Genomic DNA, 72089 nt, shown 5'->3' with positions numbered 1-72089 from the left:
TTATTTATAGACACCTGGGTGGACATTAATTAAATTTCATACACAAATGTTGAAATAAACATAAAATATTGGACTAAAATAAGTTAAAGAGACAGAATTGTGTTCTGTTATTTAAGATTTAAAAGTTATCTTGTTCCTGGAAAACACTTCTTAGTTCTGTTTTGTTCAACTTAATGATGGGACAAGAAAGTGTTCTAAATTAAATGACCATTTGTCAAATTGATGGAGCTAGGCTGTGTCAAGCCAAACATCGCGTATTGAAAACCTGTGTACAATTAGTTTCATGAACGAACACGGTTTTAACATTAAATTTAAAATATCATCAGTATATTGGTTTTAATTACCTGTTCGTTATAATTATTCACACAAGGAAACAAGTTGTCATTTAAATGTTCATAACTTAGTTAGAATTGAACAACTTCTCTAGTAGTTATGAAAACCGCTCTTCTAATTTGGAATATTAATAGTTGTCAAAGGTACCAGGCTTATTATTTGATTTGCTAGATGCGCGTTTCGTCTATATAAAACTCATCAGTGACGCTCAGATCAAAATAGTTAGAAAGCCAAACAAGTATAAAATTGGAGAGCATTGAGGACCTAAAATTCCAAAAAGTTGTGCAAAATACAGCTTAGGTAATCTATGCATGGGATTAGAAAATCCTTAGTATTTCGAATAATTCATACGTTAGCAAACAGTTAATTTACATAAATGACTAAGAGAGTCTTTCGATGTCTCGATTTCGAATAAAAATCGAGGCTACACAATCAAGCTCAAAGACAAAAAGGGATTTCAATATTAAGGTTAATCCCGCAACACATGATATATGCTAATTTATCTTTTATGTTCCTTACTAATGTTGTTGTACTTAATATTGTTCCTGGCGTGAAACCTTGGTGAATGGAATCCTGAATGACACCGAGTTTCTTTGGAACATGTATCTAATAGTTTCACCCTGCAAAAAGTCTATAGATTACTACAAAATAAAAGGTGTGTATTCAATTGTATGTCAAGCGATTGTAGACGCAAACTACTACTTATATCATCATGGTATGACCAGGCCGAGTTCATGTTGCGCTTCAACATTCAGTTAATATAAAATGTACTGATATTCCTGTACTTTTATTAGGCGACACTGTATATCCACTGATTATTAGATGAGGAGACTGTTTTGATATCAAACTTTTAAACAAAACAGTTTTAGTATAACCACTTGAGTAAACTCATGGTTGCGGACGAAACCTTTGTGTGATTGGATTGGAAGTATTGTAAAATTACTAAAAAAAATGGTGAAAATGTCAGGGAGACGATTTAGACCCATTTAGTACAAAGATAGTGAGACGATGTTCGGATACAATATTTTTCTCGTGGCTGAAACTGGGATTTATATTTTGTACACGTGCTGTCATTATAATTGATGTAAAGAGCAAGATAATCAATACAATGTATTTAAGATTTAGTTTTTTATGGAAACTATACATTTGCATTTTCGTTTTTGTAATTCAATTTCTGACGTTACTGATCTGATATGGTTTTACTTGTACTATGCTCTGTTTAATCGACTTAGCCATGAACGCCTCTGATTTGATTGTATAGACGCCAGCGCTACTTACAAGTCTCTTCCGTACAATGCTACTCTTAAAAATGTTTATAGAAAGCAAAATAGATTTTTTTTTAGGAATATATACATGCTATTCATGTTCTTCTCATATATGTTATGATGGTATGACACTAAACCCCTAACGGGAAGGATTGTGCCTGATATTCATATGATGAAGACATAATCTTTCAATCAGTTTAATTGAAGTCTGGAGCTGGCATGTCAGTAAACTTCTAGTAGTATGTTGTTATTTATGTATTATTGTCATTTTGTTTATTTTCTTTGGTTACATCTTCTGACATCAGACGCGGACTTCTCCTGAATTGAATTTTAATGTGCGTATTGTTATGCGTTTACTTTTCTACATTGGCTAGATGTATAGGGGAGGGTTGAGATCTCATAAACATGTTTAACCCCGCTGCATTTTTGCGCCTGTCCCAAGTCAGGAGCCTCTGGCCTCTGTTAGTATTTTTGATTTTAGTTTCTTGTGTACAATTTGGAGTTTAGTATGGCGTTCATTGTCACTGAACTAGTATATTTATTTGTTTAGGGGCCAGCTGAAGGACGCCTCCGGGTGCAGGAATTTCTCGCTGCATTGAAGACCTGTTGGTGACCTTCTGCTGTTGTCTGTTCTATGGTCGGGTTGTTGTCTCTTTGACACATTCCCCATTTCTCAATTTTATTTTTAGAAGAAGACACCATTCAAAATTTAACATCTTAAATTAAATGTAAATTTAAAAAGTCTTAAAAATGTTTGTAACTATTATTCTATTACATTCTATTATAATGTCATAACAACTTTCATTTGATATCATCAATATGCTTTATTTCGGACGACATTAAACACATGTGCATTTTTGTCGTAAATCGTAATCATGATTTTGACCTCATACTTTTATAAACCGATTGAATTCATTGAAAAAGCCAACTTAAAACTAGGGAAAATATGAAGTATCGGTTCCTGTCACAAAAATTGTAAACGACGTTATAAATTTGTTTTTTCATTGATATGAAATGCATAAAATTATTTTCCCTAACAATGCAAGTAAGGTATAGCACGTCAGTGTGTTAATTCCTCTAAATGATATAGCATATTGGTAATATATTGATCGTTTTGAAGATATACAAGAAAAATACATTTACGGAAATGATGTCTATCAAAAGGTCAAAATTATGATACTATTGATTTAAATTTCAATTATGACGCGAATTGTTTACAAATTTTACAGCGTCATTCATAAAATTTCGTCACACGAGGAACAATTCCATAACAAAACAAGTTTAATTATACGTTTGATTTAAGACAAAAATACACATCCTATGTGGTCTACCAAATTGTCACATAAACGTAAACATGGTAAATTTGACGTTTTACTTCATGGAAACAACGTGACACGGGGTTCCAAATACTACAGACAGTCATTTTACTATGTTAAAAGACAGTGATTGAGTTTATGTCTTCATTTCATCTCTCTTTACACACAATATCATATACATTTTACAGGTTTTACAACACAAAAATGTTTCAGAGTAGTTACGAAACATATTTTGTATTGTTTTTTTTTTTAAATAAAAAAACAAGCAGCATGCAAAATATCTTGCCTACTACTCAATAGTTGTGCCTTTATAACAAATGCATTGTAAACTTTCTAATTGAACTGAAAGTTAAGTTTGACAAAATCATATGAAACTATTTCTGTCAATTTTCAAGAGAAAAATATTTTTTAATTTGATTTTTGGTGTTTAACGCCACTTTTAGGCACCGCTTTTAGGCTATGTCGTGGCAACCACAAGGAAAACTCATAATCCTAGTCAATTAGGATTGGCGTCGAGTGCACATTCACAAGCGGGGTTCGAAGTCACAACGTCAGTGTTGACTGGCTAGTGCTAACAGTTAGTAGCTACTTAGACCACTCGGCCACCGATGCCCCTAAAAAAAATAAAAGAATGTATAAAAACGTTGTAGAATTAACTGGAAAAGAGCCAATTATGGATGTTAACGTGTTGAATTGCTTTGACAATATAAACAGGAGTAGCGTTTCGTGTTCTACATTATAACTTTCATTTGATCAGGTAAAATGTATGCGCCGTTAGTTTTCACAAAGCATGGCGCTTTTAGATTTAATTAACATTCTATAGACCTAGCTGTTTTGTAATCATTAAAATCTGTCAATAGACTAGCACATTTTTCTTCAACCCACAGTTTTAAATTTTAATCATTAAAACAGTTCATAAAAAATTAAATAACAAAAATACCACAAACTCTGATGGAATTCAAAACATAAAGTCCATAATCAGATGGCAATCCCAAAAAATCTCAAACATATAAAAATGGATAACAACTGTCATATTCTTGACTTGTTACAAACATTTTCTTTTGCAAAAAATGGTGGATTAAAACCAGTGTATTCCTTCCATGACACACAGCTTTATAAAGTGAGAGAAAAAAAAAACAGAACTCCAAGGTAAAACATAGAAAAATATTCAAAACGGAAAGTCCTTTATCAAATTGCAAAATCAAAAGCTCAAACGAATTGAAAAGAACTATCATACTCCCGACTTGGTACACAACATTTCCCTATGTAGAAGATGGTGGATTTAGATTTATACTTAGATAAACCTCTTACTTGTATGACATTAATTTCCATTTTATTGACAATAATGTGTGAACAAAGCAAACAGACAATAGGTACAAATATCAAAAATAGGGGTACAGCTGTCAACATCGTGTTATAATCTTTATCGCTATTAAAACAAACCAATATGTCAACAAAGAAAACCAAAATTCATAGAGACAAAGCACATAAGTACAAACATTAAAGAAAATGATACAATTTATAGGCCACTGAACCTTTATTTTTTTCTGTTCAATGTTTCGTTCACTGATGTTTCAATGTTCTCTTTTTTCTTTTGACTAAGGTGTTGTCAGTTTTTTTTCGACTAATGGTTTTTGCTTGGACATTGTGTCAACTCCATTTGTTTATTCTTTACGCGGCTTTAACTCTTTGTGTCTCGGTGTTACGAACGAGTTTGTTTTGAAATGTTTTCTTACATGTTATGAACCACAGATAATCGCATAATATTTAAATTCGTGCATTGAACCCGTCTTTCTTGAAAGGACAGTTAAAGAGTTTAGAAGAAAAGATTCTGTTATTACCTACTACACATGTTTTGCAATATTGTTTTCAGATACAAATTCAAATAGATTGGGATTATGAAAATCAACCATACATGTTTAAACCAGTCACATTCTGTCCCGTCAGGAGCCTGTAATTCGGTGGTTATCGTTTGTTGCTGTGTAACATATTTGTTTTCCGTTAATTTTTTGTACATGAATTAGGTCGTACGTTTTCGCGTATGAATTGTTTTACCTTAAATTTGTCATTTCGGGGTCTTTTATAGCTGACTATACAGGATGGTGTTTCTCAATGTTAAAAAGTTGTACTGTAACCTATAGTTGTTAATTTCTGTGTCATTTTGTTGTTTACGAAGAGTTGTTTCATAAGCATCCATATCACACTTTACTTTTATAAAAAAAAAAAAATTGTCAAAAAGCGATAAAATTAGCATGAATCATCATCATAACAATGAAGAATGATTTAACTTATAATTGAAGTTTTCTAAATAGGAAATCTTAATTTGTGTTTGTGTACAGGGTTTCTTTTTGAAAATCACGAGTTGGAATACAAAGCCTAAGTGTGATTGCAAGTTGTCGGAACTATCTTTTTATTAGCTTTTACGTCAAGTTTACGTACAAACATAATAGACGTAACGCATAATGTCATCGTTTGTACCCTCTTTTTCCAGTAACAGTCTAAACTACCAGCCTTTGAACCAAAAGCTACCTAATATAGCGGATCTCTGTTAAGTTGTTACAGTCGCCACTGGTGGTAAGTCTGGTATTACAGTTCACAATTTTGAAGCATAAATTGATGATTGTGAGTACCTTCAAATCATATATGCTTATCAGTACTTGTCTTTATCCCAACTAAATTATTATCTAATTTTCAATCCGCGAAAACGGGTTTAGCACAATTTTGGAGGGATGAAAAGGGGTAGCATTGTTCCCTATTAAAGATGATTTACAGTGAACTAGACTTTAAAAAAAAATTACATTTATGATCCCATTCATTTTTTTTAATGCTATTGTTTTACATTTATTATTTTTTTACAAACTTTTTTTTCACGATTTTGGAGGTATTAAAAGGGGTGCGTATTATTATTATATACATCTGCGTAATATACACGACTAAAAACGGTACTTGCTTTTATCCTAACTGAATCGTTAACTTATTTTTCAGGCTGTGAAAAGGGTTTACAACAATCAAAAGAATAGAGACAGACCTCAGATAAAGTCTGTTACAGAAGTTACTTAATGATCTAGTGACTGTGTTAACAGAAGAACCAGACTTAAAAGACGTCCAAAAAGCAGTTACTTTACACACTGAAACATAAACCTCGGTGAGGTGACAGAAGACACAGATAGCAGAGACAACTGTAAAATACATGTCTTTTGTGAATTTCTCCCCATTGTTGCAACTGCCTAAAGCTTATCTTTTTGTATGTGTGTATACATATAAAGCATATGATAAGAACAATTTTTATCTCACTCTATTTTTATAGATCTTGGAGTAAATTTATAATCTGTTTTTCAGCAGTGACATAGAGTCGAAAAAGACAATAAGGTAATAAGATATATTTTGATATTGCTTAAAAACGGAAATAACACTTTATTATTGGATGTGTCTGACGCTCGTTTCTGGATTAACCTTCATCCAGAACACTTAAAGCATAAGTACATACGAATGTTTTAAACAATCATGTATATTAACAACAATATAATGTGTTACCTATAGTTTCTTAACGCGATCCATCATAACAAATTCGTCCGTTTCTGTCACATTTATAAATGTACATGTACGCTTAATATCTTTTTTTGCATGTATCTTGCATTTTTGACTTTATAGCACCGAGAAACAGCTTTGTATTAAAATAAGTGTACTTTTAGATATCATACACCGTGTCAGTATTACATTATCATTTAAAGGAATAAAGAATTAACAGAATAACATTATGTACATTTATATGACTTTTGATTGAGTTAAGCAATTTCAATTGATATTTTATAGGGTGTCATTCTATTTTGTGTAGTTACACTATAGTTTCACGTTAGGTGAATGTTGGTACATATTAAAATGACATAAGTCAGGAACCTGATGTTCATTGATTGTCGTTTGTTGATGTGGTTCCTAAGTGTTTCTAGTTTTTTTAAATATATTGGACCTTTGGTTTTCCCGTATAAATGGTATTACACTAGTCATTTGTCGGGTCTGTTATAGCTTGCTGTTTGGTGTGAACCAGGACTCCGTGTTGAAGAACGTACTTTGAACTATAATTATATATATCAGGGCTTCAGTTTTCTCCGTTGAAATGTTTTACATTTGGCCTTTTATTTTGGGGCATCTTATAGTTTTTTATCATTTAATTTCTCATGTTGTCACATTGGCATCATTTCCGCATAGTTCTTTTTTTTATACCAACGAATTAGATTTCTTATTTTCATGAGGGGTATTTGCGATAAAAAGATTTGAGAAGAAATGTCCTTGGATATTTTGTTGACATAATGTAAACTGATCGCATGAGTGTCTCGAATAGTTGATGTGCTCATTTTACGATTGAATAAATTTGTCAGTCTGTAAGAATAGATCAATTTAATCACATGTCATTGCAAAAATCAATCAATATGACTGTATACAAGTCGATAACAACTTATGTACCCTCATCTTATAAATATACAACACACATGTAGGATAAGTGCAAAATATAGAAATAATAAACCATTATCAACAGAAAGCTTAGTAAGAAGTCGAACATTGATATACTAGTAACAAAAAGTAAGAACAAACTATATAAACCTGACTATAACACAAAATAATTGACATGGAATGTTAAAACCGCTTTGGCTACCTGATGAAGCAACGACATTCATCAAACATTTTAAAGTTAGTTTCGTAGTTATCTATTTCAGGCAATAGCGTTTCAATATCAATACATGTTAAAATTCATAAGATCATTGACAAGAAATATTCTTGGTTGTAATATAATCGGCATTCTGAAAATTGTTTGATATCAACTTCAACTGGAGAACAGCCTGAACATTAAGAATCGTTTACTACTAGTATATGTATTTATTTTTGGTCATCATTCAGGGAACTGGATAACGCGTTGGAGGATCTGCTTACCCCCCCCCCCCCCCCGAAGCACCTGATGTCACCTCCATTTTTTGGTGGGATATTTTGTGTCTTGTGTGTAATTTTATTTATCTGTTTCACTTATTCTTTTTTTATCCATGGCGTTGTCAGATTATTTTTTGATCAATGAGTTTGAACCTCCCTCTGGTATATTTCGCCTCTCTTTATGCAGAAATGAATTAATAAGGATGGTTCTACTTGATCCATTTGGAATGATTATCGCCATCATACTTTATAGTTTTCAACAGTGAAAAAAATTGCTTACAGAAAGACACAAGAGTGCGATTTCGTTTCTTAATGATCCTCCAAAACCAATTAATTGATTTTTCTTTAGTATAAACATATTTATTTATAGTGGATTGGGAAACAATTTTGAAAATTATATTAATTCCTTTCCACTTTGCGATTTTCTTTTTTCATTTATGAATCTACAAGTACGCAACACTTCCATATGTAGCATGAATGATTGACTTTATTGTACTAAAAATAACATGATACTATTGAATTCACCGTGTCCATGTACAATCATACATGTTTGCGGAAATATATTTTAATGGATATACAGATAGAATGAAATTCAAAACAGTGTGGCTGCGGCCATTGATTGACACATTAAATTCATCCATTGACTGGGACAATTTAGGTGAACGTTTGTATGTAACGACCACTGCTCACTATGTATTTTTTAAAGACACTTAAACTATGGGGTCACCAAAGGTTCTCAACACCTTAATAAAGTAATTCGAAAAATTAACCAGAAATAACACGATGTTTTGATTTATATCAATTATATAAATCAAAACATAAAGGTTATTCCTGATTATTTTTTCGAATTATTTTATAATTAAAGGCGTTAAGAAACCTTTGGTGACCCCACAGTTTAAATGTCTATCGTAGGTACGTCGTGAACAGTGGTCGTTACAGACAAACGTTCACGTAAATTGTCCCAGTCAATGGATGAATTTAATGTGTCAATCAATGGCCACAGCCACACTGTTTTGAATTTCATTCTATGTCTTTTTTCTAAAGTTAACATGAAACAAATGATTCATCTGTAACTAGTTCGATAAATGTTTTTTGGAAGAGGTAGACAAGTTGATACCAAGAAAAACAAACCATAAAAGTAACTCCAGACTGTTGTTAAAGATGTTCAAATCAATATATCAACTCATGAGGACCCATAATAGTACAAATGCACGCTTTTTAACTGGATAAAAGATTACAAGGCCATATTGCAAAATAATAGGGCGTTGTGCTTTCAGAATAACTACGGTAATCTATTCCTACGTAGAACATCCTTAGTATTTCGAAAATAGATTTGTGAACAGTAAATTTATAAGTATGACCATACCAATGATAATTAATAAGAACATAGAAATGTCACTAGTATGTAGGACCCGATCTTTGTGAGTATAATTTTCCGATGTAAAATACAGAGAATTACAATCCAATCTTACCCAAAAAATTTCGGTATGAAGGAATATATCGAATCTGATGAAAATGATTGTCTTCGTAATTTCAGTGGATGGTTTTAGTATCAGAAATATCTCAATTGTAGTTTTCTTACGAATTGAATATTATCCATGTGTATGTGTGACTACAAGACTGTGAAAAGAAAGATTTCTTCCTTTTTCCTCATTATGGAGTAAATTTCAGAATTCTCCGATTTACATTTTAAGGCGTGTGAGTAATTTCAATACTCGTAATCCAGAATGAGGAAAAAACTGCGACATCAATGGGAAATGTTCAATTGTTTGGGTCGCTGTTAGCCAAGTGCAGCGTTTTGGTGTACGCCATTGAAATTATAACGCAAAATCAAGTTGAAAATGGAATGAAGAATTGGTATATGTTTCAACAATGACAAAAAGGCGATCAGAATGATAATCAAGGTTAGAAGATCTGTGCTTTAGCATTGCTTAAAATATCATATATGTTAACAACAACATACGTTTCTTAATAAATTCAACGGTTTCAGTTACATAATAAATTTACATGTACACTCCGCTTATTGTGGTTTTCATTTTTTGCATGTAGCTTGAATGTTTGACTTTATAGCACCGGGAAACAACTTTGTATTCAATTTTTGTTTGTACTTTAAAATATTCTTATAAACTGCAGTGTCAATATGTTTTATCATTTGTACGAATAAAGAATCTGCAGAATGACATTATGGACATGTAATGTATTATTTTATGAAGTAAGTATTGGAAAAATATGATTAATCTAAACATAGTAAGACCAATATTAAAATGGTCGTGAAGACATGTTGATACTTTGTGTAAAATTACCAAGAAGAAACAAGGCCAAAAGGAAACAATCTATTGTAGGAGTTATTCAATCAATAAACTTACCCAGTACGAAATGACAGGGATAAAGTCTTATAGTCGAACGTAATTGTAGACCTTATCACTTTGTTAATGTTTACGAGACATTTTCAGAAACATAAACTCACTCGACTATAAGATTTTGGAAAACTAAGTTAAAGTTGGCTTTAAACTATGCTAAACTTTCAGCTGCGATTTGTCTTAGATAGAAGTCTTTGAGCTTTTTTTGGTCTATTTGTAATGGATTATGTGAGCTTAGTGCAGGTTTCATTTTCCAACTGATTTTTATTGTGTGTTCTGGTGTGTTTTTTTACATTGTCCAAGGTTAGTGAATGGTTGGTGCTCACAATCATATTTAACATCGAAACATTCATTATTGGTTTGTCCAAAGTCTGTAATTATGATATTGTCATTTGTTGCTGTATGCCATAAGATTTCATTTTTGATGTTTCTAGTATAAATAAGCTCACTGGTTTTCCCTTTTGGACTGTTTCAATCAAATTGTGCCAACACTTGATATGTATATCTCACTTTGAAAAGAAACAGGTAAAAGGGTCATTGATCGAGTGGACACGGAACTCCACAGAACAATAAAACAAATAAAAATAGATCATTCTATTTTACGTATTTAGGCGTTTCAGTTGTAGGCGTTAGTTAATGACCAGAGACTCTTGTTATTGGCCTGATCTAGTCACAGAAATGCAGCACCTAAAAATAGAAAACTGATTAATCTTTTATGTTTGGTCATGTATTATACATGACATTTTCAACGATATATTTGTAATATCTTGTTATTTTAGTTCTAATTATGTCATTTCGTCACAGCTGAACGTGTGAAATTAACATATATTAACACACATATATTCATTTTAATTATCAAAATGTACTTATCCTTTGCATTTTAAAATGATGAACATTTTACTCAAACTTGTAATATTCATGCTCTTTGAATTTAATGTTAATGTTTGTGGCTTTTCTGAATAGTTTTTTTTTCTGTCTCTGTCTGATCAAACTGAGTTGCCCTATCATGCCCGCAATTAGCATTATCATAAAAAATCATTTCCCTAATTAATTATCTCGCAATGATGAGGCAGAACCTTATATTATAGTTCACCTTGTGGTGTGTTTCTTACTCGTCGAGAAAAATCGAATGTAGAACTGTTTATATGACTTGAGGAAATTAACGTGCTCTACTTTGTCCTTGGATGCTGTCCTCTTGCAATCAATGTCTATATATATATATTGCGGGGTGCAAATTGCATTATTACAATATTGTGGCTTAAGCAGTTTTATTCATATAAAGCTTTGCTTTTGAATAATATTAATATGTTCACTTGAAGCCAGTTTTTATATGTTTTTTTCACTTTTCTTTGACAGGATTAAACTTTAGTAACGTGGGTTTTCCAAGTTATTAATTTCATAGAGGAAATATCAACATCTCTTCTACAAATAGATAGACTACATACTTTGTAGTCCTCGTTATAAGCCATTTCAATAATATCTATAAATTTAGTTAACATACTGCTGAGAGTACTTGTTACGGTACACAATTCAAAGACAAATGTGAGAGTGTGACCATGCAGAATTGTAGGGACTTTAAAAGGAATAAACATACCTCACCCGTAATACACAACTAGTAATACGTCATTAAAATTAGAACTAAGACACTTGGAGGGTGACAGAGGAAGTTTTGAAAAATTACAAAGATCATTTAGAGTACATATGATCTAAGAATGTTTCATCTTGCAATAGTATTAAAACATTTAACTCCTCTACACTTTACAAACATATAACTTATTCCAAACTAGAAGACAGATTGAAGGAGTTGGTCAAGTCTTGTTTCATAAAAACAAATGGCCAACGTACAGAATTTCAAGTGGTGAAGTTGAAATCATTTCTCCGATTTTTTTCCTGACGCTATGACGGGTTAACTGATCATTATTGAATATTCATTTCATAGATGATAGCGGATATGATCCAAATGTCGTAACTACAATCTTTTCCATTTTCCCGAATGTGACCTACATAATTAAACTTATTGACAGGTTTGTACTTACATGAAAAACACGACAAAACACGACGCGTGCCACATTTGCAGCAGGATCTGCTTACCTTCAGAAGCACTTGAAATCACACAGTTTAAGTAGAGCTCGTGTAGCTCATTTTTAGATTTGTGTACTGTTGTTTGTCTGTTTGTCTGTTGATCTTAATTTTTTTAACCATAGTATTGTGAGTTTATCTTCGTCATGTAAGTTGAATGTCCTTTTGGTATCTTACGCATTTCTTCTTGAATCAAAATAAACCAGTAGCTCTTCCTCATCTGAGTAATAATTTTGGTATCAAGAGTATAAAATCTCTAATAAATACTAAGAGCACGATAAGGAGACCAAGGTCAACAAGACGATAAAATGGACAGTTTTAGTACAAGAGCATGCTCAATTCGACTTTAACATAAGCAATTCTGATAATTTAAGTTTTTAAAATTGTTCACATTATCTTGACAGTTAATATGTCAAAATGACAATTCTGTTGATAATATCTCATTAAAACGACATGTTTGATGTAGGTGTTGCTTTGTTTTCGATCACATTGTATTAATCAAGTTTTTGTGGATGTCAACAATTCATTTGGACTCCAGATTTGTCAAAAATTCTGCATTTAACTATAAATGTTACTCAATGATTTATTTTTTTAAATATAAGATGAGGCATGGATTTCTATAGTGAGACTATATAAATCCTTGGACGAGGTATGATAGCAACGAAAAACTCCATCAGACAAGTTTACAACTGTAGGTCAACGTCACCCCTACAACAATGAGCAAAACCAATATGGAATAATAAGTAAATGACAAATGTAAAAAAAATAAAACCAGAAAACTAATGGCCTGATTTATGTATTAAACAACAAACAAAAAGCTATTATGGTATACAAGATTGCATTACAATTTCTGATTCCCCCTTTAACATAGTGAGTTTAATTTCTGCTAACTTGTATTGTTATCATAGCGTCGTGATGAAAATTTCATGTGCTGGCGCTGTGTTAAACGCTGTCAGTTAATATCAATTAATCAATCAACCAATCAATCAATCAATCAACCAATCAATCAATCAATCGATCACGCAATCAATTAATCAATCAGATTAAATGCACAACATCTTGACTTGGTATATGCTATTTTCCACAAATTATTTACCTGATATGCAAATCACACTGAGGTAATTAGTGAAAGTGCATGAAGGAAATAAAGTCACAGGTAGATGATTTATAGCCGTTAGTTCTTCTCTATATCTTGTCAAACATCTGATCTGTAATCAGCTTTTAATGAATTAAACCCAGGACAAACGATCAAATGTACATATATTATCTTAGCAGCATTCACAAGGGTATTTTGTATTGAAATGTTACTTCCTAGAATTAGGCAATTCACAAGATTTAAAAGTACAGAGATCATGTAAAAAAATGGTAATTCCACATAGTTAACCTTCATAGTATAACCTTTCTTGTTTCCTTGTATTTCTCAATAGGGATGTTCCTCTGGCCTCTGGGAATATAGTTAATTAGTAATCAAAGGTACCAGTTTTTTCGCGACGTCTGTAACCCTAATGATACATCATGTATTTTTTTTATGTTTTACGTAAAACCTTTTTGTATTTATAAGTATAATGGAATTCGAGCTGTAGGCACGTTATGATAATTGGTTTTATTCATACAATTCAATAATTTATCAAAAGTAAGATTTACATCCCATACAACCTCTCAGTTTCAATGGACCAAATATATTATATTCGTTTTGAATATCTTACATATGCAGCAAAGACAAAGACGATTCATTGAAGCTCACCTTTTAGCTGACAATTTCATTATGTGGAACCTTTTCTGTAGATTATAAACACATATCTTTTTGTAGGCACACAAAAAATTGAATAACTCAATTCAAATTTATGATTTTAAATCATAAGTCTTCCTATTAAAATAATGATTTATTTATTTTTGATAACTTTGAAATAAATTGATTAATAGGTGTTTTGTTCTTTTCAAATTTGTATCGCAAGAAATTATTAAACGTGTTGTTTTCAATTGTTTTGTATCGAAATTTGCTGGTATAAAATCTATGAAATCATATGACATTAAGTAATGTATCCCATTGATAAGTCTGTTCTACTGATCCTTTTCTGTTATTCAGTCTCGTCAAAGTTAGAATAAAGGTTTTGAATTTCACATATTTGACTTTGAGTATCACTTTAGCAATAGGATATGTCGAAACGCAAATCTGCTGCAAAAAATTGGTTCCTTTAAATGTTATTAACGTGAACCTCAACGCACTCTCAGGCCGGAACTGTTGCCAAGACTTGCCTATGTATTCTTAATTTCTTATTTGGCATTTTTTGTCAGTCCTATTGATAATGATTTCTGATCAAACATGTGGAAATATTTTATATTCGTGAAAGATTAAAAGAATAACTTTTTGCCAATAAAGGTTTCAGACAGGTTATATGCATTCTTATGGACACTGATCAATAGCAGACTTGTTAAGACTCACAGTTTACGACCAAACTCAGTAAGGACCCGTCTAAATTGCATTAAATTGACAAATTCAACAACACTTACCGTTATCTTGATGATATTTTGTCGTAAAATAAATCAAATATAAACGGTAATAACTGTACTTTCCTAGATTAAGATATTTCAGTTTAACACGGGAAACTCTACACTAAATGTAATAACTGTACTTTCCTAGATTAATATATTTCAGTTTAACACGGGAAACTCTACACTAAAGGTAGTAACTGTACTTTCCTAGATAAAGATATTTCAGTTTAACACGGGAAACTCTACACTAAATTTTAAGATAAAAGGGAGGATTTTTCTTTCCCTATTGTTAATTTTTCTTTTTTGGGTGATGATGTTCCTTTGGCACCATCTTACAGTGTTTATATTTCACAACTAGTGATCTATGCTCGTGTCTGTAGCGACATTTTGGCTTTTAACGTACGTAATAAATGTACTACGGGTAAATTATTAATCAAGCCATCGGATTTCGTTATCACAAATTACTTAAAACCTTTACTAAATTCAATCATAGATATACAGATTTGGTTTTAACGTTGGATTGTTGCTGTAGAAAACTTTTTCAAGCTAAATACCAGAGGGACAGTCTCATAAATCGAAAATAAACTGACAACGCTATGGCTTAAAATGAAAAAAACAAACAGACAAACAATAGTACACATGACACAACATAGAAAACCAAAGAATAAGCAACACGAACCCCACGTGTAAGTTGTATAAATCAATAGTATATACTAAAATCTGCAGTAGGTGCAATTGAAACCTAAAGTTTTGATTGATTGATTTGAGGTTTCTTAACGTCCAGCGAAAAACATTTCATGCATGTTTCAGGATGATCAACAGTTTGCAAGAAATGGATAATAACATAAATTATATAAAAGTATGTTCTAGTAGGAAGTGATCTCCAGAATTCTAGTTCTTATATCATTTAAAATATGAAATAGAATACTTTTAGTGATATAAATCACTTAAATGTGTGTGTTGATTTTTGGAAATGAATAATTAAGTTTAAAAGGATATAGATATAGGAAGATGTGGTGTGAGTGCCAATGAGACAACTCTCCATCCAAAGAACAATTTAAAAAAAGTAAACCGTTATAGGTCAATGTACGACCTTCAACACAAAGCCTTGACTCACACCGAACAACAAGCTATAAAGGGCCCCAAAATTACTAGTGTAAAACCATTCAAACGGGAAAACCAACGGTCTAATCTATATAAAATAAAAAAAAAAAACGAGAAACGAGAAACACGTATAAATTACATAAACAAACGACAACTACTGTACATCAGATTCCTGACTTAGGACAGGTGCAAACATTTGCAGCGGAATTAAACGTTTTAATGGACCCAAACCGTCTCCCTTTTTCTGAAACAATAGCATAACATCACAACATAGAAAAACACACGGTAAAATATCAATTGGCAGGCTTAACTCAATCAAAAAACGTACATTAATACAATATAAACGAATAAATTTGATTACAGTCGTTTGAATTTTAGTGATAAATAAACAAAAAAATAGAAAAAAGTCGCTAAATATATATATAATATGGGTATATCTAGCGACTTTTTTTTAAAATTTTTTTGGTTATTTATCACTAAAATTCAAACGACTGTGATTTGATCTGCGATATCTGAATGTAAATGCACAGTTAATGAAATATTAGGGACAACCATTCAAGGCCAAAAAGCAAACAAACAAGTTCAAACAAAGCCATGGCAAGTCACCACTGCGAAATTTTTAACCTTTCGAAAATATTCACCTTAGAAAAAAAAAACAGTTTTTAAAAAAATACAGGTAAATCTTGTAGTTTATACAAATGTAGTAAGAAGAAGTGAAGACAAGATCCATATAAACAGTAACAGTAAACAGGTCGAATTAACAAGAAAACACGATTTGAGAGTACGCGCAGTTATTGACAGCTAGTTTAAAAGCTTACCCTTAGATAAAAATAATAAACCATAATTAACGAAAGCAGAAAAAACAACGTTCTTGAAAAAAGAAACACTAGGACACACGACAAAAATAACACTCGTGGCTCGTCCCTATTTTCATCTTTTTCTTTGTTTTTTACTCGACGTCATGAAGTCCTATGGCAGTACTTTTAAAATATGTTTGCGGAAATAGCGTTATTTGGGTCACCATTACGAAATGCTTAGTGTGTTGCATAATAAAAAGGGGAAATCCATATGTGTAAATGTTTGATGTAACAGTACACGTATAGTTATAAATGACAAAATGTGTAGTTATTAAATATGAATAAATGTATTTTGTATGTATATTAAATTGTGTGTTGTCAATATGCAGATGACATTATTGACATGAAATGATGTAAAAATCGTTTTTTTCCACACTAAATTTTCTTATTATAAAAAAATATTAAAAACAATGAGATGTGGGGTATATTTTAACAATATTACGGAAACACAAATATGACAAAATGAAATCTTGAGGACAACTAATATTATTTTTTTGAAATAGGCAAGGCTCAATTCGTTATGTCAAAATTTCGATATATTAAAATGTCAGTTGATTTAACAAAAGGTATCATTGATCTGCTAAGAGGCGGATTTCGGGGATCCTGAGGGAGCTAAATATATGATTAATACAAGTCATACTCCTAACGTTGCCTTATTGGCGCCCCCTTTTCAGAATCATGCTTGAATCCTTATCTAAGTACTATCAATACCAAGTTGTCAAAAATAAAAAACACAAATTACAACCATCACAACCATTAAGATATGACAACCAGTGCCAGTGACGAAGTTTCTGATTTGGGATAGGCACTTAAAATATTTATTCACTATAACATGTCTCGTTTTAAACTTTCGGTCAAAAATCGCATTCTTTGATGTCACAATCGATAAAAAATAGGAAAGACATATGTTTACGACAGGCAGACATGTCTTGGGTTAGTCCAGAACGGTCAATCAAATTATTTTGGCGTCAGTAAAACTGTTGATTGGATGACTCCAACTTTATCATATGAAACATAAAGTCAACAGTAGTATACCGCTGTTCAAAACTCATAAATCTATGAACAAAAAACAAAATCGGGGTAACAAACTATAACTGAGGGAAACGCATTAAATATTAGAGGAGAACAACGACACAACAGAAAATGTAACACACACAGCAACGGACTAAGCATTAGACAAAATCCGATGAGAATAACCAATATAACATCAAAACTAAATACATGAATTTTGGATAGAAAAGTACCGTGTCTAATAGTAATGTGAATTCACACTCAAAAATAGGAGAAAACAAACGACACAACGGAAACACAACGTAAAAATGTTACACACACAAAAACGAACTATGATATAACAATGGCCATTTTCCTGACTTGGTACAGGACATTTTTAAAGAAAAAAATGGTGGGTTGAACCTGGTTTTGTGGCATGCCAAACCTCGCACTTTGATGGCTTTGTTACACGTGCTTCGATATTTCAGCGTCATTGCAAGTGAATCGTGATTCACATACAAATGAAAGAACATTTAGATACAACAAAACACAACCATTGAAATCAATTTACTGGTTCACAAAAAATAACTTACCATATTGTAGATATATGACTTGATTCTTTAATACAACTCATTGAAATAATTATGGTTGTAACAAGTTGATAAAGACATGCAAAATGATATCATTATGTTTTAAGGCAGGCTCTCATCTCATAAATCCTTTCACGTTCTATATAGAAATACAGTTTGACATTAGGAATGAAGACCATATATATATAGAAATCACAATCTTATTCTGCTACGGAAAAGACCAAAACACATGCTGGGTTTAAGAAAAGACAAACATAGTTGTTCTTCTTAAAGAATTTCGGAATATTCATTGAAAGTATTGTCATGGATAAGGAAATTAATGGAAGATCTAGATAGAAGGGAGGGACACCATACAACTAGGGTTTTTTTTATTTTGTCAAAACATTATTTTGGATGTAAATTTTCGGAAAAGGCTTACTTGTCCCGATATTTTATCCGTTAGATAAGAACAATGATAATGTGTTGCCGTGCTATACTAGGTTGCATTTCTGTAAATATTGACAATGCAATTTCCCATAGGAACTCCTTTTACGGCTAAAACTGTACCACTTTTATTATGAAGTTTTGAAAAAAATCTTATCCTAGAATTGAAAGTTCATATGCACCACAATTTTTTTCAAAGGTCAAAATATAGGGCTGTGCGGCATATTTTCAACGTTTATATGCCCTGAACTTCTCAGAGTTTAAACTTACACTAATTTTCTTAACTACCCCTACCTCGAATGAAAGGTTACCACAGATTTCAATGTAAACAGTATGCACGTGTTTATTTACTGGTAACATTCCCAAGTTCTGTCTCTGCGATATGGAACACAGAGAGCATAACTGGGAACCAGTATGTAAACAAAATGAATTTTCTATGAATATTCAATTACTCCCCAAAAGAGGCGTGTTTTGAGAAACAGCTGTATTTACAAAGTGCAACCTATACAGACATTTATTCAAATAGAAAACTCTCTAAATTCAGTTTTTCTCACATTAATACTTATTTATAAGAATTAAAGTCTTAAAGAAATCACTGTGTATACTCTAAGTTTTTCTTTACTATACATTTTATACCCCTCCCCTGTTTCAATTTTTTAAAGAATTTGAAAACAAGACTTTAATTATTGCCAGCTTACCCTAATTGCATATTTTCTGATAAAAAATGCCTAGAACCTGTTAAAAACTGTTTTGATAACATATTGAAAGCATATCAGAATATCATAAATGTAATGTTTAGCAGTCAATCATTACAACATTCAAGATTATATAAAGTATCCAATCCAGCCTCTATCTCCAGTCCACATCTTACTGTATGCCTATTTGTCAATTAAAGAACACATTTTCTGCCTCAAATGGTCAATTTAGAATTCTTGTCACAACAGTATCATCTTTAACCATATATCTGACACAATTTAGCTACTATATATACTAGAAGTGTTCAAACAAAGCCATATTTGCAATAGTTGTATGTATGCAGATACCAGTCTGAGATATAAATTCACTTAAAATGTTGTAGAGATGACTGCTAACATTTGATTTTTGCATAACTTCCAAGCATAGTTATTGTTTTCTATATCAAGAACTTTAAAATCATAAAATCATAGCATTTACAAGTTAAATTATTTGTTTTATGACCCAGGGGGTAGGCAATTTTCTATGTTTCTTGCCCCTGGGCCCTCAAATTTCCTAAATAATTCTGCTGTTTCTAGCAATTTGGAATATTCAGTACATATTCAGGATAGAACACACTATTGTAAGTTTTCTTGAGATATTTTTGTTTTTCTAGCTTGTATTTATTATGCCGTGGTGACAAAAAAACAGATTTAGGTGTTGCGGCTTACTTTTGGGTTATCGAAAGGACACAAATACCCCATAAATAATATTGGGGAAGGATCTATGAGTTTCAATGACTGCGAAGAGTAAATATAAGCACTTCTTAACAATTTAACTTACAAATAACTGGGAACCAGTATGTAAACAAAATGAATTTTCTATGAATATTCAATTACTCCCCAAAAGAGGCGTGTTTTGAGAAACAGCTGTATTTACAAAGTGCAACCTACTAGTAGATAAACTAGTGCTTTATTATATTACAATACCGTCTAACCATGCTGGAAGGATTATAGAAACTCGTGTGGAAAAAAATCAGCATAACACTTGCAAAGAAATAGGTACAGATTAAAAAATATATATTATATATATTGCTTTTAATTGCTCACATCCATTTCATTTGAACGTTGGTGGATAAGTTGTCTCATTTGCAATCATAACATATCTTCGTATTTTCATGTTGCATTAACTCGCATCTAGTTTTGCTTCTTCTTAAACCGTCGACAATAAAACAAAATGCATTTGAAATATATTAGATATGAAAATAACACTATATAAAAAAGGTAAAATCACAAACATACTGAACTCCGACGAAAATTCAAAACAGAAATCCCTAATCAAATGTCAAAATCAAATGCTCCAAACACATCAAACGAATAATAACAACTGCCTATTCCTGACTTTTACAGTCATTTTCTTTTGTAGTAAAGTGTGGATTGAACCTGGTTTTATAGCTAGCTAAACCTCTCACTGGTATGACGTAGTGTGTCCGAAATCCATTTCTGAATTTGCCTTTACCAAGAACGTGCACGTTGAAACATTTAATCAATTTTGTTTTATTATTTTGATGTTTTGTTTTTCAAAGCTGCATTAAGGCAGTTGACATTGACATAGTAAATTCTAATTACATTTTTGTATTGATAAATTTATAGTTAAAGTGATTGACATTCATTCAATCAATGATAATTAAAATGTTTTTATAAACTATTTGTACGTACAATTCTACGGAAGTAAATGTAAGGGGAATATAAATGAATATAAGTATCTTCCAAATAAATAAAATATTAAAACACAATCGATTTTCCAAAATGATTCAATTTTTTAAAATAATTTATAAACTGTAGTGTACTAGGCAATTAGTTTTTTTATACGGTGTCGTGTGTTACAGTAGTAGACTGTTTATTCGAAACGAAAATAGTCGCACGTAGCATAAGGTAAAAGGCTTTAAGAACAATTAGCACTTTTTAGTCATTTCTTCTTTTCTTTGCGTTTTATTTAGAAATATTTACCTGGTTCAAGTCTATCTCAAATCTTATCAAATTTCAAATATATGATTCATTCTTCCTCCCATTGTGTACTATAAATCTAATTTAGCATACACAGTCATCTCAGTACCAGAATCTATGACAAACGAGACGATTTTAATTTTGAAATTATAAATTCCCCCACCTTAGTAGCAGTATACCAACTTCACGTGCATATGGGATTTACATTTCAAAACTTATTCGATGTTTAAGAGCTTGCATGCAGCTCCTACTCAGACTTCGTAAAACGTCACCAGTGTCTGATCAGAAATTTGATGAACCAGGGGTATGTCAAAGAACGTCTCGTCCGTTACCTAAAAAAGTTCATCGGAAGGTACCAAGACCTTGTTGATAAATATTTCGTATCAACTTTACAAATAATTTATGATGGTCTTGATGTATAGATTCTGTGTACTGACGTTGTTCACAACGTGTTATTTTTTCTTTCATTTGTCTTTGTTCTATTATTAATATTATTTTTACTGTTTGGATTGTTTTCTGTGATATCCATTTGACGTGGCTCGGCATCCCGTCAATGTGTTCATTTTTGCTGGTGTGTTTTGTATATGCAACTTTTTGTGTTTCTTTGGTTCTCATAACGTGACTCTGTACTTTAAAAGACCCCTTCATTATGTTGTTCTTCTTTAATCAGTAGTGGTATGTGGATTCTTAGAAATTTTACAAAACCTCTGGACAATTATAAAATTGTTTTGTGTAAACATTGACCGACAAAATGTCTTCCTATGTGACGTAAAAATTTTCTGACGTCAGACACGCGAAGCAATGAATGTGTTTTTAATTTGATAGATGCTTTTGTGCTTTTTTGTAAAATAGTTTGTTTTAAGATCGTAACACAGTGATGACTGCTGTACCCACATTTTTGACTTATTTTATTTATTGTGTATGTTTTACTCACGCATCGTTGTAAATATAACGGAATTTGATGAGACTGTCGTAAAAGTGAGAGGTTAAGCGCTATAAAACCGGGTTTAATCCACCATATTTTCGTTTGAAAATACCTTTACCAAGTCAGGAATATGACAGTTGTTGTCCATTCGTTTGATGTGTTTTGTCATTTGATTTTGACATGTGATTAGGGACTTTCAGATTGAATTTTCTTCGGAGTTCAGTATTTTTGTGATTTTACTTTTTATCAATGGGAAAACCTTAGGGAACGACCATTTAAGTTCTAAAATATTTTGATCCCTTATTTGATGAAACAAATATATTATGGTCATGCAGATGACAAAACAAATATTCTGAATTCAGATTTTCTTAATACCATATAGTGTTAAATTTTGAAGAAATAAAATCATTAATAGTGTCGAAAACCTCAAAACAAATTTTCTGGATCAGACAAAAAACCCATCCCTCCCATTTAAAATAAATGTTTGTTCCCTTATCATATGTTTAACTTATTAAGATCAACTATATTGGCTCATTGGCTCATTTACCTGTACCGACATTATTCCACATACGGGTTCGTAAGCTTTTCCCAAATTTTCTGCAAACCAGACAGCCAACTAAGGTACCAGCCTTAATAAGTTCAGTCTTTAAAGAAAATGTACAAAGGTTGTCTATCGAGAGACCACAATGTCTATAAACATTAGTAATGAGTATTTAGGCTAATTTAAATTCAACAGGTTTTTACCGACAGCTGTCTCAACTAAAGTGAATATGAGTAAAAAATATGAAGTTTAACGTGCTGTGTAAAAAAGTTGAAGGACATGTAATATTCTTAAACTTTGGAAGAAGATAATAATGTGAAAAGAGACATCTAAAATAAAATTGAAACATATCACTTCAAAACTAACTTTTTTGGTAAATAAATCGAAAAATAGGGGCAACACAGCAAAAATGAATAATAGCGTCATCATTATATTATAATATAACAACTTATTCATCTTAAGTCATATAACAATGACAAAATGCAAAGGTAAAGGTCCCTTACATAACTTATAAGTTTATCATATTGACCGATTTAGGAAATCCTCACTTCATCTGTCCGTGACCTACTGAGAAAGTGATTTAACAAATGCGGACTTTAATCTTACAGTACAAACTAATCCTTCACAAAGGCAAAGAAAGAAAGGCATTCGTCACTACTTTTAAATATGTTCTGTGAGCAAGCACATTGAAGTGCAATTTCCTGCATGTAGGGATCCGGGAAAAAAGCTACAAACCACAAGGAAGTGATTATAGTACCCTGTGTCAAACGTAACTCAATTGGGGGATTCTGTCTTGTGACGTAAAATGAAACCTTGAATTATTCAAATATGGGTATAATTGAAGATAATGTTAATGTTCTATAAATCAAGGAAAAACATATAGTTGAAAGATAAGATCCTAGTAAACCGACCGATTTGAAAATTTACTCTTTATAAAATAACACATTATGCAAAATCATAGAATCATATGCCAAACTCTACTCAGTCTTATTTAGTTTTGTATGTTACATGCTGTGTTTTATTGATTGTTTTTTTTTCTTTTGATGTTTTTTTCTTTTTCGCCAGAGCATTTTCAGCTTATCTTCGACTTCATCTTCTCTGGTTAAAGGTTGCAGTCTTGCAATTGACTGCCCCATAAGTTTACATGCAAAACAGCTTATCTTTGAAAATAAAAAAATGAAAAATGCTACCATTATAAAATGCAAATCCTGGTATCTATGATGAGTTTATTTACAACCACTGGGTCGATGCCACAGCTGGTGGAGTTTTAATTCCCTGAGTGTATCACCAGTCCAGCAGTCAGAACTTCTGTGTTGACTTGAGTTATCATTGATTTGTTCATAATTATAAATCAACTGTTAACAAAACTTTAATTTTTTTAAATAGTAAGGCTTGTCGTCTACCTCAGGAATATATTACCTTAGCTGTATTTAGCAGAACTTTTTAGGACCTTTGGACCTCCATGCTCTTCAAATTCGTACTGATTTTGGCCTTTTATTCGAGCGTCACTGGTGAGTCTTTTGTAGAAGAAACGCGTCTGCCGTAAATATAAAATTTAAATCCTGGTATTTATGATGAGTTTATTTGCATGCCCCTATCATGTATGTACTAATGTGAAGTTGTGATTTAATCGAGAAAAAAAAGTGGATCATGCCATGAGGAATAAAAAGTTATGTAACCCTGAAACAAAACATTTTTTTTTCTACTTTTTTTGGAAGTTTTTACTTGGCCGCACCACTTCCAGTAAACGTGATATCCTTCTCTTTTCCTGAATTGATATCCCCCAAAAAATGCGAGATTTTAAAAAATCTCTATATATATATATATATATGTTTCAATTAAGCATAAACGTTTAATTAAACAGAAAACAATTGAGTCCTGAAAAAAATTCCGAAAAAATATGGACTATTTTATTTCCCTCCATGTTTTGATATACATTAATATATCAATTGAGCATCTGTAAAAACCTTGAAAATATATCCAGGCAACTATGATTCTAGTGAAACAAATGAAAATAAGAATCAAAACACCGCTCTTTCATTAAAATGCACAAAAAATCCAAATTGTTGTCATTTTATAAAACCATCACGAGCAAAATCTAAATGTGTGTACTGAATGCTGTGCTTCGATATATTTTGGTCCTACTTTTGGTTTTGACTTTTGATTGTTTTTGTTAACGCAGTGCTCCAAATTGTTTTACGTGTATTTCTATTACAAGTGTTTGATATTATGGGGTTGGGCAAAAGTAAATGTAAAAATAAAACAGGACAAAAAAGTTACGAGAAACATAGTTTTATGATACAAACCTATAAGAAAATGGCTACTATTATAAATAACAAGAGTAAACACGCTGAAATATTTCACCTGCTTTTCTGATCATTGATTTTATGTTGAAAGTCTTAAAGATGAAGGTTTTACTACTATAACATAATAAGAACATTTTTAAATTGCATCCATGGCAATGAGGTTACGGACAGATAAATCCTGTCAGGCAGACATAAAATTGAGAATGGAAATTGGGAATATGTCAAAGAGACAGCAGCAGCAGAAGGTCACATGTACATCTCAAAATTTCAAATATACCAAATATAGTTAACCTATTGCTTATGGTACTGGAAAAACAGACCAAAACACAAAAACTTAACACTGACCAATATACCCTGAATATTAAGTCAAGGCCAAACCTGTCATGCTGACATGTACACGTTATAATTATTCCATACACTAGATATAGTTGACATACTAATATACTGACGGACTTAAGAAACAAAACACACTTTTTGTGATTTTTTTTTTCGAATCATAGAACTACTATTCATGCTTACCATACTTCTTTATGTTTGGGAAACTTTGACACCTGACTTACCTGATTGATTTTTAGAAGATTCTGTTTACGTGAAACGATTCTTTCAATCCATACCATCACTTGAATCATTAACAAAATGTTGCATTTCCATATTGTAGAGACTGAACATTGAAAAACTGAATCAAACCATCAGCAAACTACAAGCAGGAATTCGTGAACATGCTGTTTCCAGACAATTTCACACCAGAAACTCGTCTTATTGTACTTACAACATAATACAGAAATGAATGAAATTAATGTTTATATATTAATTTACAAAAATTGCTATGAATGAAAATTGTAATAAAAAAGAATGATCTAGTGTTAAGTTTTCACAGTCCGTCAGTATAGTATTTGAAAAACAGAACAACACACATACACTAAACATTGCTCAAAGAACCATGAAAATGAGTTCAACGTCAGATAAAACCTACTAGACAGACATGCACACCATACAATTATGCTATACACTACATATTGTTAACCTATTGCTAGCAGTACTAACCAAAGAACAAAAACACGAAAAATTAACACCGACCAATGATCATGTGCAGTAAAGGTAAGATGAAGCCTGCCAGACTGGCATGTACCCTTTACAATCATTCCATACACCGCATATAGGGGAATTACTGCTGACAGTATCTGAGAAATGAACTTTATCATGTAACTTTAACCTTAGGTCAAGGTTAGGTAAACGCGTTGCAAGGACAATGAAAATATGACACACTGAAAGTTCATAACATAAGGTATCTGCATATAAGGCATGATGCATCTAGGACTTCTACCTTCTTTTAAATATAAAACTTTATATACAAATACAAATTTTTGTATCCTTGTCTTTCATTTTTGCTAACGTGCTTTGTTTGTATGCCTTTTTATGTTTCTTTGTTACAAAATTGTTTGTTTTTACAGCGATTAAGATTATAACACAATATTGACTGCTGAACCCATAATTTGTTTTACCTATTTACCTATAATGTATGTTTATTTTGATCACACATCATTGTTAATATAGTGAAAATGTATGCGTCCGTCGTGCAGGTAAGAAATTTTGCTGGCTGCAAAACCAGGTCCACCCTTTTCCACATAGAAAATGTCTGTTCCAAGTCAGGAGTGTGACGGTTGTTTTCCATTCGTTCGGTGTGTTTGAGCTATTTTTATTTTTGCCTTTTGATTACGGACTTTCCGTTTTGAGTTTTCTTCGGGGTTCAGTATTTTAGTTATTTAGTTTTTACATCGCCGCCGATGCATCCGCCGAAAAGTACTGCCAATATTTTGCATATTGCAAAATAAAAATCAAACATAAAAATCTATAATAACTATGATAATTTATGCTAGACCAAATAGGTGTTGATAATTCTCGACGATCATTATTACACGAAGGCTTTGATCATTATGAAGAAAGAAAAACGAAACAGTACAAAACATAACAAACTATCTGTCTTAAAAGTGTGCAACACTCAAAATACTGTGGAAAGTAAGATCCTTTTTGAGTGTTTCTAAGACGTGTACATAGTATTTGTTAGCCATGCAGTTTCACCATTTAAGCGCGGACAATCGCAGAAAATAAGAAAAAGTATTAAAAAAACTGTTATAGAAAAAGCATAATACGTAAAGCGATATTCTCGATTGAAGAAGAAGAAAGAAAAAAACTTTGAAAAGTTTTGTTCCGATAATTTAGAAATTCCTCGGTCATCAACTGTGAGGAGATTATCTATGTTGAAAGAATAATCAATCAATTCGTGCAAAACGACAAGTGCAGAAAGGTCAAAATATGCAATGAAACAAAATGTTGAAATTTCACTTTTGTTATCAGGAACATTTTATCATTTTTCATCTAGTAGAAATTATTAAATTTGAAATTCCTGTTGATGTCAGAGCAATAAATCACCAGCAGACACTTTTAATGACGCATATTTATCTTTATAGAACTTACAAGATACAGTTTGTCGTGACGAAGACATCGTAATACCACAGGGAACATGGCACTGTCTTTACTACTAAATCACTAATGAATATTATTCAATTTTTATTATAGATAATACTCACTTGCTGAAATTACCCACTAACATGTCGTATATTTAGTTTATCAGTTCTTGTTAGCATGAAACATATGAAATCCAGTTTATTAGTTTATATATTTTTGCACTGTTATAATTTTGTCTGACCTTACTGAAGCTGCAATATAGTCATATTGAAACGATTCTGAATAAAATCAACATGGGTGTTACCATTATTCGCAAATATATAACACAAACGGTACCAATGTTAATGCACCAAATACGCATTTTAAGATATATATGCACCAAATAAACATTGCAAGATATATGTCGTATTTAAAAAATGATTTTAAATAAGTTACAATAACTGTCATTTTCAATTAGAAAAAAAAGTTTGAAAAATTTGCCAAATACAACAAAGACAATTTATTCCTCGTTTAGAAAATATCACTAAATTAACAGAAAATCAACATATTATTGATAATACATGACAACTCAAAAGTGCTGACTATACTAGATGTGTGATACATTCTGTTAGTAAAATGCCACATAAACTTGTCAGCGTATGACGCTCGAATCAAGAACGTTAAAAGACCAAATATAGTACGACGCTGAAGAGCAACGAGGACAAAAAAATCGGAAAGGTTTTGCCAAAAATAGCTACGGTAATCCATTCCTTGGGTAAAAACTCTTAGTATTTGAAAAATTCAAAGTTTTGTACACAGTAAATTTATAGATATGACAATGTCGATGATAATTCATATTAACACATAAGTGCTGACTACAAGGCTGGTGATATCCTCGGGTAGGAAAACTCTACAAACAGTAGCATCGGCCTAGGGTTGTACATTAAACCATCAAAAAGACCAGGGGTCGTGTCATCGAAGGTGTCTTAGGACTAAGATATGTCGTAAGATCATCTTAGGACAATTTTTTGCTCTTAGTCTTGTTATCGAAACGATCTTATCTTAGGATATGTCCTAGTTTTGGTCTCAACTTCAGGACTACTATAATTGTCTTAGGATAGTCTTAAGACCATTTTAACTTTTATGATAATTTTATGATGTCCTAAAATATAAACAAACATGACTGCTACCGTGATCATGCACTAGTAAAGCACAGATTTAAATGTCGGTGGGAGGGGAGATAGGCCAAGTAATGGAAATGTAAAAACAATGGTTTGTTTTCAAATTAAAAGTAAATGTATTCGGCTAGTCATGATAATAGATCAATTTGTTTGCGAAATCGTAACCCCCTTCCAAAAAAAAAAAAAAAAAGAAAAGAAAAAAAACGTGATTCATATGTTATGATATGGTCCACTTTTCAGCTCCACGAAGCTGTTTGATTTAACTGTGTTAATAAATTATTTATTTCCTGAGTTTTTATATCACGATTACGCGAGATTCCCCTTTGAACTACAAAAATCTAAACAGTTTGGCACTTTGAGTTCGTCTCATTTAATTATTTATAACTAAACATATATTTTACTGTATATGAACGTGTACACAATTTAACGGTATAAATTGGATTTATTTTAAATGACATTTTCTTCTTCATTTTCTTCCTTTTATTCGATTAAAAATATTTTGAAACTTACATTTATATTATGTAAAATTTAAGTTTAAGCATGATATGTGTGCAAACCCAATGTAGCATACAAAGCCTACTATTTTTGTATATTCTTGTTAAAATAAATGCATCATTATACGACGAGAAAATTTCACTTAGGACTACGATAGGACATCTTTGTTAAGATTATCTTAGGATAGCTTCGATGTACAGTCTGAGGCATATCATAAGACAGTCTTAAGACTGTTCTATAATTTGTCCTAATCTTAGGGAAAATCTTAGGACGCTTCCGATGACACGGCACCAGGGTTATAACTACGTACGCCAGACACAAAGTTTCCAACAAAAGACTCTCGAATAAAAATTTTTTTTATGACGCTTCCGATGACACGGCACCAGGGTTATAACTACGTACGCCAGACACATAGTTTCCAACAAAAGACTCTCGAATAAAAAAAATTTCAAAGGTCAAATAAGTTTGAAGTTGAAGAGCATTGTGGACCAAAAGAACCGAAAGGTTTTGCCAAATACAGCTATGGTAATTCATTCCTGGGTATTAAGTTATTTGTATACCGATCATTTCAAAGTTTTGTTAACATGATATTTTTAGTATGACAATACTTTATATATGCATAAAGTGTGCAATACAATTACCCGTAAGAACGAAATTAGCCATTATTCATGTTAATGGTTATCATAACATATCAATATCATATATCTATAAAAAAATCTTTCATTAACCAATGTTTTACTAGAAATCATACTTTACTCTTTTAAAAGATCTACAAAATTTCAATGAATTAGTATTTGCCAGTTTCGACCAAATCAGTGGTATCGACCGGGGCAGTAAAGACTGGTAAATACTACTGGTGAAAGGGGGCATTTAACATACAACCGTGATCAGGAGACGATGTAGACACACACTATCAAACTCCTATTGGAGTTCGTGCTATCCCTTCAGTTTTTGTTTGTTACTTTTCTTAATCGATTTAGAAAAATTATAACTTCAGTATAAAAAGTAAAACAACAAACATCCGAATTGCAAGTGAAAATCAAATTGGAAAGTCCCTTATTCAATGGCAAAATCAAATGCTCAAACACATCAAACGAATGGAAAACAACTGAACTACTAAATAATAACTATATATCTAGTGTATAAGTTGTTTTACAATTGTGTGATATTAGTTTCAAATTGTCAATTTTCTGTCGTCATAGAAAATTGTGTTTTACATCTATTATCATACTGAACGTATTTGCAATGATCGGTTTTAAGTCTACGTGACATGATAAGGCGTATCTTTGATTGTTGTTTATGTAATATTTGTTGTAAAAGATGTCGAAACCAACACATAACCACCTGTTTTCCTCCGTAAGATGATTATTTTTAGACTTACTAATACCACCGTATAAATTCATTTACTGTAAACATACTTAAAGTCTTTTAAAGTTTTTTTCTTTGCTACAAGAAGACCTCGTTAATCCACCGAAAAGTAAGTCATTAGAGTAAATCAGTACAGAAAATATTGAATTTGGTTATCTTTTGATGTAATTAAAACGTAATCAACTGCAAAGAAGTGACAGGTCGATTTTATCAGTTCATAGTAGTAGGGGGCATGATGTTAATAGCTTTGTAATATAATTGTATAACTACTTTATCTTTCTATGCCTTTAATAATAAAGTACTTTGATTAAATTTTCCTTACGGAGGAAATAGTTTCTAAAATTTGGAAAACCTATACAGCTCTTAATTTTAGTATTCCGACACAATGTTTCTTTTGAGTATATTTTGAATTCCTCATCCTAAATTTGTACATCAATAAAGGCTGAAAAATAAGAAATCAGTATATATCACAAAACAATTTACAAGACTTTTTAGATATTCAAATACATTTAAGAGTTGAATGACTTTTTTATAGTTTTATTTATATATAGCGTGTACTTGTTTTAAATGTATATCAAAGCTGTAGGCAGAAAACCCTATATATGACTGCATATCCTATGCATGCACTGAAACCTCGGTTAGGACACACCTGAATCGGAATTGTTTAGGCAAACAAGGATAAAGATTCCAATCAAAATGTCATTATTAATTTATTAAAAACGACGACCGCCATTCTTTTTTTTTGAAACAGTATTTGTTTTTCGTAAAGGATAATACTGTTAATGGATCACTAGTAAATGCATGTTAGTCTCAAGGGGTCATTCGATCTGAACAGCTCTTAAAGGACTGAACAATAATTGTTTACATTTTTCATTTTTTTTAAGTAAATCGGTAAATATCAATAGTAATGTTCAGACTGACTATTCTGGTGCAGTCAATTAATATCTATTCATTTTTCTATGTTCAGACTGTACAGTGGTTATACATCACCTGTAAAGACCAACAAAATGTTGAGTTGTCTGAAAAGCTAATGATCAGTATTGAATTGTATGCAAGTAAATAAAATCATCATAGATACCAGGACTAAATGTGTGAAACGTACTGAATTTACCGCAGTCAATAAATATGTTAATTAACTGACAGACTGCAAATGATAAAATAATTAAATTACAGACGCCATCACGAGTTGGTGGACCTTAACGGAATATTTGTTTCATAGATGATATGGGATATATTTTTTAAGTCGTAACTGCAATCCCGTTCCCTTTCCACGAATAGGATATACCGAATTAGACTATTAACCGGGTTTGTTATAACATAAGCAACACGAGGGGTGCCACATGTGGATCAGGATCTGTTTACCCTTTCAGAGGACCTAAGATCATCCCCAGTTTTGATGGGGTTCGTGTTGCTTAGTCTTTAATTATCTATGTTGTGTCTTGTGTATTATTGTTGGTTATCTTTCTTTTTTTAAGCCATGGCGTTGTCAGTTTATTTTCGGTTATGAGTTTGAATTTACCTCTTGTATCTTTCGACCCACTTTTATTGCTCAGTCTTTTCAGATGATGATGAGATCAAAATAACAGTTTCGAACTAAAATTCGTTTTTTAGTAGATGTTGGATACAGTGCATACGATTTTCTCATGATACACAGAAGCAAGGGTTTGAATTCTGCTGAGAAAATAATAATAAAAAAAACATTTGTTTACCATAATTTGCAGATTTGGTCAAAACGAATACGAATTATATATAAATATTATACTAGAGTGAAATATTACGTTAAATTCCACAATGTTCATAAATTTAATGCGCCATTCAAACAATGACTAATCATTATATAAATAAACACAACGGTGACCAAGCATATCCTCACTTCTTTTAATATCTTTGTATAGTAGCATCAACAGATCACTATTATTTGGTTCAATTCTTATATATGAGACAATATCTGAACAAGTTTAATTTCCATGTCCCATCTTTCACCAGCATTTTTTTTTATTCAGGCATCTTTTTGGAAAATTTATTTTTGCACCCAATTTAACATTCTTTTTAATATTTCTTCTAATCAAATATAATTTGAATGGTCAACCCCCCAAAAAATCATATTGTGCCCGGTTATTTTCTGAAAACTAAATCATTCAAAGAATATCTAAATTAAGTAAACTGCCTTCTTATTTTCACAAATCTGATAGATTATATAAAAAAAACTTCTCCATTACTGGTCTGATTTTGTTATAACTAAAGCATGTAAGAAAATTTTGCATTTTAAGGGTCTATTAAATGTTGTCCCTAGGGGTAATTTCACTCCTGTTACCGCTTTTTTCCACCTGTGGACACGTTTGAAGGACCAAAAATTTATTTCTCGTAATGCAATATGAAGAGCATCATTTCCTGAATGTATGACTCTATATGTTTAGGTGAATAGCAACCAGTTTAAAAAATCTGAACTCCCCAAAGATCAGAATTTAGAGAAAAATAATTTTGTTGTTCTCTCCTTTTACAGCCTTTTGTGTACCTTCTGAGAATATTTCATTGTCAGCACTATAACAGTACAAGTGTTTTTATAGTATCTTATCAAATTGATATGTAGATGGAAGTAAACTTCTACACAGTTCGATTAAATGAACAAAAAGGACTGCGTAATTCCTTTCTGTTACGTTATGTTATGTTGCCTGATAACAAGTAACAGCATAACCATAATCAGTAACAGGGAGGATGTTCAAGACAATTTAACTGATGAATCAAAAAGTTAATCTACTATATGCCAACCATTTCATTTAATATAAGTTATCATCATCATACTAAATAAATTTCAAAATAATATACAGTATATTTAATGAAAAAATAGGTTCTTTGCTTTTGATTACAGCAGAGAACATCGTGCAATTCTAGTATAGTAGATAGTAACCGAAAGGAATTTATTTTAGAATTTTTTATTACCTAGACAGATTTTTCATCTTGCATATACAGTTTCAAAGAATAAATGAAATTGTTTGCTGTTATCCTCCAATTGTGACCAATCTAAAATGATGTATTTTTCTTAAGTTATAAAATAAAGCATTTTTTTGATAAAAAAAATCCTTTCTGTTACCAACTCTGTCCTTTTACCTTTGTCCTGTTACTCAAGATTCTTTCATGTTACCGACATATCTGACTATATTTTAGTATATTTCTAAACCTTTTGTATTGCAAATGCTAAAATCAATAATTGGCATTTGGTAAACTATTGCAGGATGTACTGGTAAACCACAAATAGTGTCTTAAACTTATTCCTTATTCCCATTAGAAACTTTTTAAAATTGATTTGGTAACAGGAAAGAACTGGAATTTTTTGTACCATTTTTAAAATTGCCATTGTTACCACATTTAACAATTGTTTGAATTACAGACAACAGTTCCTAGATCCTCAATGTGTGTTCTTCGATTTGTGCTAATAAAATACCGGGTCTAAAGACATTTTTTAGGTTTCTTCTTATTTCCAAAAGTTAGACTTTTTCAGATATTGTCTCATATCTATGCTAAGCATTTCACAACTTTTAATTATTTTATAAGACTAGTCTTAGCTTGCAGCATTAGTTGACAGTTGTTATCCATTCGTTTGGTGCGTTTCATCTTTTGATTTTGCCATTTGCTTTATGACTTTCAGTTGATAATTTTCCTTGTAGTTCGATATTTTTTGTTATTTTACTTTTTGAATCTAAACGAAAGCTATATCCCTTGTTTTTAAGTATGATTCATCCAAAATTAAAATAATTAACGTTTGCATCTGTTCTGTCAAAAAGTGTGTAGATACATATGGCTCATTGGTATTTGAAATAGTGGACACCTATTATGCTTATTGGATGTAATAAAAAATGTCTCCAGGACTTTTTTGTTTATTGCCAACAAAATGTTTTCTATCAAAAAGTTAAAGACCAAATGAATGTCTGATCTTTATGCCATTTAAGTGTTGTTTTAGCGAAATAACAAATAAAATTCAGTATGAATAGTAATGAATCAAAGAGTGAAGAAAATAAGTACATAAATATCGTGTTAATGAAAATAGCAAGTAAATGAAACACCCTGGCCTGTTAAACATCTTGTCAAATATTTATTATCGCTGTGAATCTTTCCAAATGATAAAATAAATCATCAGCTTTTTAATCCATATCATTTCATACAACTGCCTTCAAATGTGATTGACGTATCTATTTTTACAATTTGCAAAACGCATGTTTCGTGACAATGCAATCAGTAATATGCTGTGAATCAGGCATATGATTACGTTTTATCAAGTAAAAAAAGCAACATGATGCATATCAGCATTCTTTATGATAAAAAGAACTTCTTGTCAACAATGCATTTATTAATCCTTGTTAGCAGGAGTCGTGTGATTTATATATGGGTGTCATCTGTCGTGTAGATGTGATGCCATCCGACAAAGCTATATCTAAGGTCTATGTAAATATGGAAAAGGTTTTTTTTGTCTACTTGGAACAATTTGTAGTTAATAAAACACTCTAGTAATGCAATTGAACGTTTCTCATTGAACCATGTTCTTCATCTGAATTTTGTCTAAATTTTCCAAGATTGTGAACGAAATATGTGATACTTGCTTCCTCTTATTTTAAAAGCGACAATCTCTTTATGAAAAATTATGATTTTTTTTCAAATTACCTCTACCTCAGGCAAAGTTGACTCTAAATTAACCTGTATTCTATTTCTTCGCTGCATAACCAACGCTTAATATCGTCATACAGAACGTTACAATCGATGCTTATATAGTCAGAGATAAACAATTATAACACAGATAACCAAATTAGAAAAAAAACCAACACAAAACAGTTGCTTTTTTAAAAGCCGTTCCATACATTTTTTTTTATAAACCTTTGGTATAAATTTCATAACAGTTATACGATGTTTGTTGGCTTAGGTAGCACTCCACAGTTAGAAAATAAAATTACAAATAAGCCACAAAATGTTTAATCATCTCCTATTCCTGGTTTTCTAATAAATTAACCACAGGGGTTTGTTACAATTGCCGGGTTTACTATCCATACAAACCCCTAAGCAATACGTGTTTTTTAAGAGGTTCTTATGGATAGTAAACCCCGCAATTGTAACAAACCCCTGTGCATTAACCTAACTGTTTGTGTTGTACATGTGTATATGTATGTAATCAGTATATCTTCCATAGATTTCATTTTCAAAAGTTAAAAGGGTGAAAAATAATTCCTTTTATGTATATCCATGGCAACATTCTAAATTTAATTACCATAAAATATTGCTAAAAGGGGGTGAACATATCACATATCCCCTCACAATTTGGATCAAACTAGAATCTCAATGCCTTTGAGTGATACCTTTTTAGAAACTGTTCGCATAAATCTTCCCAATCATCAAATAAAACATGGGTGTCTTTCTCCTCATTTTTTTCGTAACATCTAATCACAAAGTTGGTGCAACAAAAAGTTGGAAAAAAAAACATTGCAATAATTGCCGGACCAATGTATGGTATGGACATGCAAATACGAACTGTCATACAGAAAACAGCCCATATTACATACATTACATAACCTTGATGTTCATATAAACCCAATACGAAGGCTATTTTGGTACTCAGCTATCCAAAAATGAATTTTATTGCACACTAGCTCTCATATTTGAAAAATCCACAGGGGCCAAAATGGGAAACTACAGTGCTACCTTACATTCAACTTTGCATATGCTTTATATTTTGAAGGGGTATAACTTTTTTAAAAACAGTTGTTTGTGGCACTGAGTTTCTAACTGGTCTGAGACATTGCTGATGTTAACTAGTAATATATAAGTCATTAAAAAGTAAGATCGAAAAAAATACTGAGCTCCTTGAGAAATTTAAAATTAGAAGTCCCTAATCAAATGGTTAAATAAAAAGCATAAACACATCAAACGAACGTGGATAATAACTTTGATATTCATAACTTGGTACAGGCATTTTCTTGTGTAGAAAATGGTGGATTGAACCTGGTTTTGTAGCTAGCTAAACCTCTCACTTGTATGAACGTCGCATAAATTCCAAGATATTACAATCAGACATAATAGATAAAAATGACACAAATAGGGGTACAGCAGTCAACATAGTGTGATAATTTTATCACTATAAAAACAAACAAATATGCAACAAAGATGCGCAAAAAGACATATAGTGTATGTTCACTTTTGTTAATATGTCATGTGATTCAGTTAAGCCATTTCAATTAATATTTTTAGGCACTTTATAGCTTGCTGTTTGGTGTGAGCCAATGCTCTTTTTTGAATACCGTACTTTGAATAATGGTTTACTTTTATTAATTGTGATTTGGATGTAGAGTTGTCTCATATGCACTTATAACACATCTTCTATATAGACATAGAAACAGTATATCTATAAGTCAATATATATGTTCCTGTTTAGAAAAAGCACGTAGGAAAAAATAAAAGACACGAATGTAAAAATTATCATGAAACAATAATACAATGACAGGATGTATAAGCACAGAGTCACGTCAAATAGATATCACCAAAAACAGACGAAACAGAAAAAAGTAATATTCATAAAGACAAATTAAATTAAATTGAGAATGGAAATGGGGAATGTGTCAAAGAGACAACAACCCAACCTAGAACAGACAACAGCAGAAGGTCACCAATAGGTCGTCAATGCAGCGAGAAACCAATGTAGCCAATGAAGAAAAGTAAACGCATACCAATACGCACAGTAAACTTCAGTTCAAGAGAAGCCAGAGTCTGATGTCAGAAGAGGTAACAAAAGAAAATAAATAAAATGAATACTGTAACACGATTTTAAGATGATAAACAACGTAAGTACCCATAATCAATATTAAGCTATGTAATAATTGTACACCTGAGATCGCTTGCAATGACCGGCGGAAGGAAGGACGAACGGACGACCGGTATTTTTATGACCTACTCAATTCTTTGCCCATGGACAACAAAGATTTTTGGGACATAATTCAGTCGCCAAGTGGTCGAAAATGTTTTATTTTAGCGTAAAAGGTCATTACAGTTAAAGTGCAGGCTAAGATTTTATTTTTCGTGAGAAATTAAAAACTCATAAAAGCTGCCAAAATCACGATTTGTAACCACATTACACCTAGAATATTACTTATTTATGGTACATATACTCCTGAGGAGTTTATTCCTTTGACTACGATAACCCCTTGTATGTTGGTGTAAAGTGGTTAGAACAACTGAATACCAAACCAGATGTGATATGCAAATCTCTTTTACAGGTGTATCAAATATTAATTCTTACTCTGACTAAAAATAAATGTTGTACAATGTATTATAGTTGTAATATCACGCCCAAGGCAAAAAAGCTTAACACATTTTATACTTTTATTTCCTCTGTTTTTCTCAGCAACAGGAGAGTTCACACTAATTTTTTAACAGGAACTAAAGATTTAGCAGTACACACCCCACAGAATCTCGGCTGTAAATCTAGCTTACTCGCAGTTAATGAAAGCTAGTTTAGAGCCAATAACAATTAATAATAATAAAAAATCATGCATCAGAGACTAGAATCAATTAAAACACGTTCCAGGGATTTAGTGTTTAAACGTCATGGACATTCAAAGAAGACATGAATTGTGCAATGCCAAAATAAAAGTATCGTTAGGCAGTAGGTTGAGGTGCACTTACACTATGTTTCTTAATTTGACATATGTTGTTGTTTGCAATTTGATGATAGTACACAGAAACGTAAATGACTGGGTGACAACTACAAAATTGCACATTATTATTAGTATTGAACGACTCTGGGTCATTATTTATTCTCTTTGAGTTACCTAAAACTTCTTTCCGAAGCCTGGTTGTAAACATCTAATCTTCAGTTACAAAGTATCCGGTCAGATATTCTGTCTATACAGTAGCCATCACATTTTATACTTTTATTTCCTCTGTTTGTCTCAGCAACAGGCTCCAGTCCCCCCCCCCCCCCCGAAAAATTGGCATGATCCAACTTTTCCCCTTCAGCGTTATGGGGGGGGGGGGGGCAGGATCAGGCCAATCCCCCGTAAACAGCACGAGAAGCTAATGTTTCCCTCTTGAATTATAACGTCGCCAAAATAATTTTTTATTCAAAAAGAAAATAGCAACATTTTTTTTAATTTATTTTAGCGGTACGAAACCTTCATTGTATTAATATACAATATAATGTTTTATACATGTTATATATACATGTTTATATTTTATTGTTGTCTGTTGTTGGTATTTAATTAATAATTAACCAATATTAACCAACAACTTAATTGTACTACATGCTCCTGGCTTCGGAATGGCACATAAAGAAGGTGGTAGATTTAAATATTCACCCCTCCCCCAAATAATCCAGCCTTGGTCAGCACACCATAAGAAAAAACATGTAAAATATCAGTTGCAATTGGCTTCACTAAAAATATTGGTATGATGTCACCGTGCACAATAATCACTTAGCACCGGAATAAGAGTATTCTCAGTTACTGAATGCTATTTTTAACCCAATTACAACTAATAACAATCATGTTCTCCACGACTGGTTGGTGTTTGATAACGACTACTAACGATTTTTTTGGTATGAGACATTGCTATATTTCACATCAAAAAGCTAACAGAGACAGACATTAACTGTGAAACCATATATATCTAGTAGTAGTATGGTTGTGAAATAACAGGTTTTCAACCTGAGATAGATAGACAATAACTGTTTAGTGTCTTTAAATATCAGGTGTATTTGTACGAGGCTAGGAAACAAGGTGTATGCGAGCTTTTAGCGAGCTACTACACCTGTTTCGAGCCGAGTACAAATACAGCTGATATTTGAAGACACTAAACAGTTATTTTCTTTATCCTGCAATTAATTCTGTATATTGTTTGTGTTTTGAAAGACACAAAAACTAACATATTTAGCATTTATTTTCGATTTGTAATCCCTTGCGGCCCGCGTAGTAATATCAAAATCACACATTACGCTGAAGACGGGTTCGCAAAAAAGAATCTCGAATGGTCAACAATAATACATCGCTCAAGGTGAATAATTATCTATTTTAACATAACAACTAATTTCAACAGTAAAAACAAATAACAAGACATTGTCAAATTTGAAACAGAAGTGTACGAGTTGTCCTACGCTTCAGACTTGACATTCACTAAACATGCATGCTGAAATTGACATGCTTGAGTTTGTAACACAATCATACACATTCATGTTTTGCAATCGACAATTGTCATCGTCATTTCCCAATTTGGAATGCAACTGGAATACACATTCTGGGGTCACACAGGTTCAAACAATACTCAGTCCGGCAGTGGGCGGAGCTTTAAAGCGATATCTGTATAGTATACAGATACAGCATAGCGATATCTGTAGGGCTGTATCTGTATAGTAGGATACCCAATTGCAGGATAAATAAGACTATTTTATTTTTGAACTTTGCTTGTCTTACTAGTCAGAAAAACTGAACCTGCAAAGTCAATAGTTGTGGCAATACATTTTTAAAATGTTTCTTGGCTTATGATAAATCTCAACGAAAACTTTTTCGCATCTCAAAGCATTAAGGGTATTAGTATGGAGTATACACCTATGGTAAGTTTTCAGGTCAAAAGAATGCATTTAAATGTCAGCATGATAAAGATTTGAAATATCAGACAAAATAACACAACAAAATGCAATTACAGACGGACTGATGAATATGTAGACAGACGATGGACACGTTGACACAGTATTATATAGACCGACTGGTAGACATGTATAAACCAACTGGTGGGCACATACACAGACTGGTGTAGTAGGCAGATTGATGGATACATAAACTTGACTGGTAAACATGTAGATAGACTATTAAACACGGAGACAGACTGGTGGACGTGTAGACAGAATAGTAGACACAAAGACGGACTGGTGAATATGAAGTCAGACTACTGAAAATGCATACAGACTAGTGGACACATAGACGGACCGATTAAAATGTAGACGGACTAGTGGACAAAGACAGACTTGTGGAAACATATCCAGAATGTTGAGAAGTAGACAGACTATCATAAAATACTGGTAAAAATAAAAAAAACAAGCTAGTTGACACATAGACAGAATGATGAACATGTATAGACAGACTTCTGTTAATGTAAATTGACAAAAAATATTTGTCAGCGTAAAATTTAATTCTAACTCTGTTGGGTTTAATTTACAGACTTGTATAGATATAGTGAAATCTATACTATGGGGGAAAGATTGGCATAGGGGAAAAGTGACTATATGTATACGTATTGCCAAATTTCCGAGGGGAAAAAAACTGGCATGGGGAAGAATAACACCTGTTCTTTTGAGAAAATAACACGCATAAACTCAAGTACTTCATGATTTCGATTTTTAAACAGTGTTGTAATCTTATCACTAAACCAGTTAAATTAATATAGGAAGATGTGGTATAAGTGCCAATGAGACAACGCTCTATCCAAGTCACAATTTATAAAAGACTGGTAAGAAGTGGCTATATTGGATGAAGATATATCGATCGCAACCAAAGACAACATGATCTTTTAATGCATTCGAGATAACTAAATCTGGAAGGTTCGCCACCTTTTCTTATACTACAAACTCCTATTTAAACTGTTAACGGCTTCCTAAACTTTAGACCCGTCCATACCTGATGAAGATTAATCAAGAAAGCCGACTGAAATCACACATACACCGTTCTAGGTGGGTTTTTTCCCCTAGATATGATAATCAATAGATTTACATTCTATTCGATAACAGTCATTTGTTTAGTTTAAAAAGTCATCTGATTGTTTAATTTAGTGTATATCTATCAATCGTTTCCAGAAAAGGAATAATGAAAGTGAAAATACACATAAATGAAACTGCACTTGTTACGCCCATTCTAGAATCTGATAACTTTTTCTTCAATGTTTTTACGTATATGATATATGCTTAAATCTATCAAACTTTTAAGCATTTCAAATTCGATAACATTTTTTAAATTGAAACGCAATGTTGTTCTAGAACTTCAAGGGTGCACACATTTTAGCTCTGTCGTACAATGAATTCGAGTAAAGGTTGAAAGATTGTTTGAGGTGGTATTGTTTGGCAACGAAAACGAAAATACATACCAATTACATTTATTCACTCAAAACAGATCTCTCAAGAAGTCTAAAACTATAAAACCGTTTAACTCACAACAAAAAGAAACAATCACAGCTTTTTGTAGATGCTGCTATTTGTAGTCATCGTATTTAGTATCGGTATATAAATTCAGAATACGAAGGACTTAGAGTTTTAAGAACAAACACAATACTCAATGATCAATTCTTAAGAGTGTAAACCGTTCTAATTCTGTAACTACGTCATTTTGTTTTTGTTCCACTATCTTGTATCTCTATAGTTGGTACCTTTTTATGCCATTCACCTGTTGCAGCCATTCCAATATAAAACTCTACCGTTCGACCACCATTTTCAGAATTTAATTTGCTCTCTGCAATTTCACTAGTCTTAATCGCTATAATATTACTGCATTTGTCGAGTTTTTCAAGATGCTTGAAGACCCAAAGTCTCCTGTTATCGGCTGTAACCCATTTGCCATCCCTTTTCATAACAGAAATCATTGGAATGTCTTTAATATTACATCTCCCTTCCATTATATCGTCGAGAGTTCCTCCAACCGACCTACGGCATCTGAAAAGTGCGTTGATTCTATTTTGACTGAAGTAAATTTCAGATGGTTTTAGTTTTATAAAAAGATCAGGATGTGAAACCACCAGTTGATCAGTATCAAAAGCTACTTCACCCATCACTGTGAATGAATCAAATCTGAGAAACGAAACTATTATGTACTTTATATATAGTCCGACGTTGTTCTAAAAACTTCCACGTACGTTTATATCGATCATTAGATAGTTGATAGCATATCAATTACTAGTATATAAAAAGTATTGTCGAATACCCGAGTTCAAAGGTTGTAAAATTGGAAAGTACATGTAGATTTAATTTACAGAAAAGACAATTCATGAAAGTTTAATCTATGTATTATATATGCAGTAGAAAGTATTTATTGTCCAAATCATATGACTAAAGCTCTGTTGGTTTATTCAAAAGCAAAACAACATAACCAGTAAAACCACGTGCATACCCACGGGTATTGGGTTGTAGATGGAGTACACCAACTCCTTTAATTGAAAAATACTTTTTTTTAGCAAAAAAATGTTCAAATTTTTTGGTACTATGTATATATTCAGTTTTCTAGAATCTCGTTGACCCTTTCAAAAATTCTGGACACTGTCTTCTCAGATATAATACTTAAATCTGGGATAAGCAAAGATAGGTAACTCTAACTTGTTTTTTTTCAAGTTATCTAAAAATAATATGATAGGTTGATTGTTGCTATTGTTTAAAGCCACTTTCATCGCGCTTGGCTATATCGTGGCTGCCAGTTTATGGCTCTTGGAGGATGCCTGAGTGTCCAGAGAACCATTGGCATTCGTCAGGATATCTGACAATCGGTCTAAAGAATTTAATTGACTAGGATCAATTAATATAAAAAAGACAACAAGAACAACAACAATTTTTTATTTGTCAATCAAGACGCCCCGAGGAGCAGTACAATTACAGTTTGAATTAAATTGTACAAATAATTGTGGTGATTTTTTTCATTGAAATTACAATACATGACAATATTATAAAACTGAAACTATATAGAGACAACAAACACAGTATATATTCTCAAAGATAATGAGTGAGTGAACACAATCAGTACCGTTTTGTAATTAGAAGAATATCGGATATGTGCCTAACGTCGTAACTACAATCCCCTTCCCTTTCATGAATGTGACCTACCGAATTAGACTATTTACCGGATTTGTTGTAACATAATCAACACGACGGGTGCCACATGTGGAACAGGATCTGCTTACCCTTCCGGAGCACTTGAGATCACCCCTAGTTTTTGGTGGGGTTCGTGTTGTTTATTCTTTAGTTTTCTATGTTGTGTCATGTGTCCTATTGTTGGATGTTGCTAAAAGTTAGTTGTTTGTCTGTTTGTCCTTTTCATTTTTAGCCATGGCGTTGTCAGTTTATTTTCCGATTTATGAGTTTGACTGTCCCTCTGGTATAATTCGTCCCTCTTTTATAGTGGACCTGCAGATCATTTTTTTCTCTTCAGTTTTGCTCTAACTGTTGTATTTTTAAGATATAAGCCATTACTGCATTTTATCCCAATGCTTTTGTTTCTAGCAATGTGACCATGTTTGCTGACTGACTGGAATAAGTTTGGTTGAAATTGGTTCAATAGTTTTTACAGATCTTTGAAAAAGTTTAAAGATAAGGAGAACAAGAACAACAATGGATGCCAAGTGATTGCAAAAACTGACATGGCCCTTTAAGTCAGGTGAGCTAAAAACTAAGTGAGTGATCATAAAAAACAAACCATCAAGTGACTAAACTCTTTTTTCAAGAATGACCTGTACAGGGCTCACTTTTTCTTTGAGGAATACTGATAACAAAATTGGTGATGAATTAAAATTAGGTAAGCATGTCTACATGCATGGAATAGGCAACTACCATTTAGTGATTCTGTTTTAATTCAACCTTTCATTTAGATGCATAATATCAAGCTGTACTAATCAGTAATGGAATCTACTCAATGAAATAGAATGAGCTGCTGATTGTTTGTACCTGAAATATACTTTCGTCTGCATTATACATAATTATAAATACACCTGATAATCTGAATCTAAAGATTCTATAGATGTGCACTGTATTTTATGTATGCTCACACTATCAATATTTTCCTTCAAATCATATATAGATATAAGAAGATGCTGTATGAGTGCCAATGAGACAACTCTCCATCCAAGTCAAAATTTGTAAACGTAAACCATTATAAATCAAAGTACAGTCTTCAACACAGAGCCTTTCGAAAAATCTGTTAATGAAAACAGAAGATATAAATTCCATGCATCCTAAGCACTTTTCTGGAAATACCTTCATTAGGTGCATTTCAAACCAAACAATTGAAAGCCGAGGATGTATAAGAGCTGCAATAACCTTTCCTGTGTATTTTAAATATCAGTTTCTTAATAATTGTAAATTTATTCAAAGAGCTTGTAAGCACAGCTTGAATTTATCAGTGGGAAGAAAATTTAAACATTGGAAAGTATAAAATATTGCACAAAGGAAATGTTTCCAATTTTTACCATTACTCTAACAATAATTTATAGGACGTATATTAGATTTCTGCTCCTTGCACAAATTATGTAATTTTCTTGACTAGTACAATATAATTTTGTAGCTTGAATATCTGAGCATATATTCCATTGAATAATTCCTGAACATATTATTTAGAATGTTTTGATTTTTGTGTATCTCAACAGTAGTGGTTAACCTTGGAAGGTTTGGATATCAAGTCAGTTTCATAGGGTCTTGATTGCATTTCATGTAATCTTTACCAAAAACTGAATTAATGGAGTAACCTTTAAGATTAGAACAGTAAATCTGAAACAAGAAGACTGCATTGACATCCTAAAAATTATGGAGGTCAAAATAAGCCAACTGATATGATTAGAATAGTTTATATTACGTTTACATAGAATACATGCAAACAAAATAAGAAAAGCTCACACTGGTCGGTGGGTTCTAAGATACTATAAGAAATGGCTCAAACTTGGCCAGATGAATTAGAGGTAAATTGAACCAAGTCAATAAACTCATAATAGATACAAGTCTTAAAATTGTGTACTTGGCGTACTCATGTTTTGTCTACAAAAGACTCATCGGTAATGCTGGAATCAAAATAGTTAAAAGGCCAAAATTAAGTATTAAGTTGAAGAGCATTGAGGACTCAAAATTCAAATGATGGACAACTACCAAATGAAAAGGATGATATGAATTAAAACCGAGTATTTAACGACAAAATCATAGGTGGTTCAATATAAGTGTTGATGTGTAGATTTTACTGGACAATATCTCACACTGCTCAAAAGCAAAAATTTCATAAGAAAATAATTCAAAGCACTTTTTAAAAAAAACAATTTCATTTGAGTCTACACAAGTTTCCATTTACTATGTTCTTTAGATTTTTCAATTATATGTGATGTCTCTTTCATTTGAAGTGCTAACTCTGTGTTTCCTTGATCCGCATACACATCGAGTAATTGTCGTAATTTTAATTTCATATTGTCAGTTCCCTTGTGGTCTTGAGCAGATATCACAAATACTTCATCAAATTTAACAAGTCTTTGCGGTCGTAATTCCTCTGGTATCTCTGATAATGAATCTGAAAAAATGTACAAATAGTTTGTGGTTTATCAAAACTTTCTAAATAATCAAGTTGGTTACTATTGTAATATTTGTTTTTAGTGTTTTGTTTTGATGTAAATCAAGCCATGGTTGATTCCTTGCTTGAATTGTTTTAACATTTAGTCATGTCCAAGCTTCTTATACCTGTCTATTTGGTATGTGGTTATTGCTCATTGTTGAAGGATGTACTGCCATATAATAATTTGAATCCACTTTATTTGGACTCTGTTTGATAGTTGACTCAATGGCAATCATACCACTTGCTTATTATCTTATGTTTAAGCTGTATCTGATAAAAGGAAGGATGTGTTGATAAATTATAAAATCTAAATTCCTTCTGCAGATTAGTGCTGCAACTTTTTCCCTACTAAAATGAAGTATGACATATCAGAAACCTTATTACAGTGGAGGATTTCAATGAAAGCTAATATCATAACTTTACTCTTATGGTATTTAAGAATGGATAAGTTCAACCTGAATGGCTTTGACAAGACAGGTTTGAGATTCCTACATGAACAACCCATAATAAAATGATAAGCCAAGTTTGACATTGTCCTTGCTAAGCTAAAAAATCATGGTCGCTCACAGCAGTAAAAGAATGATCTTATATAAAAACAAAACAGTTATTTGTCACAAAGACCATGCTAGCAATTTAATCATACCTGGTAGATTTTTGAGTTTCTGTAACACTTCCTCAGCAGCTTTGCCTTCTGGATCACAATCAATCTTATTCAGAGCTAAAACAGCAGGTTTGTCCAACAATTCCTCTTTGTAAAGCTCTAACTCCTTAAAATATATATATATACAAGTACACACCCGTGATATCGCGGGTCCGTGACAGACTTAAAGTATATAACTATGCCTAAGCCTTATTTTAGTAATTGGTATTGTCATCTGATAAAGTCATGTCGATTATAAGATACACAGTTTTTTTTGCTTTCAAATCTTTCTGTTTGAACCCGTCGACCTGGAACTTATCAATTATTGGTAATATTAATTATTTGGAAAACAAAAGGTCCTGGCTATCCAGGAATGGAGTATTTTTTAATCAACAGCATTGTCCTATATTAGTTATCTTAGAAAGTTGCTGATTGCTGAATAAAACTACAATAGGGAACAATTTGACAATGATAGAATTTAGTAGTGTCATCCCTTTGATTATGACCCGTGTATATAGCAAAATCCTAAATACACCGCTTGGTGGTGCGCATGTCAAATGCGGAACGTACAGATAAGGTAATAGCTAACAGGTGAATATACTATTGGTATCGGTATCGGAATTCGACCCGGAACTTGTTAATTATTGGCAATATTAATTATGTGGAAAACAAAAGGGTCTGGAGTGGTGTAATTTTTAATCTACACCATTGTCCTATATTAGTTCTATATAGAGTTGAATTCTTTGATTTGTCGTTTTTACCTGATGACGGCTGACAAATTGGACCTCGTAATTTTAGTATTATAGATACTAATATTGGAAAACAGATATTATTAGATTTAAACTTGTGACTACAGTCTCCTGGAATTTTACAAATATATTAAACATCCGTTCAATTGCTGTTCCACATTTTGGCAGTTGCTGGAAGGTTTAGAACAATGAATGAAAAGAGCTTTAACTTCAAGAAAAATTGGATAATCCTTAGCCTTTAAAGTTAATCTATATATGACCTGTGATTCTTTTGACAAGAAACAATATCTCCTGATTTTCAAGGCCCTTTCCACTTTTCTTGATAAAAATTCCAATATTTCAATTTTGAACAGTGAAACACTGAAAATTTGCTAAATGCCATTTTTTTAAAATGTCCATAATCAAAAGAAAATTCAGTTATCACTATTTCCTGTTATTGCCTAAGCTTTTTTTAAGTGTTAATTTGAACCATGCAATCTGGCAGTGACTTACCAGTCAGAATTCTACTTTGTCAAAATTATCTCCCCATTACGACAGTTCATTATTACAATTGTAGAAATGGAAGCCATTGTAGGGATGACGCGCTGCTAATTTAGCTCATAGCACCATTACGATCTTTTATATGTCAGTCATATTTTTTAAAAAGACAAATGTATCTACGAGCTAATGAGCATCAGTTAATGTGCTTGTTTGCATTGCATCAACTTAAAACAATTGGCTGATAGGTTGTCAGGTGGAATTTTTGAAAATTCATAAATATTTTAAAAAATTCTAATTAAATATTTCGTGGAAGGGCAAACTAAAAAATTTCAGTGGTTGAAGACTATAAACCCTAATTATCACACACAAAAAATGATGTTTTTTTTTCTCGAAGATATGCATTTTTACCATCCAACTTAAAAGACTGTCGTCAAGTACTTTTAGTAAAAATTAGCTATTCAAACACACCTACTCTGTTTTTGTGATTCATTAAAAAGGTATTTTGCTAGACCCATATATTTCAACTTTCAGTATTGTGAATTTCTTATGTTATAAAGTCAACCTGTAGCCTTGATATATAAAATGATAGAATCTGGAGCGAGATGATGTATCAAATACTCTTGCTTTATACGTTTTCAAGACGAAATATTCAACTCAAACACACCCTAACATAAAAAGGTACACTCGATTTTCTCTTTTCGATACAATTGTTACCCATTTTTAAATTTTTTTCTTGAGTCACATAATTGAAGGGCAGACACGATATTGACTTGATACAAGATACCCATGTCGTTGACTTGATATCTAATTGTTCTGCTTAACTTTGTAATAGATAAATTGAAAACTTATGCAAACGGTGTTTTTAAAATAAAATACTTCGTAATTGAGCTGAAAATTTTCATTTTCATTTTTTTTTATTAACTTTTTAAAATTTTGTTAATATAGTAAACATTATAGTAAGCCTTTATCGCCTTCTCTAACAAAGAGCTTTGATTCTTTTGTTCTATTTCAACCAGGTTTCCATCTGCTCACAGTTACAAACAAATTTACCTTATTGAGTAATATTATTGTTTCAAATGCTGTTCTGTGGAGAGTAGTATGAGGTTTTAACTGGAATCCAAACAGATCTACCATAAATAATAATAACTTAGTTCTTTCTATGTGACGTAAAAATTTATGTCCAAGTCCATAATTTACATGAGCACCCTCAATTAGGCCAGGTAAATCTGCAACTGTTATCTAGAAGAAAAAATAAATAAATACTCACAACTAGAATTGTTTTGTATTTCTTTACCTTAATACCAATAATTTCATAAATTACCAGATTTTCTTTAATTAGTTTAATTCATACTCTGATGCATCTTACTTTTAAACATTTGGATACCAAAATTCCATAAGTATTATAAAGCAAAGTAAGCAATGATACCAAATAATCTTCCCCATTGATTATATCTAGTTGAACCTAAAGTCCTTCTTTAAATTCCACAACTATTTGAATTTACAAAACTGACTGAAGTGATTGTTGTAATTAGTATTGTAGTACACTGACATCAAGTTTTGATAATATTACCTGTCTGTGATCATTATATACCATCATACCAATCTGTGGTTTTAATGTTGTAACTGAAAAGAAAAATCCTTGTATAAAATACAATTGCTATAGGTTGCATTTCTGTAAATATTGACAATGCAATTTCCCATAGGAACTCCTTTTACGGCTAAAACTGTACCACTTTTACTATTAAAGTTTGGAAAAAAGTCTTATCCTAGAATTGAAAGTTCATATGCACTACAATTTTTTTCAAAGGTCAAAATATAGGGCTATGTGGCATATTTTGAACGTTTATATGCCCTGAACTTTTCAGATTTAAAACTAACACTAATTTTCTTAACTACCCCTACCTGGAATGAAGGGTTACCACAGATTTCAATGTAAACAATATGCACATGTATTTTTACTGGTAATATTCCCAAGTTATGTCTCTATGAGATTGAACACAGAGAGTATAACTGGGAAACAGTATGTAAACAAAATTAATTTTCTATAAATATTCTAAATCTCCCCAAAAGAGGCGTGGTTTGAGAAACAGCTGTATTTACAAAGTGCAACCTATAAATGTCTATTGCCAATCATGTTTATAATATATAAAAATTTAAACGTCACAATGTTACAATGGTAAGTAACGTTATTAATAGCAACGTACTGAAAGTGAAAGTGAAAGTTCATTGGAAGTATGTAAATAAATTATAAAAAGAAATTAAAAATAAAATGTTTTTGTTGTGAAAATGTTTGTTAAAATTATTCTGCCAACATGTGTTTGTCCTCTTGCATCGTGGAAAGAATAAAACAATAAGTTGTCATGCTGTGTATATACTGTATAGGTTGTGTGGTCTGAATGTTCTGTTAACTTTCTTCCCCAAAATAGACGGCATTTTATCAGCAATTCCGTACCATTTCGACTGGCTTCCCTTGGTCAGAGGTACTGCTTCCAATCGCGTCAGGAATGCTGTAAAATGTTTCGGTCGCCGAAAGTAAAGGACAAAGTATAAATATCACTAGTCTATGTTGAATTTTAACTATGTGTTCGTTCATCAAACTATCGGGAATGGCCAGTAATCTGTAAAAGTTGTTGTATCTCGAGGGTTGTATGTTTGATTAACATATTTTCGGGAGCATCAGATTGAATTTGAAGAATACGAAATCGGGTGCATAAAATATAACTTTGTTATACACAGCATGACAACTTATTGTTTTATTCTTTCCACGATGCAAGAGGACAAACACATGTTGGCAGAATAATTTTAACAAACATTTTCACAACAAAAACATTTTATTTTTAATTTCTTTTTATAATTTATTTACATACTTCCAATGAACTTTCACTTTCACTTTCAGTACGTTGCTATTAATAACGTTACTTACCATTGTAACATTGTGACGTTTAAATTTTAACAACCCGATTTTTTACTTCAACATGATTTTATGTATTGTTTTTATCCTGATGAGGGTGCCCTAGGCACCGAAACATGTCGATCAATAAATTTTCTGCAGCAGTCCCTAAAGTGTTGTTGTTATAAGACTCTCTACATTTTATGTTTTTATCATAACGACCCTGCATACCCTCGGGTATCCACTTTATGGACTCTACCGTACTACAGACTCACCAGGCGTTGGTTCACTTTCGTTTGTAATTGATTATATATTATAAAGATCAAATTTTGACAAAAGAACATATTGGAGTCATGTTGACTTGTTTGTGGATCTTACTTTGCTGAACATTATTGCTGTTTACAGTTTATCTCTGTCTATAATAATATTCAAGATAATAGCCAAAAAACGGTATAATTTCCTTAAAATTGCCAATTTCAGGGCAGTTAGATCTTGATCAGAAAAACAATTTTACCCCCCATGTCATATTTGCTCTAAATGCTTTGGTTTCAGAGTTATAAGCAATCTACATTTTACCCCTATGTTCTATTTTTAGCCATGGCGGCCATTTTGGTTGGTTGGTTGGGTCACGCCACACATTTTTTAAACTAAATGCCCCAATGATGATTATGGCCAAGTTTGGTTTAATTTGGCCACGTAGTTTCAGAGGAGAAGATTTTTGTAAAAGCTTAACGCTGGACGCAAAGTGATGAGAAAAGCTCACTTGGCCCTTCGGACCTCAGTGCTGCTGAGCTAAAAATGACATTTCACGATGAACGAACAAATAAAAATGTCTTGCAGTTTGATCTTTATACAGATTTCATGAAACACAGTGAATAACAAACCCTTTTCACTGCTACACGTGAAATAAAAATGGCAAAACATGTTGCACGAAAATAACCCTTTACCACCCTCGTCGATGATCAATGCAGAAATAAAGGAATAAATACTTTTGTATGTCCACTTAAAATATAACCAGTGTTTTCACTGTCTTGTTTTCTGATTGCAATTTCGAAAAATCAGCATCAAGTATTTGTGTGAACAATCTTTAGTCCTAGTCCTGGTCTTTCACTAACTGTAACAACATAATTAAATGTGTAAATAGTTGTGATCATAATTTAATCTATAAGTGGAATTCTTGTTAAAAATATTTTGATAATTTTTTTTACTTAAAGTGGTATCCTTCTAAGAACTATTAAATCTTACTTACAAGGATAACTAGCTACTTTGGGATTAGCTCTGGAAATTGCAGACAAAAATGTGGATTTTCCAGCATTTGGAAAACTGAAAAAATAAAACATCACTTATGCATACCAAAATACTCTTGTAGCACCATATGAGTGCCTAAGTTGAAATAGATTGTCTTGTCTTGTCTATAATTTCATTTTAGATACATCAAAAACAATAGCATGGAGAGAGCAGCCACACATATTGTAATTGTTTTTTTGAAATTTGAAAAGAAATATTCGATTCAAGATTTATTTACTGTAGTGGATTTTTGAAAGCCCTTCCTAGAATAATAAAGTATGCTGTTTACACTTCAATTTTATTCTTTTACACCTTTTATTAAAGTCTTAAAAGATTAAAAAACAAGATAGATAAAAATGTACAACTAGCTAAAAAAAAAAATTGAGAAGCCCTGATAAGGAAACTTCCAAAATTAATCTTCACACATTTTGACACTTGAGACCCAAATGTTTTAGGAAAAATTCTTAACAAAATTGTTTGGTACTCACTCAAATGAATTATGACAATGAAAAATAAAGTTAACTATGCCAATTCAGTTACAAACAAATTTTTATCATAAAACAAAATGAGCTAATATTTTAATAACAAAGTATTTCACAAAATTACAGATAGAAGACTGTGTACATTGTGTATAAATAAAATCTGTATATAACAATAGTTTCTTTTGTTACTTATTCTGACATCTTACTCAGACTGTTTTTAAAATGGGTTTCACTGTGCCTTTCGCTGTGTCCTAGGATTTTTTTCTACATAGGGCGAGTGATAGGGGGATGGTTGAGATCTCAAAAAAACATGTTCAACCCTGTAACATTTTTTGCACCTGTCCCAATTCAGGTCCCTCTGGCCTTTGTAAGTCTTGTATGATTTTTAATTTCAGTTTATTTTATATATTTTGGAGTTGAGTATGACGTCCTTTATCACTGAACTAATACACATAATTTATTAGGGGCCAGCTGAAAAACACCTCCAGGTGCAGGATTTTCTGGCTGTATTGAAGACCCATTCCATTGGTGGCCTTTGACTGCTTTCCTCTCTTTGGTTGGATTGGTCTCTTTGACACATTCCCCATTTCCTTTCTCAATGTTATTTATTAAATGCAACACTTATATTCAATAAAAACAATTAAAGTTATGTTACCCAACAAGACCAATATCAGCTATAAGTTTCAGCACAAGTGTTATACTTTTACGCTCTCCTGCTTTACCAAGAAAGTTGTTACCAGGGTGACCACCAATGCCACCCTTAGCAACTACAAACTCCTGTCCTTCTTTATTCAAATCAGCTGCAAATAAAATAAACTGTTATCACAGAGATATGTTACACTTTTTGGTAATTTCGTTAATGCAATTGTTATTCAAATAAAATAGCAACACTTTTTTAAAACATGTTAGTTTTACAAATATTCAGATCCATGACTGTAGGTACATGGCTGAACAATTTCCATGGAAATGAGATGTGCCAATGCTAATACAACTGCAAACCAAAAACCATTGACTTATCATAAGTAGTTCCCTTTAAACAAACCTAAACACAAACCAATACATGTAAACTAAGCAAATATTTCAAAGTCAATAGACCATGACAGTGAGGGGGGCAGGGCCAAATAATCTCCAAGGAAATAAGATATGTCACTACTTATAGATCTGCATACCAATTATAATTGACTCATCAATAGTGGTTCCCCATAAACTGACCTAATCACAAACTACATTGTAATACATGAAAACTAAACAAAAGTTTCAAAGTCAATAGACCATCACTGAGAGGGTGGGGCCAAATAATCTCAATGGTAATGAGATGTGCCAATACTTATACAACTGCATACCAAATATCTTTGACTTACCACTAGTGGTTCACCATAATCAAGACCTAATCACAAACTAATACATTGATGCTGCCATAGCCGATGCTGGAAACAGCATACATATGTCTCGCTTTTTGACTCTGTCAAGCGAGACAAAAACTATAATCACTCATAAAAAGAGACTTAGAATGTAGTGAACACAATAGAAATATGTAGTTCTCTGACAAAATTAAGGTGTGAATGACCCAGAAAAAACCTTCATAAAAACTTTAATAGGCTATAAAACACCAATGAGTAAAAGAGATTAATATATGTTGCAGTAAACATTAAACCTAATGATATAAAGGTTAGTGTGAACAACTAACCAATATTTGGGCTTCTATGGGGACTTCATTAATTAATCATAAATGGTAGTCTAAATGTTGTGGCTTATTATTTGTCGAAATATCAAGTCTTTGGTAGATCAGTAAACTTAACAAATAAAAAAAAAAAAACGCCTAATGCTTTTAAGAAAATTTTTGTAAAATTTTTCAATATTTTACATTCATGGTGAAGGTGTCCCTGGGACTCAGATGATGGCCCAACTTGCATATGACATATTAAAAAGGGACATAACTTAAGAAGTAAAAGTGACACTACCTTAATTTGTAACTGATCTGAGGTTTTGTGGTCATAAGCATTGTGTATAAGTCTCATTAAATTTGGTTGAGGCAAACTAAAGTTATAGAACAACAATGATAAACTTTGCAACTTTCCCACTTGTAAAGGGGCATAACTCTAGAACAGTTAAAGTGAGGCCACCAAAATTCAACTCAATCTGTGTTTTGTAATACTAAGCATTGCACATTAGTTTCATAATATTTATTTGAGGCAAACTAAAGTTTGAGAGCTGAAATGAAAAATTCAGCAGTTTTTCCTTTTGTAGAGAGGCATAACTCTAAAATGCACCACAAGGATTCGAATTCAAACTTGATCTGTGTTCTGCGGTAATATGCATTTTGTTTAAGTTTAATTACATTCGGTTGAGGAAAACTGAAGTTAGAAAATGGAAATCAATTTTGGGACATACATAAGGATGGATGACAAGGCTATGACGAGGGCATTAATATGTGACACTCAATTCTGTAATTGTTTTTTTGTAACTTCTAATTGTTCTGTTAACAGTTTATTTGGTAGGTTTGGTTTTTCTTTTATTAACATGTGAATAGTCTTATTTACCTATCTCTCTTCCTTCATCATTTCTAACTATTATTCCTGCAGGCACCTCTATAGTCAGATTTTCACCGTTGTCTCCTAACAAATGGCGTTTACTGTAAATAAAAAAGATATATACAGATATGATAATCAAAGTGCTTGTTAGCACTGAAGGGTAAAGATTGCATTAATATATCAGTGGGAAGTAAAATTAAACATTTTGCTTTGTATAAAGCATTGGTTGTAGTAAATTTAACTACAATTATGGACATAGGAAGATAACTTCACTTTTAAAGATTACATTAAGAATGACATCATTGACATCTTTACAACAGATACTACATGTTGTATAAAAGTCCCAGGTTGAAGTTAAGACTAATAAAAATTAAGTGTATCGAGTGAACCCCTAAATAAAATAATACTGTGTATTTGACGACTTCCGCGCGGAATGATCGATAGAAATGATATTTTATTATTATGTATGTTAATAAGATTCCTGCATCTTGCACACATTATGTAATTTTATTGACAAATAAACATGAAAATCACTAGAAGTCTCCAAATACTGAGAATAAACTGAACAGCGACTGTCAAAGATCTGCAATCAATACCATATCCATATCCCTTTAAGGATTTTAACATTGAAATATAACTACCACTGACTATAGCTAGGTTCCAAATTCTAGATGTGATGAGTATACATTGGTTGAAGGCAGTTTTTGGAGATCTCAATCTGCCTCTTAGATTATAATACCAATTGGGTTTTATTTTATTTGGATTTTAATAAATGTCTCTAATTTCTAAATCAAAAACCATTACCATTTGGTGATTTATTCCTTACTTTCAGGCTGCTTATTTTTTTATCAAACACAACAAACATATCCTGAACCAACTGTACAGCATGGCATGCACCGTATTTTCTTTTTGATCTTTTATTGTAAATAGACATAACCAACACCTACGTAACGCACAAGTATTGAGTACTCATAATTGAGTTTAACAACTATATCTAAGAAGAAGAAGAAGAAACAAGTGTGAGAGTAAAACGTAGTGTTATTCATTCAGTCAACTTATTACTTTCTTGTTGTACCTTTCTATTAACTGAGTTCCATTTTACTAAAATCTTTGTGACAAAAATATGTTCTTAAATCATTTATATATAATCTACAGCACCTTATTTCCAATGGTTCATTTCATGTTGCCCAGGAACCTGGAGGTTTAGTAAAAACAAATGTGTTGATGTGTTGATTCATAAAAATCAAAATTGGGAGGCAAATTGTTACAAAAAAAAAAATATAAACTGTATTTAGAATGTTACAATGCTTCTCAGATAGAAATTGATCAGACAGTATAGAAAATAGGATTTTGGAATCAGTTTTTTACTTACATTTTGTGACAACTTTTCTTCATTGAGAAGAATGTTTTTGTTTTTACCAGTCCTTAGTTTTCTATGAACTTTAGCAACTTTAGTATTTTATAGGCTTTTGTTTGTTTTTTCTTCTTTTTTAATTTTTTCCCATGTTACTGTTGGTATTTTCTTTAGCTTTTGATTTTTTAATGTCACTTTAGATATATATCTGCTACTTTTTTTAAAAGAAATTATAGCTAGTTTAATTTTTACTTGTTTTACTCTAACATGTTACAATGTTTTATGGCTGTTATACATGTTATAAGACTTTACCCGCTGTTTTTACCAGTCTGTGCTATACACCTTTTCTCAGGATATTTGTCTTTGACTTTTGCCAGATGTGAAGTAGCACCTACACATCGCAGTGTAACATCACCTCCTTTCCCACCTACACCACCATATTTGGAATATCCTTGACCACCAGAACCACCTTTTACATATAATCTCAATGTATCAAAAAATCTTTTCTTGAATTCCTACATAAAATATTATTAACAATGTAAGATATCAGGTATGCAAAGTACTCTTTTCTAATAACTTATTTAAGTTATATATACACTTGACTGTTAATCCAAAGGATTTATAGTGTCTTGGTTACTAATTTGGCAAAATAATGTCATAATAGTCAAAGGTAATAAAAATCATTTTATTTCTTTAAAGTTAAACAAATGATTTTTTTCAAATATAAAGAAATACACTGTTCTCTACAATATAGAACAGTAAACCTAGTAGTAGTTATGTAAATAGTTTTAACCACATGTCATGTTAGTATTTGTTTATTTTTGGCACTATTCTTTTGTAAATATTTATTTATTATTATCCTACACATGCGCAGCAGTTAGTAGTCATCAAATATCTGATGGATAACTGGATACCATAAGAAGAAGAAAGAGCTTTTTTGAGAAAGTCAGGTTTGAAACGGCCATAAGAAAATTGGTATTTTTGTACAATACTTTAGAATAACAATGAAAACATATCATTAGAAATATTTTTTTATTTAGAAGAGTAGAATTAACTTATTCTTAATTAATTTTGTACACTGGTATTAGCCTAGTGACATCAATGCAGAGTTTCTGTGTGATAAGTACAATAACAAAGTTTCGAAAAAAACTGACACGATGACCGATCATAGACTACGGAAGTCCAAATAATTATGACATCTTGAAAGGCTATTATATATTTTTTCTTTGACGCCTTACATCGTCGCAGGAAGGCGTCGAAGCAAAAATTTAAAATAGCCTTCCAAGACGTCATAACTAAGACTACAGTAGGAAATAACATAATTCTGGCAAGACTAGTATTATATTGACAGGAAAATTAGCACATTTCTTTCCCTTCACATATGTAGCGGTCTGTGGATACCAGGCCTTAAAACTTTTCCAACTAGAAAGGTTTGTCTGTACTCAGAGTAGTTGTACTTGAGGTCTAAACACTGCGATTTTTGTCCATTTCGGCATTTGTTATGATGAACCTACAGGGAGACCGAATAATCTGTCGTTTAAAAGCTTTTTTTTTTGGTTGGTGCTTTCGTCATAAAAAGCAACCAAAAAAAGCTTTTAGACGACAGATTATTTCGGTTTAACCTAAAGGGACATGGATTATAGGAAATTTTAAGTGTATTCATTTGTTTACTCTACTGTCTTTCTTTATAATGTTCTGTTTTGTCGCTCTGGTACAGTAACTACGACAAATTGCTATCCTTAAGGTAATGAACATCTTCAACTGTAACTTTCTCGTGTTTTTGATTGGGACATTTTTAGGCGAGGGAAAGAAACGATATTTTAATGTATGCTGTGTATAAACCTCCTTTCTGGAGGAGCACCACAATAAGATACTTTGTAAATTAAGAACTTCTGGCTGCACACTGAATCTGAGCAGTAATAGATTAAAGTAACCATTATTCAGTCTTAACCTGACCATGACAGGTCCATCCTTGATAGAGTTGACTTTCGCAAAAACATCAATAAATCCTACTATGAATGCCATGAACTCACAAGCTCAAACCGTCGTGAATATCTTATCATTTACACATATTGTAGTGTCTATCTGATACACAACAAATATATCTGATACACAACAAATAAAACAAGAAAGCATAAAGAAAACAAAAAAGCTTGAGAACAAAAATCTGAAACATTTCAACTTAGTATAGCTAAAGTACAATCAAACCATTTATCTGTCTAAAAGTATAGTATAATAGGTCAGAAATACGAATGGAATAATTAGTCGCACATATATTAGTAATATATGTGCGACTATAAGCTAAACTTGAAATGTTAATTTTACGGTAACATGAAAATATTTAAGATGATTGATCCATTTATTTGTTCAAGTTCATACTATCAAATTTAAAACTCCTGATATTCTGTAAAGATGTTTTAGGTTTGTCTGTTTGATTGTTATTCTTTTTAATATCGTTCTTTCGGTTAATTTGAATTGATTTCCTGAATTTTATATAACGTCAAAGCGAACATGAACACTTACTTAGTGTTATGATATTGATTTTGCTTCCAAACTGCTGCTGCAGAAAAAAGTTGATTGAATTTGTCGTGCCTTGAATCGTTGCTTTAATTCAATTAAAATTGCAGTTGATTGTATTATATTTACTAACAATGAGTTTACTTTTGACCAAAAAAAAAAGCCATGCCAGTTATCTTTCGTTTTACAGAAATTGTATTTTTTCTTCAGAATATCATTTTGATATCTTTTAATTTCATCAGATCCTTGATTTACAATTGGAAATATGGTACCGATTTAAGGCGGTAAATTATACAGAAATGTCTATTTATCTTTAAAACTACTCTTAGACTGGCAACTTACCAATTTACAAATGATACCTTTTAGCTTAAACTCAGGGGATAAAAAGTGGAGAGGCAGGGGCGGATCCAGCCATTTTTAAAAGGTAGTTCCCAACCCAGGATAGAAGGGGTTCCAACTATATGTCTCGTAATGTATTCATGTTCCCAAATGTATTGATCGTAAAAAAGAGAGTTCAAACCCACGGCCTCCCCCACCCCAGGGATATGCCACTTGGAGGGGTTACCGGTTACATCGTCTGAAGCTTGGTTTCGATAAACCAATTAAATATGATTCCATAAACCTCATAGTTTCGATGAAAAAAAAAAACAAGTATCATATCAGTTTCACATTTTGTCCGTTCCCTTAAGGTAACACGATACCGAATGGCATATCTCCCGATTTCCAATTTTTTTGGCACACGTGTTCTTTGAATCGAGTTACATTGGAATATGTAAAAAAAAATGGGGGTCACCATTTTTGTTTTCTTGGTATTTTCACAAGAAAACGTCAATTTTGGCGACAAATTTACATAGGTATATAGGGGAAATGCCTATTTTTCGGCTTACTTTTATAGATTTGCCAATGAATGGCTATGTTCTTATATACGGAGAACAACAAAAAACTAACATAATATCCAGGATTGCAAGCTGAATGCATACACGTATAGAAAATCATATGTCACCATCCTTGTTTTTGAGATAAATGGCTTCAAAGTTGATGGATACCCTTAGAATTTGACCGAAAACGTGTGACGTTCTTGAATACAGGGGTTGAAGTCATAAAACTTTGCTCAGTGCTCAGAGCACAAAAATCATGCTCGAAACATGAAATCAAGCATTTTGATTGGTTGATTCTCGAGTCTGAGTACACAAATCGTGCTCGAAAGTTTTATGACCGCAAGGCCAGAAGGTAACGTGATTCCTACTCAGAGATATGGAAAATAAAATATGTGTCGGGATCTGAATGGTGTTTATTTTATTTTCATTTCCCGTGTGGAGTTTCGTAAATTCCCTAGTAATGCAATATAAAATTCTACTGGTACTTATTTCGTCCTGCACATTGAAATGTCACTCACATGAATTAACATTCATCTCGTCTGATTTTCACACCAAACGAGCATAATATACTTGAAACTTGCTTGAACTGGTTGATTCCACGTGAATCTTATGATAATAATTCATGAATAAATCACCGGAATTTGGTACACGTTAAATTTACGTAAATTTTTAAAATAAGATTATTCCAATAATATCTTTATTCTGAGATTTAATTAAAATCATGAAAAAACCTTCATATTTTTGTAAAGTACACGTGAAAATAATATGAAATTTTTACGTGTGATTCAGTGAATTACTGAGTTTTTTTTTTAACTCCATCAATGTCATCAATGGTGGTATCATTGCTTCACCCATGCAGATATAGAGTATACTTTAAAAATTTGATTCAGTTAACAGTTGCTCGGTTTTTGATGGTCGTTAAATGTTCAGTGGCAAATAGTTCATGCATTTTCGGGACGATACATTACAATTTTGAAAACAGTTGTTTATAAAAGACACATTTGATGCACCAGTCAAAAAAGGTTTAACATTCTGTTTGTTGTGAAATCTATGAGAGAAAATAATGATCCTGAAAAAATACATTCTAAAAAATGAAATAACAAACTCAAAGAAAAATTCAAAACTTATATTCTTGACTTTCTACGTACATTCGTATAGTGTACTCTGCGTGGTGTAAATTTTTATGTGCGAGTTGGTTGCTTAGCAAGTTGGACAAACATTGTAAAATGTATGCAAAATTTCACAAAGTTCAACAGTCTGTCATTTGTGGAAAATTATTTACAAAACAAATCTTGAGATTATATATGCATTCTTTAAAGTAAAAAAAACTGCGAAATATAAAAGTTCCAGCTTGAAATTCCACATGTTGGAGATGTAAGCCGGAGTATGTGCTCTGCGTGCCTTCTGTATTTGATTAAAATGCCTATTCCAGCAATCTGCCATGAACAAAAAATACAGAAAATCCAGACAGTGGCGGATCCAGGAATTTTCGTAAGTGGGGGCCCACTGACTGCCTAAGAGGGGGCCCGTTCAAGTCACGCTTCAATTATTCCCTATATAAGCAACCAAATTTTTCCCCAAAAAAGGGGGCGGGCTCCCTGGGCCCTCTCCCTAAATCCGCCTCTGCCAGACGATATGTCACATTGTGCACCTTTAATATGAGTAGTAACACCAGGTTCATAATTCAAACCTGAAGCAAAAAGACTACGAAGTACGGGATTGACGATCAACCGGACATGGGTGAAACTATACGATGATACGTGCTATACTAGGATTTTGGTGACAAAACATATTTTTGATTATCATCAATATGCAGTTCATATAATGGAAAGGTAATTTGGAGATCTAAAATGAAGCAGCAATGTAAGCAAGCTGACATTTCCGTCATTTTGTCTTTGATGGAAAGTTGATTAATTGGCAATTTTACCTCACTTCCTTATTTCATTATGGTTTGAATTTTCTCCAGAAGAACAAAAGTTATAAGACTTAAACAAATATGTACTAAGAGACTGAAATGTTACTGTGATAATTATACTCCACATACTTATTTAAACTCTCCAATTTAGGGGCCTAACGTTCACTAAACTGGCTACAAATTAGAAATAAAAAGATACTCGTCCAATTAGCATTAATCACAACTTGCTTGATGTCTTTGGTTTTGATGTCGTTAAATGTCCATATGTTGCTTTCTTATTAAGTGCATATCCCATATCTCCATTTATCAATCTAACAGAAAACTGTTGTACATATTACATATTCCATATACTTTTTCTTTGTATTTGTACGTTTACAAATAAAGTCTCATGTCACCCAACTTCCATAATGAGCAAGCAGTAACGTAGATAAGTCTTTGTGCGTAAATGTTCGTAAAACTTTGTCGATTTCTTTGAAAAAAATAAGAGTCAATGATCTAAATTTTAACAACTTAAGTTTCAAATGACGGTTGTAAATTGTAGGATTGATTGCTGGTTGCTTAAAGTCCAGTGGCAAATATTTTATGCATGTTCAGGACGAGAACAAGTTTACAATAAATAATACATCCTACACAGCCAAATGGACGCCCCACTTTGGAAGCATTTTGACTGCCGGTCGGAATAAGACCAAGAGACCATATTTCTATCTCTAATTACCCTTGGGTGTAAATTGTAGGATATACACAAATATAAAAATTATGTACATTGTCAGAAATATAAAATGTACATCTATATATAAATAGTATATTTATCCACACAAAGAAATACATACAGTTCTTTTTTTCACATGTATATAGATCTACATGAACGTTGCATACTTGTTCTAAAAACTCCTTTTAAGACTGTGAAACTCCTCGGGCTTTTCCCGACGACTAGTATGTGAGCAATATGCCGCTCAGGACCTAAAAAGGCAACTATGTTAGTTCTCTTTCAGTCGATTTGTCTCCGAACTTGTACATGTATATTATTTCCAACATTAATCACTAAAAAAAAAAAAAACACACTCCCACCGAATACCCATGCAAGCGTAAATTAACACAAATATAAAATCTAAATGATTTCAAGAATTAGCTATTTCAGTCTCTTTCTGTCGTTTGAATAATAATTAGTCAGTCGTTTGCTTGTAAATTTCGAGAGAAAAATTTGTAATGAAACCAGTCTGATTAGAGCCAGTCCCGACTATCAACTTGCGTTTATAGGCGCAAGTGGATACTTGGGGCTGGCTTTAATCAAACTGTAACGGGACCTGTACCATTGGTTTAAAGGATTACAAATCTAGCACTTTATTTTTAAAATGTTTCCGAAACTATATCGGATTTACTCTGTACAAACCAATGAATTTCAGAGACTGTTTGTTTACACTGGAACACAGAGATAGTTATACGGCAAAATATTTATTAAATTAAACCCTGTTTTTACATTCGATACTAACAAACTATTGTCTATATGAGTTTCAAAGTCTGTTTGTATTGTGCTTTTTTGTCTTATTCTATCCGTATTCTCATCCAAATAAATTTCCTTTTTCCATTTTGCCCGAGCGGTGTTTTAAACGACCATTTTAACACGAATTAATAGATGTACAATTGCCTGTGTTTTTACACATAATACCAAGTTTCTATAGATTAGATTCCTAGTTTCAAAACAAAAAAGGGGGCGATACGGCGTGCATGAAGAATAAGTATTTATTGCAAAAATAAACCAAGAATATTAAAATAAAGTAATACATGTAAAACACAGTCTATTATGCATCGGAACATATATAGATAAATCGTGCTTAAATTTCAAAGAAACAGAATATTTAAAAGTAGTGTTGTCAAATCATACACTATTACCTAACCGGTTACTCGGATAATCGTTCGACCGATTAACCGGTTAACCGGTAGTTTAAGTTGGTGTTTGAAAGCCTTATATCTTTAGTACCATACACATAGCTATAAGATGTGGTAACAACCTTCCATCCAAGTCATACATTTACGCCTATTGTCCTTAAGCATTATAAGGCTTGTTTGTGAGGATTCCTTGCGAAGTTTGACTTGTAATATTCAGATACACCGTATCAACTATGGCGTTTGTATCAACTTCAGATTGAAAAATAGAAAAAAAACTTCCTGATCTCGTAGAAGCGAATATGTCTGAAACCGATTATATTTTCCTTTTCTCTTGCCTCCGATATTAATGTGGAGTGTTTCAATTTGAAATGATTAAGCATGTTACTCGTACTATCACATATGCATTTAGTACATTCACATTGGTTTGCATTTCACAATATTTTAATTAACATTCAGTTTAAAGTATATCAAAGCCTTACACGACGGAGGTTGCATATTTAGAAGTAGGTCTACACGCTATTAGATCAATATTAAAATAATGAAGTAAATCGTAAAATTTAACCGTAATTACTGATTTAAAGTTACTGTTAAAATAACAAGTATACTAATTATGTTTCATTAAGATCTTGCCCCAAGCTGAGCGACAAGTTCTAATTAATTTTATGTTTTTCGGATAAACAATAGCAATCAATAGACTGGACAATTGATCTGTCAAATTAATTACCGCGACGACAATTTTTAAATAAAACATAACTGTTTAATGATTTCGATACAAATTTATATCAAATCTATTAAAATTGAAAAAAATGTCCGGTTAACCGGTTAGTGTTTTTGGTATTCGGTATTCGGTCGTTCGACCGGTTAACCGGTTAACCGGTTAATCGTTGACAACACTATTTAAAAGTAAAGTAATACATTTTTAAAGATTAACAATGAGTAGTAGAATTGCCGGAAAACGATAAAGCAAATTAGTTAACCGTTATATATTGCATCAAAACTCTCTGCACTCTGCATCTATAATAAGTTTCCGTTAAAAATGTCACATAGTATTATTTTTAATTCACTTTGTGATTGCAAAACCTGCTGCATTGGCTTGTATGTTTGAACGTTATTCGATAACGTCAGGAACGGTGACTCGTGGCGTAACGTCATTCGGTATCGTGTTACCTTAATCAAGGACTTATGTATTTGTAGCTACATGTATATGTTAGTAATTTTCATGAAACAAAGATGCACTTTATATTCTTTGACGTTTTCACTAAGTTAAGGATGGAGAAAGATTGCGACCATCTTCACTGGTATAATGTGTAATACTTTTGTATATTTTGCCTCTCTGTCATTCTCTTTTTTTTTATCTTTTTGATCGAAACTTTGGTGAGACCGTTATTTCGCTGCCTCAATCTGCAGATTAGCTACTTACCCCACTCGGCCACTGAGGCCTAAAGCACATTCGATTGATGGGGATAAAAACTTACAATCTACATAGCTTCATCATTCCTACTATTTTCAATGTAAGAAGTCTCTAAATGACACAGATACCCATAGTTCATTATGTATACAAAGGAAATGCAAAACAATTGACAAAACAAGAAGTTAGAAGTACCTACTCAGTCCAAGCTGATATTTAAAGTTATAATATAATAGTCATAAATTAACTTAAAAAATCTCTCTCAATAGGATGAAAGCTAATTGTATGTACTTTTAACAATAAAATGTCCTGTGCGTAGTAAGAAATTGTGATTTAATAAGGAAAATGTCTCTTTGTCGATGTGGAAAACGTTAAATTTAGCGAATAAAGATATTAACTTGTTGTCTTAATTTACAAGATTGTCAATAGTAGTGTAAAATTAATTTACATCAAGTGTTCTTTATAGAATCATTAGGACTTTCTGCCACCCACTCAAGTTTCCTTCTCGACAAAACAATAACATAATACTATTAAAGTATTAAAGAAATGCAGATACTAGCAATTCCATTCATAAAATGTGCTTTCTTGTCCAACTTTATCAGACTTATGAATGAAAAAAGTTATCTTTAAAAGAAGAGAGCCAAATACATCAATGGTAAAATTGAATCCAACCGCAAGAGCTATTTTACCAACAGGACATTATCAATTTACCTATGGTTAAATTAACTTGAGGTAGCTGAAACTATTGTTTCTTAATCATTTCTTAATTTATAAACGGGGAGTGATAAATGTTATAATAAAGAATCAGTATCGAAGCACCGTCCACTGAGCTGAAGATACCCTGAGTTACCCTGTGTGACAAACATCCTTCAGCAGCATGCAGTATTAACACAGTGCTGGCAAATGAAATAAACATGCACTTCCGAAATTTCAATCTACATGGTCAGATAGTAGTTAAAAATAACAAATGAAATAAATTTCGTGGTCTTTTTTCTGGGTTAGCCTTCATTAACGTTAAGACATTTGAAAGCCAGGGTGCGTAAATTGGCTACAAAGTTGGAAAGTAGATGGATAAATGTTATATGTAGATTAAACACTTGTTCTGATTAAGCCCAACAACGTATGTACTAAGATTTGCAAATTAGCAAATTTTTGTCATCAAAGATTTGAACTTATATGCATGCTTCTGTTTCATCTTAGCAACTCCTACAGCACTGGGTTCAGAAAACAATACCATGGCGGTCATATAACCTAGACCAATCGACCAACTAGGATGTATTTATACAGCCTTCGTTAGTACGTGATGCATGGCTCGTCGGCTTTATCTAGGGCTGTAGCGCAGTTCATAGACACCAGGATTAAAATTTTGCACACCAAACGTTAAGAAAATAGAGTACGAAGTTGAAGAGTATTGAGGACAGACAATTGCGAAAGGTTTTACCAAATACATCTTAGGTAATCTATTCATGAGATAGACAATCCTAACTTTTTCGATTAAAAAAAGAATTGTAAACAGTCATTTTAGAGTTTTTGATAAATACTTACTATAAAATTGAGAATGGAAATGGGGAACTTTGCAGACATGCATTCAAAATCAATATGTTTTGATTTATACAGCTAAATATGACACTAGTGTGGATCTAGCCGTCGATAGCAGCCGGCGTTAATATTCATGAGGCCAGCCTTCAATAATATTCATGAGCCGGCAATAATATTCATGAGATGACTTGCGTTCGAAGAAGTGTTGTTAGAAACTATGAACGATAACTATGATTAAATAACGTTCCTATTTATATGTGATATTACTTCAAACAGGCATGTCAATGGGTGTCTTCTTCGAGGTCCGCGTTTACTAAATTAACTTTTGGTCTTCTTCAAGGACTTCTAGGTCTGCGTCTTTAAATAACATTATAAATGTAATAAAAACAATGCAAATGCTTCCATAAATATAAAACAAAGTAATGGTCTTTTAACATTCTGTGATAAGAGAAATAATGTAAACTGAAGCAATAACAAGTTGAAATAAATATAATTAAATATAGAAATTTAATGGGACATTACAACAAACAAATAAAGTAAAGAACAGTTCTTATTAAAATTTTGTGATTATTGAATTAATGTAAGCTACAATAAATAAAAAAAATGATTGAATACTAGTATAGAAATTTAGGAATTACAGAGAATTGATGGTCATATGGGCATTCCATAATTTGTTCGTTGTTCGTTGTCTACAAATATAGTCCAATCATGAAACTAAAACATACAATACAGACAGTATTTTCTATTTAAACAGATCAGAAAAAATAGAAACATAGTTAATTGCAGAAATAAAAACAACAGAAAAATAAAAACTGTCAAGTACTATTTCAATGACATATAATTCTTCAAAATTACGGAGACCAATCTCAGTCATTAATCTTAACATTAAAAATGTATATCATTGCCTTTAAAATGGCCCATAGCACTTATGCCCTAAACCCGTACGAGTTAGTCAGGAAAGGATAAGGGGGGGGGGTACCCTGGTATATCACAAATTCGAAAATGAACTATTGCCGGCTGGCCCAACGAAGAGATTCTCCACGTGGGCAATGATACCAGAGGAAGAGGTACTTATTGCCTTTAAAATGGCCCATAGCACTTGTACCCTAGACCCGTACGAGTTTGTCAGTAGAAGGTTAAAAGGGGGGATATGGTATTCCGGTTTACAACGAATTCGAACTGAACTATTGCCGGCTGGCCAAACTAAGAGATTCTCCACATCGAGCATCATACCAGAGGTAGAGGTTGGTATTGCCTATAAAATGGCCTAGAATACTTATGCCCTAGACCCGTACGAGTTAGTCTGGAAAGAATAAGGAGGGTACCCTGGTATATCACAAATTTTAAAATGAACTATTGCCGGCTGGCCAAACAAAGAGATTCTCCACGTGGGCAATGATACCAGAGGAAGATGTACTTATTGCCTTTAAAATGGCCCATAGCACTTGTGCCCTAGACCCGTACGAGTTTGTCAGTACAGGGTTAAAAGAGGGGATATGGTATTCCGGTTTACAACGAATTCGAACTGAACTATTGCCGGCTGGCCAAACTAAGAGATTCTCCACATCAACCATCATACCAGAGGTAGAGGTTGGTATTGCCTATAAAATGGCTCATAGCACTTATGCCCTAGACCCGTACGAGTTAGTCAGGAAAGGACCCTGGTTTATCACAAATTCGAAAATGAACTATTGCCGGCTGGCCAAACGAAGAGATTCTCCACGTGGGCAATGATACCAGAAGAAGAGGTACTTATTGCCTTTAAAATGGTCCATAGCACTTTTACCCTAGACCCGTACGAGTTTGTCAGTAGAAGGTTAAAAGGGGGGATATGGTATTCCGGTTTACAACGAATTCGAACTGATCTATTGGCGGCTGGCCAAACTAAGAGATTCTCCACATCGAGCATCATACCAGAGGTAGAGGTTGGTATTGCCTCTAAAATGGCCCAGAACACTTATGCCCTAGGCCCGTACGAGTTAGTCTGGAAAGAATAAGGAGGGTACCCTGGTATATCACAAATTCTAAAATGAACTATTGCCGGCTGGCCAAACGAAGAGATTCTTCACGTGGGCAATGATACCAGAGGAAGAGGTACTTATTGCCTTTAAAATGGTCCATAGCACTTGTACCCTAGACCCGTACGAGTTTGTCAGTAGAGGGTTAAAAGGGGGGATATGGTATTCCGGTTTACAACGAATTCGAACTGAACTATTGCCGGCTGGCCAAACTAAGAGATTCTCCACATCAACCATCATACCAGAGGTAGAGGTTGGTATTGCCTATAAAATGGCTCATAGCACTTATGCCCTAGACCCGTACGAGTTAGTCAGGAAAGGATAAGGGGGGTACCCTGGTATATCACAAATTCTAAAATGAACTATTGCCGGCTGGCCAAACGAAGAGATTCTCCACGTGGGCAATGATACCAGAGGAAGAGGTACTTATTGTCTTTAAAATGGCCCATAGCACTTGTACCCTAGACCCGTACGAGTTTGTCAGTAGAAGGTTAAAAGGGGGGATATGGTATTCCGGTTTACAACGAATTCGAACTGAACTATTGCCGGCTGGCCAAACTAAGAGATTCTCCACATCGACCATTATACCAGAGGTAGAGGTTGGTATTGCCTCTAAAATGGCCCATAGCACTTATGCCCTAGACCCGTACGAGTTAGTCAGAAAAGGATAAGGGGGGTACCCTGGTATATCACAAATTCGAAAATGAACTATTGCCGGCTGGCCAAACGAAGAGATTCTCCACGTGGGCAATGATACCAGAGGAAGAGGTACTTATTGCCTTTAAAATGGCCCATAGCACTTATACCCTAGACCCGTACGAGTTTGTCAGTAGAGGGTTCAAAGGGGGGATATGGTATCCCGGATACAACGAATTCGAACTGAACTATTGCCGGCTGGCCAAACTAAGAGATTCTCCACATCGACCATTATACCAGAGGTAGAGGTTGGTATTGCCTCTAAAATGGCCCATAGCACTTATGCCCTAGACCCGTACGAGTTAGTCAGAAAAGAATAAGGGGGGGGTACCCTGGTATATCACAAATTCGAAAATGAACTATTGCCGGCTGGCCAAACGAAGAGATTCTCCACGTGGGCAATGATACCAGAGGAAGAGGTACTTATTGCCTTTAAAATGGCCCATAGCACTTATACCCTAGACCCGTACGAGTTTGTCAGTAGAGGGTTCAAAGGGGGGATATGGTATCCCGGATACAACGAATTCGAACTGAACTATTGCCGGCTGGCCAAACTAAGAGATTCTCCACATCGACCATCATACCAGAGGTAGAGGTTGGTATTGCCTCTAAAATGGCCCATAGCACTTATGCCCTAGACCCGTACGAGTTAGTCAGAAAAGGACAAGGGGGGTACCCTGGTATATCACAAATTCGAAAATGAACTATTGCCGGCTGGCCAAACGAAGAGATTCTCCACGTGGGCAATGATACCAGAGGAAGAGGTACTTATTGCCTTTAAAATGGCCCATAGCACTTACACCCTAGACCCGTACGAGTTTGTCAGTAGAGGGTTAAAAGGGGGGATATGGTATCCCGGATACAACGAATTCGAACTGAACTATTGCCGGCTGACCAAACTAAGAGATTCTCCACATCGACCATTATACCAGAGGTAGAGGTTGGTATTGCCTATAAAATGGCTCATAGCACGTATGCCCTAGACCTGTACGAGTTAGTCAGAAAAGGATAAGGGGGGTACCCTGGTATATCACAAATTCGAAAATGAACTATTGCCGGCTGGCTAAACGAAGAGATTCTCCACGTGGGCAATGATACCAGAGAAAGAGGTACTTATTGCCTTTAAAATGGCCCATAGTACTTATACCCTAGACCCGTACGAGTTTGTCAGTAGAAAGTTGAAAGGGGGGATATGGTATTCCGGTTTACAACGAATTCGAACTGAACTATTGCCGGCTGGCCAAACTAAGAGATTCTCCACATCGACCATTATACCAGAGGTAGAGGTTGGTATTGCCTCTAAAATGGCCCATAGCACTTATGCCCTAGACCCGTACGAGTTAGTCAGAAAAGAAAAAGGTGGGGGGGTACCCTGGTATATCACAAATTCGAAAATGAACTATTGCCGGCTGGCCAAACGAAGAGATTCTCCACGTGGGCAATGATACCAGAGGAAGAGGTACTTATTGCCTTTAAAATGGCCCATAGCACTTATACCCTAGACCCGTACGAGTTTGTCAGTAGAGGGTTCAAAGGGGGGATATGGTATCCCGGATACAACGAATTCGAACTGAACTATTGCCGGCTGGCCAAACTAAGAGATTCTCCACATCGACCATCATACCAGAGGTAGAGGTTGGTATTGCCTCTAAAATGGCCCATAGCACTTATGCCCTAGACCCGTACGAGTTAGTCAGAAAAGGATAAGGGGGTACCCTGGTATATCACAAATTCGAAAATGAACTATTGCCGGCTGGCCAAACGAAGAGATTCTCCACGTGGGCAATGATACCAGAGGAAGAGGTACTTATTACCTTTAAAATGGCTCATAGAACTTGTACCCTAGACCTGTTCGAGTTTGTCAGTAGAAGGCTAAAAGGGGGGATATGGTATTGCGGTTTACAACGAATTCGAACTGAACTATTGCCGGCTGGCCAAACTAAGAGATTCTCCACATCGACCATCATACCAGAGGTAGAGGTTGGTATTGCCTATAAAATGGCCCAGAGCACTTATGCCCTAGACCCGTACGAGTTAGTCTGGAAAGGATAAGGGGGATACCCTGGTATATCACAAATTCTAAAATGAACTATTGCCGGCTGGCCAAACGAAGAGATTCTCCACGTGGGCAATGATACCAGAGGAAGAAGTACTTATTGACTTTAAAATGGCCCAGAGCACTTGTACCCTAGACCCGTACGAGTTTGTCAGTAGAAGGTTAAAAGGGGGGATATGGTATTCCGGTTTACAACGAATTCGAACTGAACTATTGCCGGCTGGCCAAACTAAGAGATTCTCCACATCAACCATCATACCAGAGGTAGAGGTTGGTATTGCCTATAAAATGGCTCATAGCACGTATGCCCTAGACCTGTACGAGTTAGTCAGGAAAGGATAAGGGGGTACCCTGGTTTATCACAAATTCGAAAATGAACTATTGCCGGCTGGCCAAACGAAGAGATTCTCCACGTGGGCAATGATACCAGAGTAAGAGGTACGTATTGCCTTTAAAATGGCCCATAAAAATTATACCCTAGACCCGTACGAGTTTGTCAGTAGAGGGTTCAAAGGGGGGATATGGTATCCCGGATACAACGAATTCGAACTGAACTATTGCCGGCTGGCCAAACTAAGGGATTCTCCACGTGGGCCATTATACCAGTGGTAGAGGTAGGCATTTCCTCTAAAATGGCCCATAACAATCATGCCCTAGACCTGTGCAAATTTGTCAGCAGACGGTTTAAAGGGGGATATAGTATCCCGGTGTACAACGAAGTCAAAATGAAATATTGCCAGCTGACCGACTAAGATAATCTAAACGTGGACCATATTAGCAGAGGTAGA

General features: G+C 32.9%; 1 protein-coding gene across 1 annotated transcript; it reads right to left on the bottom strand.

Moving 5' to 3' along the window:
- Positions 1–45671: 45671 nt before the first annotated feature.
- Positions 45672–58182, bottom strand: LOC143045728 (GTP-binding protein 10-like). Its single transcript, XM_076218443.1, has 9 exons — positions 58059–58182; positions 56700–56902; positions 55043–55134; positions 53158–53302; positions 51983–52056; positions 49414–49466; positions 48894–49082; positions 46618–46741; positions 45672–45932 (listed from the first exon to the last, which is right to left on the bottom strand). The coding sequence occupies exons 1-9, from the start codon at positions 58140–58142 to the stop codon at positions 45700–45702; spliced, it is 1197 nt and encodes a 398-aa protein (XP_076074558.1). The 5' UTR covers positions 58143–58182; the 3' UTR covers positions 45672–45699.
- Positions 58183–72089: the final 13907 nt, after the last annotated feature.

This window comes from Mytilus galloprovincialis, chromosome 9 (assembly GCF_965363235.1).
Source record: "Mytilus galloprovincialis chromosome 9, xbMytGall1.hap1.1, whole genome shotgun sequence".
Classification (NCBI taxonomy): domain Eukaryota; kingdom Metazoa; phylum Mollusca; class Bivalvia; order Mytilida; family Mytilidae; genus Mytilus; species Mytilus galloprovincialis.
The sequence above is the reverse complement of the archived record's forward strand: the minus strand, read 5'-3'. Positions and strand labels throughout refer to the sequence as shown.

What these genes read in the sequence shown, in the direction of transcription:
- LOC143045728 (XM_076218443.1), bottom strand. Translation starts at nt 58,142, where the DNA reads ATGTTCATTACCTTAAGGATAGCAATTTGTCGTAGTTACTGTACCAGA. An exon ending in TTATAAAGAAAGACAGTAGA is followed by an intron (nt 56,903 to 58,058) that starts GTAAACAAATGA and finishes TATTTTATGTAG; the next exon opens with GAATTCAAGAAAAGATTTTT. An exon ending in CAATAATATTACTCAATAAG is followed by an intron (nt 46,742 to 48,893) that starts GTAAATTTGTTT and finishes ATATATTTTAAG; the next exon opens with GAGTTAGAGCTTTACAAAGA.